This window comes from Scatophagus argus, chromosome 13, assembly GCF_020382885.2.
Source record: "Scatophagus argus isolate fScaArg1 chromosome 13, fScaArg1.pri, whole genome shotgun sequence".
Classification (NCBI taxonomy): Eukaryota; Metazoa; Chordata; class Actinopteri; family Scatophagidae; genus Scatophagus; species Scatophagus argus.
Genome location: NC_058505.1, coordinates 23,181,714 through 23,242,188, shown reverse-complemented (window position 1 = coordinate 23,242,188; position 60,475 = coordinate 23,181,714). Strand labels below are relative to the sequence as shown.

Genomic DNA, 60,475 nt, shown 5'->3' with positions numbered 1-60,475 from the left:
CCCTTTTCTGTCAGAACATCTGGACAAGTTTCCCGTCAGCTTAGCACATTCTATTGGTGAATCAGTGTAGTTAAGCCTTCGAAAGCAATATAACATATGGATATGTGAACATAGTGGTAAAATGTTGAAATATTCTGATGAAAACAGGCTTCATGATGCAGACTGTGTGAGTCACTGTTATTGCCAAAAACATTTTAGAGAAGCACAAAAAAAACCTTCTGGCTTTTCTAAACTGGCTCTTTAAAAGAAGCATCTGTTTTCTAACTTATTGGTGATTTAAACATTTGGTTTGACAGAAATTAGTTTGAGTCTGCTAATTTTATGGTCCAACAATACATTTCTGAAGTGTTTTTCATTGAGAGTTCTCTTTTTCGTTAGCAACAGAGTTCCTTTATTTGAGCCCAGTCTCATTTCTCATCACTTGTCTTGTTGGTGGACAAAACATGTCACTTAAATCTAACGTTGGACACACATCTTGCCTATCTGCCAGTTCAGGAATTTGATTTCTTTAAAATCACGTGACTCTGCCCCTTTGATGGTTGTGTTAATTAGTTGTCTTTAATTTATTGAAATTAAAGTGTAGTATGCTGACACCAAGTGTTACTGGGTTTGACCCCTCTTAAGATTTTGCAAAGAGGATGAGAAGCCTCTTACTGTAGCATGCAACTTGGGGCAGTACTCAGCATTGGTAGAGTTAAACCTTTTGATGCTGCCCACACTGTGCTTACTTCTGGCTCACCTGAAGTTCACGTTGAATGTAATCAAATAATCGAATATCGACATGGACAAAAATAGGAAGTAGAAGTGAGACTTTCATTATGTCTAATTTAGCTACTTTGTTATATTCATGTTAACAATGTAGTTTTGTGTAAATCTAAATGTAAATGTAAATGATCGTAGCATTACATACAGCTTACATAATGCATACATAAGCAGTAATGACTAATGACAGTATGACAGTAATGACTGCATCATTCATTATTTCATTCATTCACAGAAGATCCCAAGGAACTTGGTGTGGGGCTCATGGATCTGTGACAGCCTCTTGAGCCATATGAGGAAACATGTCAGAGTTGTGCACTTACAGTCAATTCAATTCAATTCAATTCAATTCATCCATCCATCCATTTTCTATACCGCTTATCCGTCAGGGTCGCGGGGGAGCTGGAGCCTATCCCAGCTGACTACGGGCGAGAGGCAGGGTACACCCTGGACTGGTCGCCAGTCAATCGCAGGGCCAACACACAAAGACAGACAACCACACACTCTCACACTCACACCTAGGGACAATGTAGAGTAGCCAATTAACCTAATGTGCATGTTTTTGGTGTTGTGGGAGGAAGCCGGAGTACCCGGAGAAAACCCACGCAGGCACAGGGAGAACATGCAAACTCCACATAGAAGGGCCCAGACCGGGATTCGAACCTGGAACCCTCTTGCTATGAGGCGAAGGTGCTAACCACTGCACCACAAACTGTACACACTGTCTTCTGTTATTACTTTCATGAATGCTGTGGGTTATGTGAAGAAAATAAGCATACATGGTTTTGTAATCCACAAACAGTGAGTGTCTTTTTTATTAGCTTTGCAGTAATATTACCTCAAAGGCCTATGCATTTATGCATTCGCATAGCTGTTTTTAGTGTAGCATGTGGTTTTAGCCTTATGTGTTTACCTTCTTTATACGGTTTGTGTTTCTCTTTGTGAAATATGTCCCTCAGCTCACAGTAGACATGTTTGCCTTTCATCACAACCTGCAGATGTTGCCTCTTTCATGTGAACACGCTCATGGATACATTTAAGAATCCTAAATCCTCAATAAATGACCCAACCCTGATTGTCAGGGTTAGTAAAGCCAGATAACTAAAAGATATCCTTGGTATGTTTAACCCACTTTATAGTAAAGGCTTACATGTTTGACCTTTTTATTTTTGTTGTGGCTTCAATGTATGCCTTCTTTCTTGTGTTTGTACCAAAACCATAATCAGCTTTGACTCTGAATGTGTTTCATTGATGGCTGTCATGCCCTGGTGTTCTGCCTGTCGATTTTTTGTTCCATGTAGTAGCAGTTTCTCATATGGGCGAAGGGGGCGGCATGTGAGGACCTCCGCCCCGCCCACCAAAAAAAAAAAAAGGACCCCCCCCCCCCCCCCCCCGAGAGCACCGCTGCAGTTACTGCAACTCTGCAAGAAGGGGGTGGGTGTGGAGGTGGGGTCACTCACCGAGGTCAAACCACTGGAATAAGGAGGAGGGGGAACGAGGATCCTCTTAATTGTTCCACAGTTATGGAATCAAAAAGCACTCAAAGTAAATTTCATTCATAACACTAGATAGTTGCCTACTGTAGGCCCATTTCAAATTCCATACACTCTATAAACCCAATAATACAGCCTCTGTACACCACCAATGTGTGGGTTTATTCTTGACCCCTGCTGTCCGTCACGTCAGAGGCCATTGGCATCAGCGTAACCTGTTGATTCCCGAGGCGACTCAGATTCAGGTAATAAACATAATGGACAGAAAAAGGCCAAAGCTATCGGGTGCTTATTTCAGAGAGAAAATGAAAGAAGAAGAGGAGAAACGGTCCAAAAACAAAGGTATGTAGCTAATGTTCCCTCTGTAGCGTACGACTGTAATTACGTTATGAAAAGGGGCTAACGTTAATTGTTTAGCGGTCATTAGCTTGTTTGCTGTTTTGTGTGCTAGTTATAGTTAACCTGAACGTTATCTGAGTTAACATACATACAAACCAATAACTGTGTCTAAGCCATCAGCACCTTTGCTGTCATTGCTTTGTGACCATTTGACCGTCGGGATTTTCCGTGCAGTAAGCTAGCCTTAAAAAGACGGACGTTGCCCACATTTCGTCCATTATTTTCTGTCTCAGTATAACGTTAATAGAATTTGGGCAATGAAGCATTTCTCCCCGCTGGTTAATCTGTAGGTTAATAGCATGTAATAGTAAATGACATTAAGAGATAGCTAATGTATTTAAGTGTGCCTTTCATACATGTTTACAGTGATGCACTTTTCCAGCAACACTGCTAAAATATTTTGGAGCGCCTCCTGCCCAGGATGAGTCTCCAGCAACAGAGGCCTCATCTGGAGCAGAGGATCAGGAGATCCCATCCATGTCTAACGCTGCTATGGCTTCTATGGCATCTCCTGCCATGTCTCAGGAAGACCACGAGGAGTTTGCTGCTGCTTCTCCTCAGCAGTGTGTTTTATCTGTGAATTTTACCTGCCTGTACACATTTTTTCCTGTTAGTTGTGATTAATCCAGTTTTGCTATTTCTTAAAACCATGTTTTGTTCCACTGCTGTGTGCTTTGAATAATGTGCCAAATCCGCCGCCACAGAGACCAGCGTTCCTGTCCCGGCTCTGCGGGCCATACTGCCCACTGCCGCAGAGACCAGCACTCCAGTCCCGACTGCGAGGGTTTGGCCGTCTGGCGTCTCAGGTCTCCACTCCTCAGCGGACGGTCCGCCGCCCACTCTTCCAGGGCTGAGTCTGCCTGCTCTCAACGCATCAGCTGTTGGGCAGCAGCTTGCCATTCCAGGGCTGGGTCCGCCAGCATCCCATGCCACAGCATTCCCTTGCCATAGCAGACCTCCACAGCAGGATTTCAAGCCACAGCATGCCCTTGCCACAGCACACCAGGACACCATGCCTCGCCAGGACTTCATGCCACATCTCGCCAGGTCACCACGTCCTGCCAGCTTGCCACGTCAGTCTTCGATGTCACGTCTCGCCAGGTCATGACGTCAGTCCTCGATGCCACGTCTCACCAGGTCGCCACAGAGCCTGCAAGGGTCCCAGCGGCGGCTCAGGGATCATCATCCAGGCCCTGCATTCAGGTAGACCACCGGAAGCGTCATGTTGGGTCCAGGCCCAGCATTTGGGCAGACCGCTTGAGGCATCCTGCCCCACAAGGGTGTTGAACTGGGGCCGCCTGCCTGAGGTTTCAGGCCGGGCCCATGCCCTGCACCCCGGCCGATCCATTGACTTGTTCTTTTCTTGGTTTGTCCCCCCCCCCCTTGTCCCCCTCCACCTGTCCCAAGCTGGGTTTTCTTTTGGAACTGGTTTGGTTGATTCAGAAAACGGACATGTGGGATCTGTCCCTTGGGGGGGGGGGTCAGGACCTTCGCCTGCCTGCCCACCCATTTTTGACTTTACATCGGGGTTCAGTCCTCTGTGTCAGTGACGCTGCATCATTGTGACAATGCCTACAGCTGGCTATCACCTAATGTTAAACAAAAATAGAAGAGTGCGCATATAGCCTGCACATAGTTATACAGTTTTCAAATTCAATGCCGAGTTCTTATTTATTTATAATCTAATTATTCTAATTGTCTACAAACATTGTTATGTCACTTTCATCATATAGGGCATCCTTTGGTCAGGTCGAGGAAGTACTTTTTCAGATATTTCTGCCAGTCATGAGGTTCCCCATCAATAACGATGGGTACTAGAGTGGAAGGATTAAGAGTGGTGCATCGTTCAACAGTTAGATGAGGTCCTAGACATGAAGACGACATGATGACTGTGCTCCTTGTGCCAGATTAAAAGCAGAGAGACCTTGATCAATATGACTGAGTGAATTCTGAAATGACGAAAATCTAAGGGTTAAATGATGAGTATTTATAAACCAGAAGATGTACAGGTCATTTAGATTTCTTTATCTTTTTTCTTCATTATTATTATATATCTTGATTTTCTATTCTTTATGTGTTTTATCTTTTTATCTTTTTTTTTATAGGTTAGAATGCTTCTTGTATTTTACTAGTTCTTTTCCTAAGTACAAACAGGAGGGAAATGTTGATGAAAATCAGTTACACAGTGTGAAAAGCACATCATGATTAAACAATGTAACCTTCTACTTTATTTATAGGCAGAGGCTACCAGCAGCCTTTGGGTAATGACGCTGAGCAGCTCAGATTTTCTTCTATAAAAACTCAGGCATTGAGCCTGGATTTCAGACAACTCTGTACAGCTGTGCTGACTTGTTACCTTGCTGCAAGAAGTAAACCTGCCTTGATATAACTCTAGTGACATTTTTTGAGAAATTCCCATGACATTCAGTACCAAAACTATAAGCTTTAGTAACAGATATGACAGAACGGCGGAAACTCCCCAGAGGAAACAGAATGAACCTTTAGCTGCTTCTCTCCAGTTTCACTGTTTAAACATGGACTGCATGTGCAACCTTTTAGATGTGAACAAGAACACAGAACATTAATTGATATTAGATCCTGACTGATCCTGTCGAAGTGGAGGATAAAAATATAATTGATGTTTTAAATAATAACTGATGTTAGAGCACAGAGCTCTAACAGGGGAGACATATTCTCTGCTGGAGGGGGCTTGCTGAAGGTAATGTAATTAATATTATTGTCCCACCTGGCCAAGCGTCACTAGTGTAAATCTGTTCGTACTACACTGTAAAAAAGGATTTAAGCAGGTTGCATTTACAACCCATGCAAATCTTTTAAATGTTACCTCAGTATATTATGCACCAAGCGAAATATATAATAATGGGTTAAATTCTACCAACAATACCTGTTTGTTTGCAGTTACAAGTACAACACAAAAAATCTGATATTAGCTCATCAGCTTCCTGGTATCAAGATGAAGAGGTGGTCGGTTTCATTTGCGGGAAGAGTAAGCTACTGGTATGATTTGTGCATAATATGTGGTTGTGTTTCATAAAATTAATCCTACAGTTTTTGTAATGGCAAAATCTATCACAAGATTTGTTGTTGTGTTTATGTGCTAGAACAGGTATTAAAGTTTATAGCACAGGTCGGCAATGACCGAACCCCCGGCCATTTCTAGCTCGTGAACGATTTTCATTGGCCAGCCAGATGATTCCAATCACATGTTTGTTTGTTTTGGTTTTTTTCCGAGCACGTTTTTTTTATTACGCTTCCTGCGATTCCTGTCGAGCCTACCAGGCACTTGATGTTAAGCAAAAGGAAGAGAATACCAGAGGCAGGATTTGCATTTTTAATTAATGCTTGTCAGGTTCGGCCTCAGGCAGGACTCAAGACACAGAGCAGGTGTTTATTTCTGCTGACTTTATTCAAAAAAAGTCAGGAAGAAAATTCCTCTTAACAGAGTGACAAAACTATGAAAGCTATGAAATTACCTGAGGTGCATCTCCTCAATCCGAAGACGCATGGCTATGAAATTTAGCAATCTCCGAAGAGAAGAAATCAAATGGCAAAGAAAATTACAAAAGAAATAAATCTAACTAACTAAGGACCACTCCAAAATAGGCAAAAAACTAAAGACAGGGATAATCTAAAAGAAACAAAAAAATCACACTGAACACAGAGGATAAACTATCGGCTATAATAAATCTATGACGTAACAAAAAATCACTCAAGAGAAATTCTAAGCACTAAACTATGGCTAAATCCTGAACTAAGAAAGTTAAAAACGAAAAATCACTCTGATACAGAGGTAAAAACAGGGAGGGAAAACGAGGCGAAAGACAAGGCTGTGGCTGAGGACAAGGCGAGGTTAGGGTCAACACACATGGATGAAACACACCGGCACAAGACAAGGGGAACGCAGACTATATGAACACATGGAGGTGATGGGGAGCAGGTGAACACAATCGGGTAATAAGGGAGACAATCAGACTGAAGACATGAGGAAGGGCAAGTGACCTGAAACGAGAGGAGAGTTACTTATCAAAATCAAACAGGAAATGTCAAGACATAAACCCCAAACAAGACAATACCTCACCGCGGTGTGACAGTGCTGACTTTATTTCACTCAAACTAAGAAGGTAAAGTTGCGTGGCATGGGTGTAACGTAGTTGAATAAGACCAGGTTAAATCCTGATAAATGGGACAACCACGCCACCTGCTGTTGCAAAACTATGCCTGCAAGGAATATGGGTAATCCTCCACGCATGACAATCCTTCCTCATTGTCCCTTGTTGATGCAGAATAAACCTGCTGTTACCACCACCTGGCCAGCTCCAAGAGACTCATTCAATTGTCCATAAGACACATCACACAGGTCACATGGGCACTCTGTGGCTTTAACTTTAACTTGCTGTGGCAGAGGTGTTGGTCACGGATACTCCTGAAACGAAATGTACAAAAAAGAAATATTTTGGACTATTTTTAATTCAATTTTTAATTCTCCCTTGCTCGGCCAGGGCATGTCGTTATAGAGCAGAAGGTCATTGTGGGTGGCCTCTTCTGAATCAGCCACAAGCAGACAGAAAAGCCGGCGCTGGGCGCTTGATGTTCCTCTCATGAAATTGATAATTCGCATCACTTTATCCATGATTTCCTTGAACTCACCACCCAGCCTGGCACAGAGAACACTTTGTTGGATGAGGTAGTGTAGTCCTTGCATTTTGGGAGTGATCTCCTTCAACCTGCTCACCAGACCTCTGTGCTTTCCCCCCATGGCAGGGGCTCTGTCTGTACATGTTTTACAGAGGTAATGAACGCATCCATAGAGCTGCCATCAGCTTGCTCCTTTAACACAGCAATCATGACCTCTTTGAAAAGCTCTGCATTGGTGAAAGGCCTGTTGCATTAGGATCCTGACCGTGCTTCAATTTTATTTCAAGTTTTCGTGCCTCAGACCACAGTGGATAAGCAACATTGAAGAAGCCATGCTTCGTTTCGTGGTGTCGCCTGACATTATACTCTTTGCAAACCGCAATAACTTCCTTGTATATGTGATCAGATCGTAAAAGGATAGGACCGGACACAAAGAAATATATGTTTGTGGTTCTTTAAGTCAGTCAAATAAAGAAATCAAAAAAATAGAACACGCTTCTCACTTTAACTGACATTTTGTGAGGTTTATTAGGGCTGAGCTTGGTAAATAAATTCAGTCCTCAAACACCATCTCTGCGCCTGAGTCCTGCGTGAGCCCGAACCTGACAAGTCCATCCTTAAAAATTAGCAGGCTACGGTTCAATGCTAACATGTTCAGGCCAAAGATCTCTTGTGAACCAGTTCTTTGTAAATTTTTGGATTTCTGTGATTACTGACTTTTTGCCTCTCTGTCCAGGTCCACTTTTACCTCCTTCACTTGTTCACTGCACCTAGCTCCACCCTGCAATCTGCAACTTGGATTTTCTTGGCTTTTGTCTCCTTTTGTTCTTCTTTTTTTACTGCTTTTTGACCACTCCAGTTTCACCCATTGCTTATACACCAGGATATTTTTGGTTATTGTTAGACTTCTACCTTTGTGGTATATAACAGAGTGTAGTGCTTTTATGTCTGCACTACTGTCAGGTTCCAAAGTTAAGCTAGCTAGTTAGCTAGCCAGCTATGTAGCTGGTGTGGTTATTCCCAGCTAAAGTTACTCAGTATCGAACTTTGAGAAGCAGTGTGGCATTTGTATTGTGTATGCCATGCGTGCCAGTACTATTAGCACCATTTAACAAATGCAGGTAACAATTCATGTTAGCAAATGTTTGAATTTCAATAACATCAATAACAATGAAGTTAAAGCAAAATGCAAATCAGGCGTGATACCTCAACAAACCCCTGCTTGTACAAGGGAATTGTACTCGAACAGTAAAAGTCTATTGTGGGAGAGGGCAACTATATTGCCACAGGTGTATAAAATCAAGCACCTAGCCATGCAGTCTGCGTTTAAAAACATTTGCAATAAGTCAGTTGGTGAAATTTCATTATGGCTAGATATTCCACAATCAACTTTAAGTGGTATTGTTGGAAAGTGGAAGCGTTTAGGAGCAGCATCAACTCAGCCACGAAGTGGAAGACCACGTAAAGTCACAGAGCAGGGTCACTGAATGCTGAGCAACATGGTGCATGAGTGTTGTCAACACCCTGCCGATTCCAGGCATCAATATCAGTGCAAAAACTGTCAGGAGCTGCATGGGGTGGGTTTGCAAGGCAGAGCAGCTGCGTGCAAGCTTCACATCACCAAGTACAATCTCAGCCCTGACCTCAACCCCATCAAACACTTTTGGGATGAACTTGAGCAGAGATTGTGAGCCAGGCTTTTTGTATCCAACATCAGTATCTGGCCTTACAAGTACACTAGTGTTGAATGGGCAAAAATTATGGAAACACTCCAAAATATTGTGGAAGCCTTCCCAGGAGAGTGGAAGCTATTACAACTTCGAAGAGGGGACCATGTCCACATTAATGTCTATGTATTTAGAATGCAATGTCATTATTTCATACTATTTATAATGAGTAGATTTTTCACATTGAGAATATTTCACAGGGCTGCAAACTTTCACTCATTCCCTGTAATTTTTATGTTCTTATGTCACATGTTCATTTTCTAACGGCGAAAAACTCATTTATAACTTGTAATGGTATGAAAAGAGGACATTGTAGTAACATCTTCCCCCTCTCAGCACCACAGCACAGACAGGCAGGAGTCCCAGTGAGTTACTGGGCTTACAGGGATGGAGACACTCATTTCGCTTTCTCATGATTCCCAGTAGGTTCCAAGAAGTTATTGAGTGTTATATTATCAGTATGCCATGCAAAATCTTGATTTGATTTACGTACTGTTTGGATGGTAGTTTGTAACTTTCCAGGAATTAAGCAATACGGGCAAATGAATACAAGTAGTTGTGTGTTTTAAATTCTTTCATTTATCTTCTACTGAGCAAACAAAACCACATTGTGCTGTGCAGGCAGAGGTCCTCTAATGGCCTCAGCTATACGCTGCAGATATTATGCAGCACAAACTAGCCAGGTTTAACAGGTCGCTTGTAATATTTCTTTGCAAATGCCAAAGATACAAAGAATCTTTTAAAGGAATGACTGATGAAAGGTTGTTTTGCTGGCTTTTCATCTTTGCTAGTTAACATTAGCTTGTAGACTGGAGGAAAACAAATAGTAATCACTGTGCTTCTCAGTGGTTACTAGCTACCTTAAGCTGCTCAGTTCAAAATATGGCAGCTATGTCCCAGTGGAAGGTTGCATTGCTGAATCTTTCAGTGAATGTGATGTGCCTCCTTGGGCAGGCAGTGTAGGTGCCCGGAAGTGCCATGAACCTGTCTTTGTGGGTGCTCATGCTCCCCTCTGCCCCCTCCTCATTTTAAGGAGCCCTGTGTTGTGCGGATCGTACCAAATGCAGCATGGGGTGGGGGTGTTTTGATTCGTCAGGCAGTTAAGAGGATGGACAGTTCCTGTCTGTCTGTCTGTCCGACCATGCACCTGGAGCCTCGGGCCTGGCAAGCAGCGTTCTGTTCAAAGGCTAGTCCCGGAGGTTTTTTGTCAAGCCCCGCTGTAGTGCTGCTGGGCTCGTAAGAGGAAAGAGCAGAGAGAGCGCGGTGCGAACAGGGCGCAGCGGACGGACAGCCTGCATTTTGCTTTGCTTGAAGAAAGCGTCGTCTCGGCTGCGTATTACGGGAACAACAGCCAGCCCGCTTTATTGTGTCTTTGGTCACTTTGACTGTGTGGATTTTCTGCGAAGATGTGCCATGTTACCGCGCTGTTGTTAGTGCCAGTGCTGTGTAGCATCATCAGCACCACCAGTACCGCATCCTCAGTATCACGTAAGTGGGCTAATACACACACACACACACACAGAGCGACCATGGCTACTTTGATGGTTAGCTCATGCAGGGTCTGCTCCAGCTTTTTGTGCTATTAGGGATGAGGAAGGTAGGTAGGAATTTGCATGAGGCCAGACCACCAGCATAGTGATCAGGACTGGGGATCATACAGTGTTATAATGACGACACACACATTAGCTCCTTGCGTCAAATGAAGCCATCTTCACCAATTGTATGTTGCTGAAAAGGAAAACATAAACCGTGAAAAAGAGCAAGAACCAGGAATGGAGTCAGCGATGTACTTACTGTATATTTCGCCTGATATATTTGTCTTAAATGCAGTCTTGCAATTGCCAAATTAGAAAGCTCAGTAGTCCAGACTTCAGACTTCAGGGATGCCGATAACGTATCAATTTCAGTTGCACACAATTAAAAAAAAAGAAAGAAAGAAAGTAAGAAATCCATACACACCTTGTACGTAAAATTGCACTCGTAGATGCTGTAGGAATGTAGCCAGGCCAAAAACACAAAGTGCCTTCCACACATTTTGAGTGTATTTTGCATTAGTTTTATTTTGATTTCTTTTTTCAGTTTAACTGATTTGTTTCCAATTCAGCTTAGTTTCTCTTTCAAAGTGGCTTTGCTCATTTCCGTTTGTTTTTAGTAATTTTTTGATTATGGTTATTTTTACTTAACATGTGCGGTATATGTTAAGATTAGGAAAGCAAAAAGTTGTTTTATTAAGCACTAAATCAGCTAAAAATCAAGATTTAGGGTGAACAGCTCACATTTTTGTAGGTGGCAGCGGGTAAATCACATTGCATTGACAGACAGTTTGTGCAGTTTGCATGAACACAATAGTACGCCATGGTGTCAAATAACGGTATGTAATATTAAACTACCAAAAACACCAAAACACTGCGCTGAACAGTCACTTAGACTCACTGCTACCTACTGCCACACATTGACCTGAGGCACAGTAACAGCTGTGAAAACGTGTTTCCAGGAGTGTTGCTTAAAACAGCAATTTTCTCCTTCCCCTTCCACTTTATGTCCTGTTATAAACATATAGCCCGACATTAACTTTTCAAAGTGCCACTTTCAATCAAGGTATAACGTAAAGTACAAATTCTTTAAAAAAAAACCCAAAAAACAAACCCTGCTGTGCAGAACTTTTGTCTTCCCCTTCTGGCAGTGAGATTGCAGTAACTGTATATACATGTATGTACAATCACTGTTTGATAATGATAATGATGATAATGATAGTTTGATAGTGCCCTTTGCCTTCTTTTGCTCTGGAAAACCAATCTTTAATTAAACACACACAACTGGTGTACCAGCATGGTAAATTCATGACAGACAACAGATTTAAAACTCTGGTATACTGCAAACTGCAGAAAGATTTATCTGGCAGTGAGGAGCTTAATCAACATTGTGTGAAATAAAAAACACATGATTTGACTTTTGTTTTCAATTCTCCTCAAATCTCATTGGGCATATTCACAGATCAGGTGTTCTGTCCTTTAGGTGCTGAACAGCCATTAAAATGAGAAAGAAAGTACAGTCTGACTTGTCATTAATGTGTCTAGTTAGCAAACAAGCATTTTTTATTATTTACAATCTTTAGAAATCAGAAATCAGAAAAGACTTTATTGCCATTGTAAGTGAAGAGGTTTCACATTACTAGGAATTTGTCTTGGTGATTGGTGCATACATAGAACGTAACAAGTAACATATAACAGAAGAATAAAATAAAATAAAATAAGGTAACACAATAAGGTAGTATGTAAAGCTTAAAGTATTTTTTAGCTGCAGAGAGTGGCAGAGTGATTAGAAAAGAACAGACAGAAACATTAGGATAAGCATTGAAATGAAGACTTCGACCCTGACTTGGTTGTAGATCCTCACACAGGATCAAGATGACACATCCTTATTACTGAAATGTAACGTCAGAACGCTGAGTAGTGCCAAAACAGATGGTCTGGCATAAAACATGAGTTAGAAGCTAGATTGAAGTGCTGTTACTTTCTTTATACGTTCCAACCCATGCTGCCTTTTTCTTTATTTTTCATGTTGAAGTTTGTGAGTTCATTTGAATGTCACTGTGGTATGGTTACTGGTGGAGAACAAATCCAGTACTTTAGCGCATAACTATTTTAGCATTAAACAATATTATAGTAAAGTTGTTAGTTAAAATTATTGCCATAGAGAACATAGCAACACAGTAGAATCTGTATGTTCATCAGTGAAGTGCTGATTTTAAAAGTTAGAAAATGTAGAAATATTGGGAAGAGGTACAGTGGCCATCCACCAATTGGAATGTTGGTGGACCAATTTCTGTCCCCTGCAGTATACCTGTCCGTGGGCTTGCACCTTTGTTGGTGAGACCATTTTGACCATTTGAAACATTTTCAGCGGCTCAAACCTGAAAGGCAGTTGTTAAGTATGAGTTTATCAAAGTACAGTAATGAAACACGGTTTTAATAATAATTAAAATCTGACGTGGAGATACTAATCATTGGGATTGTTAGGGTAGTATACTAAAACAAGTAAATGTTTCATCCCTACCTGATAATCACGGTAAATTGGCATATTGTTTACTTTATTCAACCAGTTTGGCACAGTGTACGTGTTAACTGATTTTGCGTGGGGATGTTTGTTTTGTTTTGCGTTAGTCATCTTGTCTTTGTTATTTTCACTCGTACGTTTGGTAGTGGTTGCTACTGTAGGAAAATGTCCCACATACAGTGCACATGATGCATGCTGGTTTGATTTTTGTATGATTGATCCCATCTTGCTCTGATGTCATGAAAACATAAACAGTGATAAACTTACACGATTAAGGCAGCTGCACTTTTGGAAGGCCGGCACTGCAGTAGGTGTCTAACTGTCCTCGGAACTCAGAGCTAAGTGGTTTAGATGTTCTGTCAATAACACTTTGTTACATAGTTCTTTTTTATTATTTAATTGTAAAGATTTAGATTTTATTAGTCTGATATTGTACTTTGAAGTTTTATTTTGTAACAGAATAAATGTTGCATGGTTCATGGCAATCTTTATCGAAGAGTCTGATATACAACAAACATTGCTTATTTTAATGTGGAATCTTGACAATTGTGCGAGAATCAGCTTCCAAGGTGCCCCAAATTCTAAGTAATAGTAATAATAGTAATAGTAATAATAATCTAAGTAAAGTAATAACTTGAAAATAACATCTAGAAACAATGCTCTTGATATGATTTGGATACAAAAAGAATAAATCATGAAAAACACTGGCGCTGGATGTAAAAATAAAATAAAATGTTGTGATTGTAATCTGCGATCACAAGAGGGACAGTATTGTTAAAATTTTCAACAAAGAAAGAACAAGTATGTTCCACACGAAGATGAGCTATCAGTATTGAGCTTATTTTTCAGGTTATCCATTGAGCCAGTAAGCTCTTTCTTGTTCTCTTAAACTACTTAATACATGCTTGGATTATTTTTTTGTAATGCATATGAGGAATCTCATTACCATACCCTGCACCTGTCACACACATACACATGCACAGAGCTGTGACCCCTCCCCCACCTAAAACTCCTTCCCGTAGCAGTTCTGAATGAATATATCGAGAACAAAGAACAGTCCTTGCAGTCTCTCTCTCTGTGTGTGTGTGTGTGTGTATGTGTGTGTGTAGCTCTGTCAGAGGGCAGAGCGAGGGAAGCTTCTCCACTAGTTAATTGATCATAAGATAAAATAACAAAAATAATAAAAACAAATACATAATAATAAATCAATATAAGTCATCTTTAGGGCAAGGCCACCTTGGCCTAAAAATAAAATTGTTGGGGCATCACTGTACAAATAGATGGATTGTATAATAAATAATGGACAGAGACACCATTGGTGTGTGGACTAGGATTTTGAAAGCTTCAGTTTGAAATTATCGCTGTCAACATCTTGGTTTTTAGAGAATCATATTTGGACAAGGAGGAGGAGGAGGAGGAGGATACCCATTGCTATTCCTGACTTAAAAACGGAGGACATGCTGTGGTTGCAAATAGTCAATCAGTGATAATTACACTGAATGAAAATTAATCTGTGTAACACTGCAAACACACAGCAGCAGACAGAAAGGGGAGGTCATATTATAGAGAGAAGTATTAGCTATGTCAGGGTGAGAAAAATGTTAAAGTTATGAAAGGGAAGCTAAAATAACAATAATAAGAATGTTTAGCTTTCACATTTCATCAGGAGTCATTAAAAACAAACATCAAGCTCATCATGGTTAGGAAAGTAGTCTAAAAAACATGCAGACAAAGGGCAACCATTTACTGCGTACTGTCATTCGAAACAGGTACAACGGGCAGATAATTAGCCTGATCAGCCACTATCAGTACTTAAAGTCCATGTAAAGCAAGTAATGCCAGTAATGACAAAAATAACAAGAAAATATCATGTTCCAATTTTACATTTATCTAACTTTGTTTTGCTGGTCTGTCTGATAACTGCTGTTAAATCTGATACTGTAGAGCTGTTTTTCAGCAAAAAGAGCCTTAACAAAAGGAATAATTTTTCTCTGGTTATTTCTTACAAAATGGGACTTTTTGTTGGCAGCCATCTTTGACAGCAGAAGCCATATTGGCTATGATTCCATTTATAAAGTAATAAGAGGGGGAAACATCCAAGGGGGTGAATACTTACTACTGATATTTACTCCCCATTTTGCCTTGTTCCCTTTTCCATTTCACACTTTCTGTGCTTCTTTCTTGGCACTGTGCTGGAAAAGTAGGAACAGCAACTGAGATGTCAGTCGCAACCAGTAAGGAGTCGGCAATAACAAGTAAGAAGTCAGTCTCAGCAAGTTATATACTCTGTGAACATTATATTTAGTTCAAGGTGCTATAGAAAAAGAAATCACATAGTGGGTATAAAATAAAAATAAATAAATAAATAAAAGCAAAATACACACTTAAAAATGAGGCAGTGCAATTACAAAGTACACCAGTACAGTAATATTATAGAAAATACGACAATACAATACAGTATGGACAATCACAGTGCAGAGTGAACTGTATGACATTAAAGTGATGGTATGGATAAAAAAGTGACAGTATGGATATTAAAATGACAGTATGTGTTTTAAAATGAATGCAGTGGTGTGTTTTTTTGTGTGTATGTGTTGTGTGCAAGTTCGTATGTGTGTATGTGTATGTTTGTGTCAGTTCAGTCCCTGAGAATTGAGGAGTCTGATGACTTGGGGAAAAAAACTATTCAAGTGTGGTTGTGAAGGTCTGAATGCTCTGCTAGTTAGCATGACGCAGCAATATTCTGGTAAACTTTAAAACACAGTTGTGTACTACTTAGATTTTACAGTGTTTAGCTGTTTTTGCTTATAATGTCAATTGTTGGGCGGCACGGTTGTGCAGTGGTCAGCACTGTCGCCTCATAGCAAGAGGGTTCCAGGTTCGAATCCCGGTCTGGGCCCTTCTATGTGGAGTTTGCATGTTCTCCCTGTGCCTGCGTGGGTTTTCTCCGGGTACTCCGACTTCCTCCCACAATACCAAAAACATGCACATTAGGTTAATTGGCTACTCTAAATTGCCCCTAGGTGTGAGTGTGAGAGTGTGTGGTTGTCTGTCTTTGTGTGGCCCTGCCATTGACTGGCGACCAGTCCAGGGTGAACCCCGCCTGAATAGTACAACTGCCCGTTGAGAACAGGACATGGATTACAGCCACACACCGTTGATGTTTCTGGCTGTTTGGCCGTGATTTAATTCCTGCTACGTGCCTAATTTGTTACCTTTTTGAAATATGTCGAATTGTAGTAATAAAGAAAAAAAAGGAATAAAGATGATCTGTACTACCAGTCAAAAGTTTCAGCACAGCTTCTCCTTCATTGTCAACATTGTACATTAATACTGAAGACATCCAAACTATGAAAGAATGCTTATGGAATTATGTAGTTAACAAAAAAGTGTTAAGAATATGTTTTATATTTTAGATCAAGAACTTTGAATGTATGCCCAAGTGCAGTCACCAAAACCATCAAATGGTATCATGAAACTAGCTCTCATGAGGTCGGTCCCAGGAAAGGAAGACCAAGCGCTACCTCTGCTGCAGAGGACAAGTTTATTAAAATTACCAGCCTCAGAAACCGCCAATTTACACCTCTGGGAACTCCTTCAAGATGGTTGGAAAACCATTCCAGGTGACTGCCTCATGAGGCTGATTGAGAGAATGCAAGAGTGTGCAAAGCTGTCATCAAAACAAAAGTTTTACTACTACTTTGAAGAATCAAATTAATATCAGATGTTGAAAACAATAAAAATAAAGAAAAACTTGAATAAGAAGATGTGCTCAAACTGGTAGTGTATATGACAAGCCTGGTAGTGTATATGACAGCAGAGTTACTATGAAAATGACTGATGAAAAATTAATTCACCTGTATGAATAGCTCAAAATGATATACTGATTTTCAGAGGGTGCCATTATGTTTGCTATAGCTCTTTTACTGGTGAACTATGATGCTAATGTTTTCTAATTAGCACTTCATTAACTTTTGCTGGTATTTGTTTATAATTTGTTAAACTGGTTATTATTATATTATTAAGCTACTAATGCGAAAGGAAAAGTCAAGGGATCACCAGATTGCTTCTGCAGACTTACTCATTGATTTCCATTTTAACAGCAATGCATGCAGATGTAGTGGTCGGTAACTTCCTCTAACTTGCTGCATTTTTCTTTTTTGGCTTTATTGCTGAAACATATGAAAGATATTCATAGACATTGCAGGAGGAAGCGCAGATTTGGATTAATTACTGCACCTTTTGACCATTTTTCCAGACCAACTGCACCACTTGAGAAAAGGAAAAAGATCCAAGATGAGGGCCTTGCTAGCCCAGCCCAGGCTTCTTCTGGCTAATATCTGGTTGCAGGGAAATGAAATTGACTCTCATCTGTTTCATCTGTCTGACTGCAGCACAACATCCCTGATGAAAAAAAGATTCACAGAATTATTTTCTGGGTGTATATGTATAAAAATAGCTATATCACTCTATTTTATTTATTATTATTATTATTTTTTATTGTATTTCAAGTTTAAATGTCTCTGAATGTGTTCTTTGTGTGTAGGGAGCTGCAAGTTGTCCTTTTCTTGTTGTACAACATCAGGTTAAATTTCTTTGACCCTTGAACCTTGACAAGGAGCTGAGTTGAGTATCTGCTTTTTGACTCTCTTATCCAGGGAAATGTGAGGACACCTTGGCCAGTCCTCTCCCATACAGCTCCTTTACCAGTTCATCAGTATATGCTCGAGGATATGGAGCTGGTTATGCGAAACTCAATCGGAAGCAAGGTATGCCTTTGTATTTGCAGTTATTGTATATTTCCTGCTATTGTCTATGTACACGTGATCATATTGTAAATCTTGTTAGTTTGTATTTTCATTTATCACTGCTTACTAGTTGCTGTGTAGAATATGATATTGGAAAATCATATTTCTTCCACTATGAAATGTAAATGCTTAAATTCTTGGCATGATTCCATGTTTACTTGCATTTATACCCTCATAATTCCACTGATGTGAGGGCCCTACCGTGAAATTCACCCTGACGGGGACCATAAGGGTCAACTTTATTTTGAGAGGAAATTGTAAGGTTTATTATGGAAGTAAAACTTTGCATTTTCTATATGCTGTCAGTTTTATTTCTTAGACAGAAAATCGGCAAAATCGTTATGGGCAGGTCACACTTAGAAAAAAACTGGAAATTGGAATCAGCCAAGAAAACTGCAGTCAGTGCACCTCCACAAAGGATATGCAAAGGATGTTTTCTGTGTATAAGACATTGTATATTTAGTTTTTGGATCTTGTTAGTCAGGGGGAAGTCTGCTGAAACCTCTGATTCATGGAATGAAATGGGCCCTTTAACACTTTCCTGTTTTGGGGTGGTCAGTGCTCAATGGAAGGGTGAAATTTTGGTTATTGTACATCTTAACATACTAGCTGATTAGGTTTACAAGGACAAATAGTAAAAGAAAGGAGACCCTGTGTGTGTGCATATAGTCCATTGTTATCTGTTATCTGGCAGCTTTTGCATGAGGCCAGTTGTACCTCGAGCAATGTCTGGGTAGGTAAGCCCAGGAAGGACTCTGTGGCTGTAGCCCCTTTTACACAGCATGTTCAACATGGTACTGCTGCACCTCTGTCCACCTTGCTGTTGTATATTAAAGGTACGAAGATGTAATTGGGGGTCATTTTTGTTCCACCTCTGAGCCAGCATTACCCACTGCAGCCAATTGTGCACCGAAAAGTGTTTTCTTTGCATGTAGGTGTGCTCTTTCTCCTTTTCAGCATGCTTTGGCTCTAGCTCCTTTAGCGATGGTCAGAACCACTAGTGCTGGCAGAACAGTGTGGTCTGTGAAAGATATGATCTATGTAGATGATGTCACTGTCTCTGCACTCACATAAGACAATGGCACTAGTTAAGAGTGGAACGTTTATTTTCATTATTGATTAATCTGCCAGTATTTTATTGATTGATTGATTAATCATTTAGTCTATGAAATCTCAACAAAAAGGAATAGTCATCACAATTTCCCAGAACCCAAATGACAAATTGCATCATCAAAGGCAGCATGTCCTTTAGCCCTTCTGGCACTCTATGCTCTGATGATGACTATCAGTATAGTTGGTTAAATCACTTTTCAGCCAGTTGTTGATACAACCTCCTCTACTGCTGTCCACTGAAATTGCCTCAACTGACAGTGCTGTCAGAAACCTGGGAGAAAGACGCTCCAGGGTAACTAAACTATGACAAGAACACAGAACTTGAATTTTTCTGTCTGTCTGTTTGTCTATAAAGACATCTGTTCACACACATATGAAAAAAGAAAGGCATTAAAACAGGTCAAAACATGAAACTCATGTTGAATCATATAGGAATTTTGGTGTGCTTTTTTTCATTTAACATGTTTTTAATGTTTGAAATAGGGCTGTCAAGTGGTTAAAAAAATCCAATTAATTATGTACTCTGTGACTAATTAATCCAAATTAATCGTATACATCAAGTATTCATTATATGTCATGAAGACTTAGTCTTAATGTTCATTTTCTCTTCTGTTTTCAAATCAGACATTTATACTGTGTATGCTGTTTCTCCAATATGTAAGCGCCAGATAAACTCAGGCAACAAAGACTGACAGTTTGACATACACTGCAGTTTCTGTCTGTAAAACCTGCTAACCTCCTGTCCTCTACCATCGAAACGCTTCTGCAGTCCATTGCAGTCCATTTTACAAGGCAGTTACTTAGCTGATCACACGCAGACTTGCTCAGTTTGCATCTGAACAACTGGTCTAATGTGGCTCGATGAGGCTGGCTGCTATCACTAACATCAGGAACTAGGGCCTCTGGGTTTGCACCAAAATGCTATGCATCAAGGTGACATTTCAGGCCTGATGTACTCCAAGCTATGTTTGACTGTCTCTGAATGTGTTCTTTGGACATAAATTGCTAATTGTAGAAATTTCAGAGAACAGTGCTCTTGTCAACACTTCTGTCTGTGTTTTATATGTTTCATTCATGGGAACAAACAGCATGTTCTTGTCAGCCTTCATCATGTCACAAAGCCATTGCAGCCAGAATGGGTCAAAAGGCACCGAAATGTGATTAATCAGCATTAATTTTTAAATTAAAATGTTATTTTGACAGCCCTAGACTAAAAACACATTAAAACAGCCACTAAGACCTTTTTACACTGAAGTAAATGGTAGCCTGACATTAATATTTTGACAGTTCAGACAAGCAGCTGCTGTAAATGCTCAAAAATATGTTGCCTTGACCGAAACTCATGCCAATGATTTTCTCACTGCCTAATAGTCTGAAATAAAGGACAAAACCACAAACAAGATCATTCAGTGATTGAGTAGCCACGAACATACATGATATTACACATTATACACATATTACATTTACGACCCTTTCCGAAGTAGCAGTTTTTGGCCTGTGTCTGCTTGATATTACATGGTTCTTTTTGATTTGTCACGTAATCATGGACTAATGGTACTGAGTAGACTCCCTGTGATGATATCATTCATGCAGCTGAAGTCTCTTAAAGTCTGTGTAAAGCAATTTTAAGTGTGTGAGTTTTTCACACCATAGGAAAATATATTATTAACCACTCCACCAAATCTGAATGATTACAAATATCGCAAAGTACATAAAATAAGGTTTCAAAACTGTGGAAAAAAGAGCCCTCTGCTGTAGAAATGTAGCAATTGGTGCTACATGAACATCCATCCATCCATTTTCTATACCGCTTATCCGTCAGGGTCGCGGGGGGGCTGGAGCCTATCCCAGCTGACTACAGGCGAGAGGCGGGGTGCACCCTGGACTGGTCGCCAGTCAATGGCAGGGCCAACACACAAAGACAAACAACCACACACTCTCATACTCACACCTAGGGGCAATTTAGAGTAGCCAATTAACCTAATGTGCATGTTTTTGGTATTGTGGGAGGAAGCCGGAGTACCCGGAGAAAACCCACGCAGGCACAGGGAGAACATGCAAACTCCACATAGAAGGGCCCAGACCGGGATTCGAACCTGGAACCTTCTTGTTATGAGGCAACAGTGCTAACCACTGCACCACCGTGCCGCCTGCTACATGAACATTGCTATACAATACCCTTTTCCTCAAAATCACAACACCCAGAATGCACAGCGCTGCACTGGACCAATAAATGCTCTGCCTGGCAGGTGACATATTGCGAGTTGGGCAGTGCTTGGTTTTGACTTTCCATTTTAAGAAAGGAAACAGTATGCTGGCCAGCAGAGCTAAAAATTAAAATATGGTACAGAAGACTCGATGCTGGAGAGGCAGGTGGAGTCCTCAGGATCTGCATCTTTGTAACTGATTTCAAATTCCTGAAAAGAGGGAAGGTCCAAGAGAGGATGCTTTGTCAGTGGGCTCTCTGGTGGTTCTGCCTTCCTCTTAAGTGGAGTAGAAGAACAGAGTGTAAGAAGCTTGGATGTGGAGTTGACCACGGCAACATTTCTAGTGGCTACCATAGCTCGAGAACCTGGAAATTCAGATAATGACTTCTATGAGGTTTTTTTTATGCATAGCGTTTATATGTTTGAGACTGGTGGAGCTTTGAAAATAGAACACACTTGTGAATATTTTTTTGTTGTACACCAAATACTTAAGGTTTTCAGACTTCGTGCACCTGGCGTGATAATCTCTCCCGCTGTCAAAATCTTAGTGTACTTGAAGTCTACAACCTGTGTAACTTCATATCAGTGTTCAGTGGCTGATGAATAATTTCTGTGTAGTCACCACAGCAATAACATCAAGTGAGCTGAATTTCAAATGTGACAGGCAGGCTCTGAAATTAACCACGTTTCTACCGGCTACAGTGTGTTTGCTCTTAAAGAGTTGATAGTGCCCTATTTTCCCACCAGAGCTTTATGTTCCCAAGATGCAGGGCTACTTGTGGTTCCTTGAGTCTTCAGAAGTAGATCAGGAACCAGAGCCTTTAGTTATCAAACTCCTCTACTGTGGAACCATTTTCCGGTTTCATTCCAGGAGGCACCCTCTCTATGTTTTAGAGTAGACTAAAAACTTTCCTGTTTGATAAAGCTTATAGTTATGGCTGGCTTAGGCCTGGTTATGCTGCTGTAGTTTTAGACTGTCGTGCGATCTCCCACGACGCACTGAGCTCTCTCTTCCTCTCGCTCTCCTTCTGCACACATTTATGTCACATTAATGCATGTTACCAACCGTTACTACTGTTACTGTTACTTCTTCCTTGGAGTCCCTGTGTTTTCTCATCTCACAGGTTCCCACAAATCATGGTAGGATCTTCTGCTGCGGTCCTTCTTGAAACCTAACGCAATTACTACTGTTTAGTCATGATTTATTTTAATTCTATTACTACTATGACTGCAGCTACTGTGATGCCACTGATAACAGTAGTAATAATAACAATAACTACTATTGTTATCATAATACTTCATCATTATCTGTCGTTCCAGTACTTCTGGTATTATTGCTGTTGCTGCTCATCTCTGTTGATACATTCTCAACATACCTGTATTTTTTCGTTTGGACAACCATGTGATCACAGTCTTTTTCCCCAAAGCGGTTTGTCTGACTGCCAACATCTCTGCTGACTTTCTGCATAATATCACACTGACTCTCTTGTATTTGGAAGGGACTGCTTTGTGAAAATGAAAAAACAGTTGAGATTAATTGTCTGATGACTCAAACATACACAAAGTACAGACTATGAGCTTCCCAATTACTCCTAACCAGCCTCCCACTGTGGAGGATAACAACATATAACACTCAGGTACAAGACAGGACAGTACTGCTCATTTTTGGCAGATTTGGCTGCATGGTTAGTAGCATTTTCCTGTGTTGTGGAAAACTCAGAACACATACTTAAAATTGCTTATCACGGACTTTAATGCATGTCGCAATGTCCAATTGTGTGGCTGTTGTTTTGGTTCGTTCATTTACTTAACACTATTAAATATTAGCTGTCAGTGTAGCTGGAAAGTTGATTATATGCTGAAGCAAAGAAGGACCCGCATGTGGTGCGTGGTTCATTGTGGTTCATTTTACAGCTGAAGATGAGGCATCCTTCAGTCCATGTTTGGCATAACCCACAAACACAAAATACCGACCTATATACGTATAATTTCTTGTCAAAGCTAGAATTGATGGACAGAAAACATTAGGTTACCTAAAGTTTAGCAGTGTGTTTTCAATCAAATTCACCTCAGGCAATGTTACCAGTTTAAAATGATACGTATTGACATGAGGTAACGTATTGAAAACATCCTCAGCTACACAATCAAAATCAATCACGTTATGCCGTTACACATGATGACAGTTGCAGCATAAGCATACAATACAACTTCACTGGTGGGCCGATGCTGGTACCAGATTTTGCCTGGACAGGAGGATGGAGGCCGCTTATGGAGGTAGTTGGTTCGGTCCCATCCACCAGTATCAGCAGATTATCTGTGAATCCCAGCTGTCTCCATCGTGATAATGTAATAATGATCACTGAAGAGACGGGTGTTTGTAGTTATCTTCAGGTCTCCATCAGCGTGGCTCTTGATAAAATCAATCCACCTCATCTTCATCTCATCATCCTTTGGAAATTTAAATAAGGTGATCTAGCTGTTCTGGCATCCAGGGATGGTGCATTTGCAGGATGAAAGCAGAGCTAGTTAGCAAAAATGCGGACTGTAAAACTCTCCATCAGGTGGGAGAAGCACTGATGCCAATGAGCGCTACTTGGTAGAGGGTTGTGGGTGGAGTTACCTGAGTATGGGTCCGGTGTGTAATCGAGCCACCATTTAGACCCGCCCAGAAAATCCTGAATCTAAAATTGTGAAAAGCTGTTGAAACAGAGTAATTTCATGACTCATTTATGACAGAGTTCATGTTCTTTTCAAGTTTTCCAACTATTTTCTGACATGTTTAATGTGTTTTGAAAAAAATCTTGGAATTTTCTTTACACGGTCTTTAAGGAAGCATTGTATACACGCTCAGCTGAAGAGATGTTCTGCCCTTACGCCTTTTCTTTTCATCTCATCTCTCACCCTGTCCACTCTTACAACACTCCCATAACTAGGAGCTGGAGGTTGGTCACCTTTGGATACAGATCGCTACCCGTGGTTACAGGTGGACCTGGGTTCTAGGAAGCAGGTAGTTGCCATAGTGACACAGGGTCGCTACAGTAGCTATGATTGGACCAGCAAGTATCGATTGCTTTACAGTGACACACAGAAAAACTGGAGACCTTATCTACAAGATGGAAACATCTGGGTAAGTGTATGGCATGTATCCTATGTAATCTGATCTCATCTAAACATTCCTTTTAACTCTTTAAAACCATTTAATGCATTTGCATCAGCAATTGCATGTTTACGTTAATCAATTGGTGTTCGATGTTGATGGACAACGTTTGCAGTGAAGATACTGATCATATTGTCATCACCATCTTGTTGCTGCTGTTTACATTTACCCAGATGCAGTAAAAATGAATTATTTCCTGTGTATGCGTGTATAGAATTTACAACACCAGTTTCCTCAAACCTGGTTTACAATCTGCATTGATCTCACCTGTATGCATTAATCTCAGCCTAAAAATAATATATATGTATATATATATATATATATATATATGTGTGTATATATATATATGCATATATAAACCTTCCATACAAAGTAGTACTAATAAGGACATGTTAACAGTTGGAACACAACAAAAGGAACAGAAAAATAAAATAAATAGAGTAAAATAAAATGAAAAGGATCAGATTAATAATATGTATTTGATTCAAAATGTATGTATGGGTTCTTCATGGTAATAGTATACTTATGGCGTACGATACGGCATGGCATACGTTATTTGTTCCATCTGACATATGTCCTTTATTTTCTCGGTCCACGTATTGTATGTTGGAGGGTCGGCTTTAACCACTAACTGTGATGCATTTAATTGCTGTGTCTAGTAGTATTTATATATTTCTTGCCTTTTTCTTCGATGTCTTTTGGTAACAGACCCAGTAAAGCCAGTGCTGGGCCTGCTGTAATGTTTCTCCCAAATACATCTTTTAGTGTTTTAAACACATCCTTCCAGAATGTTTTCAATTTTGGGCATAACCAAAATATATGGACCTTGTTGCCAATCTGTGGTCCACAATTTCTCCAGCATTTATTTCAATTCAATTCAGTTCAATTCAATTTTATATAGTGCCTTTTACAATCAAAATTGGGTGTGTTGTGGCAAATTTAGTCAGAATTTCAGGTTTAAGAACCCCATGATAATCATGATCATTTGAATTCCCTCCACACATTCGAATTAGTTACCAAATGTGCTTCAGTGCACATTTCTTCCCATATATCCGGTGATGTGTTTGAGTTAATTTCAGTTTCCCATCTCTCTTTTATTTGTATTGTATTATTCAAATTCATGCCCAGAAATATTTGGTAATAGCAACTTATTAATTTCTTATCCAAATTCTTGTTGCACTTTAATCAAGAATTCTTCAATTGGCGTGGGCATAACAACTTTGGACCATTCGTTATGTTTTAATTAGAAATCTCTTAACTCCAAGTACCTGAAGAAATCTGTGTTTGGTAACTTAAAGTTGATGCAAGTGGTGAGTCTGTACTTTGACCATTTTCTGAAGGCTGTATCTATTTTAGAGGGCACAAGATCACTTATTAATCCAGTATTTGTGAATGCTGAAATTGGGCCAAATGTTAATTTTATTGTCTTCCATATTTTTATGTGACTTTGGTCCATACACCCATATTTATTTCACATGGGTGGACTTCTATGAATGGCAAGGTCTGTGGAAGTCTTTAACATAAACTCTTTTCAATATTGAGTCAGTGTGTATGTGGCAGATCCTGAATCTATATTGTTAACGGTTTTAATTGCGCAGCCCAAAAATAATATCTCAAATTTGGAAAGTTGAGCCCACCTTTTGCCTTAGGTATTTGTACATTTTAATCTAAATCTTGGTCACTTTCTTTGCCAGAGGAATGTTGAGATTGGTTTGTCTAATTTGTCAGGTGTGATTTTGGGGATGTCAGTACGTAACATTTGAAACAAATACAGTTTATTTAGTACAGTACAGTACAATACAGTAATTTAGTCAGCACATTCACAGTGACCACATTGAACGCGACCCAGAAACGACAGGGAAAGTATTGATCATTGGTCAATCAGTCCTTGCTGATGTTTTGGATTAGGCTAGCATGTTTTTTTTCTGTGTCTTTCAGACATTTGACGGGAACGTGAACAATGAGGGTGCGATTCGTCATGAGTTTCAGCATGCCATTCTGACTCGCTACATCCGCTTCATCCCTTTGGACTGGAACAGGGAGGGGCGCATTGGAGTACGTCTTGAGCTCTATGGGTGCTCATATTGTGAGTACAAGTAGGCAAGAGAGGGTTACCTGATTCACCTAACCTTTTCTATTTTAGACTGGGCATCTGTCACGGTATATTTGTTTCAGTGATACTGGGGGCTGAGAATCACTATCCATTCTTGAATCCCCTTTCATTCTCTTGTGGCAAAAGCATGTGAACACCCCAGTTTTCGTGGACAGTGGTTTCCGGAAACTTTCTGTGAGCTCACTTGTTTCAGATAATACTACCACTTGCCTTTTTGAAGTGTTGTCAAGTTTTTATTCAAATCATTTATTTTTCTTTAATAGTATGTGATCCACAGTGAATTTTTTTTAAGTCAGTCAGTCAAGTGGGGGTGTGAGATTAAAAACTGCGTGAGCAGAGGCAAACAGCAACAGTAAACGGCTAGTAAACAGTTAACAAAGCACCTGGCTGGAAAGACTGGCCATCTGAGTGTCATAGAGCCACCTATTTATGCACTGATGAGAACAGTTACCAGTCATCAACAGTTTGTGTCATCACCAAAGATACATACGGTCAGCATGATGAATATGGTCAGAATTGCTGAGTAAAATCAGCAGTAACCAAAATTCAATGACAGTGACAAGCAACATGATTTGCCAAGTGGTCAGCAATGGCCAAAATAAGTTAGGCTATATGGCCAGCAGTGACCTGAATGCATGTGACATGGTTTCCAGCAATTTAAATGAATTCAGTATGCTGAAAGGTCTTTATGTGAAAAGACTAAAATCAAACATTTGTAAGCAGGCAAGATGCAAACCCAAACAATACCACCATTTACATGCATAACCTATTTAGAACTTAAAATTCAAGGCTTAAAGGTCTTGATTTGGACAGTGTCTATATTAAGGCTAAGAGGAGGAGGCACAGGATGACCATTACATTAAATTATGAAATGTTCCTTGTGAAATGGGAGTATCCTAAAGGAATGTCAAGTCAAGTCAAGTCAAGTCAACTTTATTTGTATAGCCCATTTTTACAAGCAGTTTGACCTGAGTAATGAGGAGATAGATTACTGTTAATGGGAACTTGTGGCTTGTGGCTTGTGGTGCTCAGAGCACCAGAAATACATTTGGAAAAACTCAGCAGCAGTGTTTCTTTCCAGATAATCCACAGACCTTGTTGTGAGCAGTTTCATGCATTTTCTTTCTTTATCGCTGTGCAGAAGGAAGCATGCATCTAATCATGGCTTAGAGACTAGCAAACTAAGCAAACTGAGCTAGTTAACATTACAGCTCAACCAAAGAGGAAGCCATTAGTGTCCACAAGTGGATTCACGTTTCTTTCCACATGGTGTAGTTCGGTAGAAAAAAAAAAACTTGAAATTCCAATGCTAATCTGCTCTCAAAGTCTATAGGGGAAGTGTCATAGGAGTGTGCAAAAAAAAAAAAGTAAAACAATCCAACTAGATATTCAAACTGACTGAGAATACAATTAATCTGCCATCCACAGAGACATCAACCACTACCGCTACCACAAGCAGAAGACCAACTATAAAAGCTGCCAGAGCGACTCAGTTTGCTCTTCCAAGTCTACCATGTATCAGGATCCTCACAGTTGTACAGGTGTTGCTAGCCGAGCTGCTAGCATAGCAATGCAGCACTTCAGCTCCCTGATGTGGGAAAGCATGAGCAGTACATCTTAAAAAAACACAAATGTGATGAGAACTACTATGGAATTCACTTGTATTGGTACTCATGCATTTAGTCAGCTGTAGAGTGTTACATGTACAAAAGTACCATCTCACCGCTTAGTGAAAACTGACAATATGATAAAGAAGCAGAAGCTCTGGTTACAGCATGAGCAACAACAAAAGAAAAGTCTTCCTTTCATTACATGATTTTTGTGTGCAATTCAGTGACACAGGCAGTTTCAAAGGTGACATAACGATGCACTCAGTGGAAATTGTAAGTACATAGGAGGCTTCCAACTTAGTAGAAATAGAAGTATCATCTGAGATTTCATAACATAAATTACCAAGTCACCATATAAAAGTAAATGTTAGGCAAACAAGGACAGTATAGATGTGTTAACTGTTAATGTGTTAATTTTCTTTTTTTAATAAATATTTCTTTTTTTTTTTCCCAGGGGCAGATGTGATCAGTTTTGATGGCCATGGTGTCATCTCCTACCGCTTAAGAAGTAAGAAGATGAAGATTGTGAAGGATGTCATCTCTTTAAAGTTTAGAACCACAGCTGGAGATGGGGTCCTGCTACATGGAGAAGGACAACAGGGAGACTACATTTCCCTAGAACTCCACAGGGCAAGGCTACAGCTCAGCATCAACTTAGGTAACCTTCCAGAAAGTCTGTGTGGTTTCAAAGACAGCCAACGCACTGTAAAAGTATTCTCCAACCTGTTACTTCCTGTGTTTTTCTCCAGGTAGTAACCAGTATGGTTCAATTCAGGGTCACACCTCTGTGACCAGTGGGAGCTTGCTGGATGATGACCACTGGCACTCAGTTGTCATAGAACGTTACCGTAGGAATGTCAACTTCACTCTGGACCACCACACTCAGCAGTTCAGGACCAATGGAGAGTTTGACCACCTGGACTTGGACTATGAGGTAAGGTCTCTCTGTGGGTCATGCTGTCAGGAACTTTTGGCATCTTAGTCTTACGACTCAGTGCTAGTGTGAGTGTGTACTATATTGGTTTATGTTTTAAACAGTGATAAAACTCTTTAAGAATCTGGGTCATACAATAAACATAACAGTAGGATCAATGTCATTCAATCCACGCTGTTCGCTCTACTGTGTGCCCTACAGATCAGTTTCGGAGGACTGCCTCTGTCAGTGAAGCCGAGTTCAGGAGGCAGAGAGAACTTTGTGGGCTGCATGGAGGGAATCACCTACAATGGAGACAACATCACTAACCTGGTCCGCAGGAAGAAGGTGGACACCTCCAGCTTTGTAAGACAACTCTCTCTGGCTTTGTGTTTGTGTGTGTGTGTGTGTGTGTGTTAGTGATTCAGAATGTTGCAATAAAAAGTGAACAAAAATCAAAGAGCATGAAAGCTCAATTTACATTTTGGAAACAGTGACAGAGCCAGTGACAGTTTACTTTAATCATGCATGGCAAGTTGATGTTTTGTTAGTACAAAATTAGCATCGCTATCCCTAACCCTATCATTAACTTACTTAATTAACTAACAGGTTTTTAATATATTTAAGGATTCAAACAGCTTTATTGTCATTTCACACATGTTAAAAACATGGGGAGGAAAGAAATGACCAGTTTCCCTGGTCCTGGCATAAGCCCAATAACCTACGAAAATACGTAAAATAACTATAAATATAAAAACAGCACTGTAAATATAAAAAGAGCCAGAATAAAACATATAAACAATGAACAGAGACAACAGTATGTACAGCGGTAGTGAGCAAATGAACAGAGTAGTGAGCAAATGAAGGAGTAGTATGCAAAACATTGTGTAAGGGGTCAGTGGGGTCCTTCACGATACAGGAGGCCCTTTTCTTGCATCTGGAGGTGTAAATGTCCGTGGTGGTGGACTGTGGATCCCACAGTCTTCTGTGCAGCTTTCACCACCCTCTGCAGAGCCTTCTTCTCTGCTGCAGAGCAGCTGCCGTGCCACACAGTGATGCAGGAGCACAGGACGCTCTCCACCACACATCTGTAGAAGGATGTGAGGACCGAACTCCCCAGTCCGGCACGCCTCAGCCTCCTGAGGAAGTAGAGGCGCTGGTGTGCCTTCCTGATGAGGCAGGAAGTGTTGTTGCTCCAGGTGAGGTCGTCCGTTATGTGGACGCCCAGGTACCTGAAACTGGAGACCACTTCCACCGCTGTCCCTCCGATGTACAGGGGAGGAAGGGGGAGGTGTCTGCCCCTTCTGAAGTCCACGATCATCTCCTTGGTCTTCTTCACGTTGATGCAGAGGTTGTTTTCTCTGCACCAACCCTCCAGGCGTTCCACCTCCTGCCTGTAGGACTCGTCATCGTTGGTGATGCGTCCGAGAACAGCTGTATCATCCGCAAACTTCACGATCAGGCAGCTCGGATGTTGCGCTGAGCAGTCGTGTGTTGGCAGGGTGAACAGAAGGGGGCTCAGCACACAGCCCTGAGTGCTGAGTGTGATGGGGGAGGAGGAGATGTTGTGGATCCTTACAGACTTATATTGGTCCTCTGCCTCTCTCTTTATATGGGTATTTGCCTTTCATGAGTACTTCATACAGTTGAATGAGCAGTGACAGTGACAGAAAGCTAGTATGCTATCCTTCAAAAATGGCATTGCTGAGACAGAATGTGCCATGATTCCCATTCCCATTATTTGAATTAATAACAATTAACATCGTTGTTGCATTATAGAAGGTGTATGATTAAGGGTCTTTGGGGGCATTAATGTTATGTAGTACTGCCAAATTAATTAATTGGGACATTTAGAAAATTATGGACTGAGGGCTGTCACTGAACTTATTTCATCACATGCTGCCTTTTAAATTAAGTGAATGTCTTGAATGTCTGTGCATTTGGGACAATTTGGAAAATCTCCTGATTTATACTTACTATAAATATATGGAAGGGCAGCATGGTAGTGCAGTGGTTAGCACTGTCGCCTCATAGCAAGAGGGTTTCAGGTTCGAATCCCAGTCTGGGCCCTTCTGAGCCCTTCTATGTTGTGTTTGCATGTTCTCCCTGTGCCTGCTGTTGTGCCTGCGTGGGTTTTCTCCGGATACTCCGGCTTCCTCCCACAATACCAAAAACATACACATTAGGTTAATTGGCTACTCTACATTGCCCCTAGGTGAGAGTGTGAGAGTGTGTGGTTGTCTGTGTGTGTTGGCCCTGCGATTGACTGGTGCCCAGTCTGGGGTTACCCCACCTTTCGCCCGTAGTCGGCTGGGATAGACTCCAGCCCCCCGTGCCTGACAGATAAGCGGTATAGAAAATGGATGGATGTATAAATATATGGACATATGTAAAGATTATCTAAAATATTATATTGCATAGGTCGAGCCATTCATGTTAGTGATTGTCATATTGAGGATAGAGGAGAAGTTAGAGGTTAAGACAGTAAGTTAGAGAAGTTAGAGAAGTTAGAGGTTAAGACAGATTAAGACAGTAAAAGAGGGCTTTTGCTTAAGTCAAGTCTAACTGACACCACTGCATAGTCATCTGCTTAGTCAAATAACATTTTGTTGCAAGACTGCTCAGGCTCACTGCTCATAATTAGACAGTTATAAAACAATACCTCTGAAGAAGTACTGTTGTACCAAGAACGGGTCATGTGCATCTACTGACCCTGAGCATGGTTTGTTACATTTCATTATTTTTAATTGGTGAACATAAAAATGAGATTTCATGCTAAAAATTAAAACTGACTGAGCAGCAGGTTTAAGTTGGTTTAAATTGTTCCCAACAGTCCATGGCTGAAATCTCTCACTCTCTCTCTCTCTCTCTCTCTCTCTGTCTCTACCTCTCTCTCCCACTGTAGCGTAACCTGACATTCTCGTGTGCCGAGTCCAACTCATTCTCCGTCTTTTTCAATGCCACATCCTTCGTGCAGCTGCCAGGTCAGAGTGACAGTGACACTCTGTCGGTCAGTCTGTCTTTCAGGACGTGGAACCCCAATGGGCTACTGGTGTTCACAGAGCTGGCAGACGGCTGGGTGGAGGTGGGACTGACAGAGGGCAAGGTCACTGTCTACATGAATGTGACACAGAAGAAGAACACACGTATTGACATCTCATCAGGTGAGCTCAGCTCAGTGGTCCTCAAAAGGGAGGTTCGGTTACTTAATTTAGTTGTTACTTTTCATCTTGCTGCTTTCATCAGTTGATGTTCTTATTATTGCTAATTTTATCCTGTTTAAAGTCTATAATTTCTTAACCCTTGCAGGTTCGGGTTTGAACGATGGCCAGTGGCACAGTGTCCATCTTAATGTTTTGGAGAACTATGCTATGCTGACTGTGGATGGAGATGAGGCCTCCACAGTTAGAACAGCCATTCCCATCCAGATCCAGACTGGTGGATCCTACTACTTTGGAGGTGATTAAACAAAAAGATTGTGTGTTTTTGATCAAGTGGTGGCAGTGCAGGATATTTCTGATTTCAGGTAACAAATCATGCACAACACCGAGACACTGTATGATGAAGCAGAATTACTAGGAGTGTAAAAATGTAAAAATAAAAGTAAGAACAAGAAGAATGTGGCGTTAAAATGAGACCTGCGGTTGACTGTTGAGAAGATATATGTAAGTTCTTTCTATTTGCAGTCTAAGATGCTGAAGAAGATATTAAACAGCAATACATATATCTGTGAGTGATATGGATTAACAATGGACATTGCTGCAGGTTATAGAGGCATATGTAATTTCAGAACTTGGTCCCTATTTTTTATTATGACTTGAGTTGAACCTGGAGCCTGTTGTGTAGGAGAGCAGAGGTTTTCAGCTTATTCTGCTCTGCCGTTGACAACATTGTTGGGAACCTGCCAGGGGGCATGGTTGGTCTGGGAGTATCACCACTGAAATAAAGTTTAGATCTATAGAAGTAGGCAAAACTCAGAGCCTGACCTGAGTATGCAATATTAGAGCCTTTTATCTCTCTTCGTCCCTTCACTGATATTTATGTAATGATTATTCATTGAAGTTGAGTTTAATGTTATTGGCACAACTGACTAGAGAAGACAGGCTTAATTTGAGAGACATGGAAGGAGTGGATGACCTCTTGTATCAGCAGGAAGTTGTTGTTTGACAACAGAGGGGTTAATGGTTTCAACAATTTGGAAGGATCCAAGAAAACAGGAAGAGAGCTTTCTGGAGTCTGTTTTCAATCGTGGGCGTATTCCACCCATGCCAGATGGGAGGTCCAGGAAGCAAGATTCGTGGAGGCCAATTAGCGATCTGGTTGGTTCTCTCTGTCTGGTCATTGGTCTGTATGTGAGATCCTGATGAGAGACTGACAACAGCTCATGATTACCCACGTCATAGTTCTTTTCTGCAGGGGTTAACTTATATGAGTAAAAGGCACAAGGATACAGTTTCTGATCGTAGTTGGAGTACTGGGAAAGGATTGCTCTGAACCCAGTGTCCAAGGCATCCACCTCCACAATAAAATGAGGGATTGGGCTGAATAAGATCCGGTGCAGTGGTGAAGAGTGTTGTGAGTTTTTGGAAGGAGGCCTCAGTCTTGGGTCCAGGAAAACAATGTAGCAGGAGACGTCAGCTTAGTCAGAGGGGCGGCTACTTGCCTATAACCTTTAAGAAACTGCTGGTAAAAATTAGCAACCGTTAAGAATCTCTGGAGCAGTTTTGAGTAGTTGGTTGTGCCCAGTCTGCAACCGTCTGAATTTTTTCATGATCAGAAAATATCACAATGATGTTGAGATAAACAAACACAGGCTGGTTCAAAAAATCCTGAAGAACATCTCGAAACCCGAACTTATCGGGGGGAGAGGGTATTACAGTATTACAGGGTATTACTCCTGCCCCAAACAGAGAGCAGGAATAGCAGATAGTGCCAGCGGCTAGTGATTCTTTAATATACTTCTGCATAGCTCATCTTTTGTCAAGGGATAGTTTGCACCAGCTGCTAATAGGGAGTGGGTGATCACTGACCGCTGTGGCCATGAGGTGAGTGGAGAGTTGTTTGAGGGAAAACTCTGCCTGGACAGCCCGCCCCTGATCTAAGAATCTTTCCTCAGCACTGGAATCCACTAAAGCTATTACGGGTGGTGAAAGTTTACCAGAAATCAGCGTCAACTGAATCTGGAAACGTGGTGAGGACAAAGAGGCATCAGCTCAGCTCACCAGCACCCTACTTTGGCCATTTAGGACAGTCAGCTAAATAATGTCCCTTTTGACCACAGCAGATGCACCACATGATGTTGCTCACTCTTCTTGGGAGAGAGGCTGGATCTGTTGAGTTGCATGGGTTCATGTTACATGTGATGGGGGAGGAAGGTTCTGGACAGCCGGTAACAGCCAGAGAGGTTGAAGGGAAGGTTGAGAAGGTGACATAGTGAGAGAGACAACCCTCTTCTCTCCATCTTCCCTCTCTCCTCTTTGTTGTCGGAGGTGGTAATCTAACCAAAAGGTCAAAGAAACAGGGGAGTTTAGACTTACATATTCGTCCCAAAAAACAAGTTCATCCTTTATTTGCTCATTCAAACTCTTTAAAAATACTCCTCTAAGAGTCTCGTCATTCCAGTGGATGTCAGCAGTGTTGGTCCAAAATTCATGATTTGCCATATGGTTGCCCTGTTTAAGACTCAACAATCTATTAGAGGCATAGGATGGGATTACCTCTGGTTCATTAGAAAAGACTGCTTCTGCCCAGTCCAAAGCTCTTCAGCAGGTGCTGTTCAAACACATTGTAGCAAAAAGCCTCAGCATGGATCCAACTCTCCAGCGATAGGCTGGGGATCAGCAGCATAAGACCCTTGTGACTCTGCCTGGGCTGAGACCTCCAGTGGTGACAAGGAAATGTTGACATAATCCAGTGCTTCTCAATTATTTTCTGTTGCGCCCCCCCCTAGCAAGAAGAAAACAATTCGCGCCCCCCCCCCCCCCACTCTCCGCCGCGACTATAAATAATAGTAATAATAATATGTAATAATATTTAATAACATGTAATAATATGATGCTAACAGTGCTCGCTGGTTTACTGAAGTAGCATTCACAAAACGGGATGATTGTTGGCAATATTCGGCACGTTTTCGCTGAAAAAACTCCAGCGGCTTATCAGCACGGTTGGGATGTAATGTCTTCAAGTGGCGCCTTAATTTATTTGGCTTCATGCTGTCCGCTGCCAGCATTTTTAGACACAGTAAACACACCGGTCTTTTGTCTCCCACTGTAGTCACAGTGAAGCCAAGCGCTACATATGCTTCGTCATATTTCCTCGTCTTAGCTTTCGGGTGAGTTACTTTTGTCTCATTATCTTCGTCTCTCTCCGCCTTTCTTTTCATCCCTGTTAAAAATTTCTTCATGTTGTCTCTTAAGGGTTCATTTCTGGACTTCATATCGCCTGTTCGGTGCAAAAAAAACGCTACACCATAGAGCTAATACTCCCTGCGCACACTCTGACAATGAGAGTGCCACTGCCAACTACTGTAGTGGATGTGCAATTACACTTTATTCTAGTACGGCAAAAAAAGCATGTTCCCCAGGGTCACACGCGCCCCCCCTGGCATCGCACCAGGGGACAGGCGAGAAGGAAAAGTAGGTACCCACGCCCATCTCCAGGCATACACAGAGCAGACAAAAGAGACTTAAAAGGCCAAATAAAACACTAGAAAAGGGAACAAGGGGGAGAACATAAGGAAATGGGGAAATACTGATGGACCCTGAAAGTTGCTGTTGGGGTGACGGGGACCATAGCTACCACTGTGGTCATTTCACCTGTATTTTGAGAATTGGCGTTATATAAATCTGATGGGATGTTGATTTTCATAACCAAAAAAGACACAGTATATTTACAGGTGATTAGGTCTGATTAGGCCATGAAAGTCACCATTTCTCCACTAAAATTTTACTCTTGGCAGTGTAAAAAAACCTTTGACACGCTTGGACCTTTTTATGTTGGAAAGTAAAATTAACAGAAAACATGGTCTGCTGGCTAAATGAACTTAATAAATTATCTGAAAACAATGGAATAATTTAAAATCTTTTTAGGAGTTTGTGTCTATTCTGAAACATTGGGCAGTGGGAGAGAGATCCAGCACAGACAAGTTGCTCATTGTCAAGAAGAGCAAAATTCTTAATTCTATCCATATTCTTCCATTGGTTGTAAATAATGAGATTTGACCTCCTTTCCTTGTCTCCAGGCTACTTCCTGCATACTAACACCTGGTCACATCAGCGCTCCTTCCAGGGCTGCATGCAGATGATCCACATAGATGACCATCTAGCTGACCTTGGGGCTGTGGAGCAGGGCCTCATTGGAACCTTTGAAAATGTCAGCCTGGATATGTGTGGCATTATAGACAGGTATACAACTAAGTCATAATTATAAACCTTAGATTGTCAAAAAAGTAAAGAAAGAACAACAAAGTAGGGTGGCTCCGTGGGTAGTTCTGGAGCCCCATAGCCACCCAGCCCCCACTGCTCCCCTCTGTGTCATTTCTGTGATCTTAGTTTTCTCCCACTTGAGTTTCCATCCGTTTGTGAATCCTGTCAGGTGTGTTCCTAACCATTGTGAACATGGTGGTCGCTGTTCTCAGACGTGGGATACATTCACCTGCAACTGTAGTGGCACTGGATACACTGGAGCTATCTGCCATACCTGTAAGTACATACTGTAATGTCTCTGCAGTAGTGTTCCATGGTGTTATAATGCTGATAGAGTTGATGTTAATGTTAGAGTCAGGTCAATTGGAGTTGAGAGTTAGACTGTTGTTTTTGACCCTGATTGTTGTATGGCGTGGTTATGGCTGACAGTAACCGAATTGTTCTTCAATAAATGAAGGTTTGCTGAACAATTCCTCATTGTTCTTTACACGCCGTCACAATACATATACCACATACACACACACACAATGCTTTGTGTCCGCTGAGCTGTGTATGTACTCTCTATTTAATCTGTAGCAGTGTATCAGCAGTCCTGTGAGGAGTATAAGCACCAGGGAAAGAGCTCAGGGAGCTACTGGATCGACCCAGACGGCAGTGGATCTATCTCCCCATTCAGAGTCAGCTGTGACATGACAGGTGAGATTTCACTGCAAGAAGCCTGTAGGGTTACATGTGACTCTGAGAAAGACAGAAAAAAAAATATTTTACACTGAATAGCTTTTGTCAATCCTCACTTTAATTTTTTGTATCTATTTCATCATCATCAGCTACTATTAACATTAACCTTTTGTAGCTCCACCAAATGTCTACCCATGTGTGTTTGAAAATAAGTTAACAACATAATAGTATTTGTGAAAGTTACAGTATTATAGAAACGTGCATGTGTTACATATCTGCTTGTGCAAGAGGAAAAATGTGTTATAGATAGGTAGATATTGATGATATGTTTTCTGGTCTTATAGAGGAAAAAGTTTGGACCACACTGAAGAACAACCTGTCTCCTCAAACATCAGTCACTGGTGCAGAGCAGGAAGGGAAGGCAATGCTGCAGATCAATTACAATGTGACTGATGAACAGGTATACAGTTACCACTCGCTTACTTTGACCTAGTGCACCTGCTTCATTATTTGCTTTGTTGTGGTTAGAGTGGGTAACTTAAGGGCTCACATTGGTTTTTTGTGCATTTTATTGGTACTAATAGGTACAGCCGGAAGTTGTGTAAACTGAAGAAAAAAGAAAGTCCTAAACATAAACCCACGTTTTGCAACCAACCAGTTCCTGCCTCTCAGTGACACATCTGCTGATAAATAAGCTCTGATTATGGGCAGCTCTCATTTGAAAAACGTGAATTTAGCAACACCAGCTACCACACTTAAATGAATTCCAGGGGCCAAAGTGGGCATTTAAAACTGCTTAATAAGATTAAGTGTAAGTAGAGTAAGATTATATCACAGTAGCAACAGTGACACTCAACCAGGCCAGTCAGAGGTCACTAAATGTTGAGTTGTAAAGCACTTGTAAAGCCAATGTTGGAATCTGTAGTTTTCTCTGGGCTGCTGCCAGATCTGACCAGTGAGGACATGTCAACAATCAGCTGTTGACTATGACAAAGGTGAGAAGAAGAAGAAGACAAGTTTTACATCAAAACATAATTAAAATTTAGCACACCAATACTGTCATAGATTAAAAAAGGGAGCATTAAATGTGGACTTTTAAACTTTAGATGTTTGTCATCCAAATCTGTATTAGTAAACAATTTAACATCAGATTATGTTACTAAATAAATGTTTTTTTCTCCTCCATGAACCGCCACCTTATTGTGGTGGAGGGGTTTGAGTGCCCTAGTGATCAAAGTGTCAAAGTCAAAGTGAAAAATACAACCAAATGAAAGAAAATTACTGAATTAGATAGAACGACACATAGTGATACAGTGTCAGCAGGTATCAGGTAACTTAACTGAACAATATGTTGTTTAGAACAAGCTTATTTCTTAAAGGTGAATCACAAAGACGGTTTCAGAGTTTTACAATATGAAATCAAACAGCTTATGCAAAACAAAGAAAATGCTCCAATTATCCAGTCTCATCTTGATAACATCTCTGAGTTGTCTGATGGTGCAAGTCAGCTCCATGAATCTGTGGTTCATTTGCTTCCTGAAGAAGAACAAGAAAAGCAAAATATTTGGTTCTCTAGTGTACAAGAACATTGTGTTGGATTCATCAAAGATATAAAGGAATGGCTCTCTGATGTAGGACAAATTAATCAGGGTACAGTCCAGTCCAGCACAGATCCAACTTGTGTGAAATCACTTTGCATTCAAAACAATGAGAACAGGTCTTGTGTCTTTAAGCATTCTGAAAATAGTTGTGGAAGTATGAATGATGTTAAGCCTAGTCACAGTGTGTCTAATATTTCAAGTAAAACATCAAGGGGAAGGAGCCAAGCAGGCAGCGGATCTGTTGTTTCATCCACCTCGTCAGCGCATATTAAAGCTGAAGCTGACATGGCTGCACTCATGGCTCGCCAAAGGCTGTTAAAAGATAAACATGCTTTGGAGGAGCAGGAGCAGATACTACGTAAAAGGAAAGAACAGCTCGATTTGGAGATGGAAATAACTGCTACAGTCGCAAAAGTAAATGTTTTGAGGACCTCTGAAGGTTCTCAAATATCTTGTGCTGCACTTGGTAAATCAGATGGAATGAATGCGTATTTGGAGGCAGAGAGAGGCACAGTTATTAAATGCTGATTCTGAAACGTGTGTGCCTGTAGCAGTTAATCGGCCATCTCAGTCATCTGTAGATGGCCAACTACATTCACACTTATTGGGTGTAAGGCCTAAGACAAGAGCTATGGAGCTATAGCCTCAAATTAAATTGAAAGTTGCATCTTCACTGGAAACTGTTCATCCTGTACCAGTAATGCAACTGATCATCAGCATTTGATATCAGTCATGGAAAAACAAAATGAAATTATATCCTTGCTGGTAGAGCATCAGGAGTTACTTTTTCTGCCAAGGCGAGATATTGAGATCTTTGATGGTGACCCCATGAAATATCAAACCTTCATGAGGAATTTTGAGCATAAAGATCATTTGTATTTTCTTGAGCAGTATACAAGAGGACAGCCCAGGGAGCTAGTCAGAAATTACCTGTACATGCCTCACGATAGTGGCTATTCCAAGGCCAAATCGCTGCTAAAGGATCACTTTGGCAATCCTGTTAAGATCACTTCTGCCTTCATGGAGAAAGTTTTGACATGGCCAGTCATAAAATCTGAGAATGTAAAAATGTGAAAAAAAAAGCAGCAAGTAGCTTCTTATTGCAAGGATGCTGCAATGCACTGGGTGACGTTGAATACACTAGTGAATTGGATACCTGCTAACATGCAAATGGCAATTAGAAAACTGCCATATAAACTCAGGGATAAATGGAGGGACATTGCTTGTGATTTACAGGAGAAGTTTCATAATTGAGCTGCTTTTAATGACATTGTTTTATAGAAAGGCAAGTAAAAATCGCAAGTGACCCATTGTTTGAAGATCTACAAGATTCAACTAGAAGGGAAGCAGAGACAGCAAGTGGAAGTGCTTTAATCTCTGCACAAACTTGCGCAAACCAGTGGTCTTACTGGGGCCGGCGAGCGTGATTGTACTGGGGGCAACAGACAAAAACTGACTTCCCTGAATGTGCACATGATGAACAGCCAGGGAGGATCATTTCATGGAGCTGGTAGGCCTGTCAGCTACACTGGTTGATAGTCATTACAGCATTGGCTTGCCTTTGAGACAAAGTGATGCAAAAATGCCCGACAATTAAAGGGTAGCAGAGCAGCGTGCTTTGAGTCTCAAAAGAAGGTTTAAAAGGGACAGTATAGTTCATGCGGATTACACCGGCTTTATGAATGATATCATTTCCAAGGGCTACGCTGAAAGGATTCCATCTGATGAGCTGGATCGCTGCGATGGTCGGGTGTGGTATATACCACACCATGGGATGTACCATCCACAGAAGAAGAATATTTGAGTCGTTTTTGACTGCACTGCCACATTCCAAGGAACATCTCTGAATGCACACCTTCTGCAGTGCCCAGATCAAACCAGCTTGTTGGTTGGAGTCATAGCTAGGTTCCAAAAGGAACCTGTTGTGCTTATGACAGATATTGTTGTTCCATCAGGCCAGAGTACCAAGCCAGGATGTTGACATGTTGAGGTTCCTTTGGTGGCCCAATAGAAATCACACCCAAGACTCAGCATCGGTTCAGTACCAAGGCTATCAACATTGTCTTGCATAACTTCTATGTGGATGACTGCCTGGTGTCTGTTGGTTCTGAGGAGAAGGCAGTTTTGCTTTATCATGAACTTCGTGCTTTGTGTGCTAATGGGGGCTTTCAGCTCACCAAATGTTTCAGCAACAGATGCACTGCGCTTGCTACCATACCACAATAGGAACGATCCAAAGAGGTTAAAGATATTGACTTGGACAATGACATTTTGAGTCACACCTCAGAACTCGTGGCTCACTGGAAGAGTTGTGTAGACAGTCCCTGATAAAGAAGGATTTGTACGGCAGATTCGTATCAAGACAAGGACCAGCTACCTGGATAGACCTGTGACTAAAATGTGCCTTCTCCAGGAAGTGGAGGAGCCATGAAGATCTGTGTTGAACTCTTGACCTTTGTTGCAGATGTGGACATTTGATGGTGACATGGACAGTATTGCAAGTGAACAGTCATGGACTAAATCTTGAATAATTGATTATGTAATGAAATAGAAAATTTTGGGTCGTAAGTATGAGCTATTTGAATGAAATTTGAATGTTGCTACTTTGGAAATGTTGCAATTATGTCTCCTATATTTTTGTTTGTGTAATTGTGTAATAATTAGGGGCTGGACTGTGGAAGCCAAACTCAACCTTTTCTGTGGTTCTGTATGGCTTGTGCGGTGGTTTAATTTCTTTGGTCGTTGGATGAGGGGCTGTCACTGTGGGAGTGTCTACCGTGGTTTCGTATGATTGCACTTACCTGGGCGTGGGCACTGGCATTTTGTATTCTGAGGTGGGGTGAGCGTGGGAAGAGAATTTTTTGTTGATCGCACGCACTCTTAATTGCTTGATCACTCGACCGCACTGCATCGCATGGCACCTTGTTTCATTAAGTTATATTCATTTATTTATTATGATTTAGATTACATTCACAGTATTTTTCTTTATATAGTCATACCGGAAGAAGCAGTCTTGTAAAACTTTGTGGTGAAAATAAATGTAAAGAAAGCATCTACTTAGTTGTACTGTGAACGTCACCAGCTTTCTCTCTCGTTCAGCCTATTGCTTTTAAGTTATGCTAGTCAGCCGCAATAATGGCCTTCAAAATTATAGGTCAGTAACAAGGGCAGATAAGTTGTATGCATGAAGAACTCTCAAGAAATAAAGGAAGCAGAATTGTTAATGACCTGTCTCATCCACTGTACAATGAATTTGAACTTTTACCTACAGGGAAATGTTATAGACTCAGAAACATTTAAAAAAAAAACCTTTTGCCCTGAGTGTTAGTGGGATGATAGATTGATAGATGATAGGTTAATTTTTGAACACTTACACACACACACACACACACACACACACACACACACACATATATATATATATATAGCCCAGTTGTTGCTATGCATGTCTGTGCCCTGCTGCCCAAACTGCCCAACGTTTATTTTGTTCTGATTACAATACACTGCTTTAATGCTAGTGCATCTAAAAATTCATTAATAATATGTAATACATACATAGAACTATATATACATAGTGTGTTGTAATGAAGTCAAAATAATTGCCACTAAAAATATTAATTTAAAAGGAAGCGTTTACTGTATGTAACAAAAAAAAAAAAGATACACAAAAAGAAGTTGTCTTTCTGTTTTCCTCCTTGTGTCCAGGTGTTGTCAGTCACCAGCAGTGCAGAATATTGTGAACAGTATGTGGCATATGCCTGCCGAATGTCTCGTCTTCTCAACGCTCCAGGTAAAGTGTCCTTCAAAGCAATCATCAGCAGAGATGCCTCCGCTTTGCATGGAATATAAATACTTTAATAAAGTACCTAACTTATGTACTTTATGTATGTAAATTAGCTATTAAATGGATTCTTTTAGGGTTTCGCCTTGTTGTCCACCATTAGATTTGGTCGACCGTAAGCTTCTAGTGTGGGGTAGTGTTGCAATGATCAGGTTTACTCTAAGATGAAAGATTAAAGTTTGAAGATGTCAGCACATATAATTATTTTAAAATCCGTACATTTAACACCAGATGATATACAAGATAGAATGCACAAGATTTTCAGTTCAACCTGATTATTTGTCCTGTTGTTACCAAGTACATAAGAACATTTCAAACCCTCATATGGTTTTGATGTGACTTGCAGTCTCACTTCAGCATTAATGTAGCTGAAGTGAACTTAAACTGACCTGATGCTGTTGGTTTTACTCTCAGATGGCTTCCCGTTTACCTGGTGGGTAGGAAGAGCCAATGAGAAGCATTCTTACTGGGGGGGCTCAGGACCAGGTGTACAGAAGTGTGCCTGTGGTATCGAACACAACTGTACTGACCCCAAACACTACTGCAACTGTGACGCTGACCTACGGACCTGGTGAGTGGACCACTGCTTAGCAGCTTAGCTGGGCAGTGTCTTGTTAGATGGGTAGAAGGTTACAGGGTTTATGGATTTACGCTGAGCGATAGTCCTTATCTTCACAAAAAACATATCTGTATATCTATATTGATATAGATATAGATATATAGATATATATTATTTGCGGGCCTTTACATTTAACAGTGTCACATTTTGCAACACTTGTTCCTTTGACTATACAAACTAGATAGATAGATACTTTGTTGATCCCGAGGAAAATTCAACGATTCAACCAACTATTCAACTATTTGCAACATGCAAAAAAATGTATGTTTGTATACAGTATGTCTCTGTTTTCTCATTTTTGTTGGGAATTTAACATAAGACTTAGTCTGAGAAGTAAATGTAGTTTACGGAAAGAAAAATAATGGTTCAGCATATCAAATGTCCAGGTTAAGTCCCCACAATACCTGTATCAAATGAGTATTTAAGTTGTTCTGCATATGAAAAAGCAATCTCTACCTCTACCATCTGCAGAACATTAGATGGGAGGCCAGCTATAATACGTGCCAGACAATATTCTGTTCTAGATTTACTTGTTAACAATAGATAGATAGATAGATAGATACTTTATTCATCCCCAAGGGAAATTCACAAATTCCAGCAGTATCCACAGACTTAAGATAAAACGGCATGTGATAAATACTAATAAAAGCAAGGTAAACAAAGATTAAAAAGTGAAAAGTCTGGTACAAAGCAAAATGTATAATAATTCAAAGCGCATGGTGAACAGTGTGTTGCATAGATTCCAGTTCAAGACAGTGAGGAATATTAATGTTAGCATCTGTCCGTCCGTCTGTCCGTCACCCCCGAGTGGAGTTAAAGAGCCGCATGACGTGAGGGAGAACGATCTTTTCAGTCTGTCGGTGGAGCAGGACAGTGACAGCAGCCTGTCGCTGAAGCTGCTCCTCTGCCTGGAGATGATGTTGTGCTGTGGATGCAGTAGATTGTCCAAGATTTACTGGAGCTTGCTCAGCGCCTGTTGCTCTGCCACAGATATCAGGCTGTCCAGCTCTGTGCCCACAGCAGAGCCTGCCTTCCTCACCAGTTTGTCCAGATGTGAGGCATCCCTCTTTTGATACTGCCTGCCCAGCACACCACTGTATAGAGGAGGGCGCTTGCAGCAGTTTTGTGCAGATGTTGAAGGATGCCAGCCTTCTGAAGAAGTACATTCGGCTCTGTCCTCTCCTGCGCAGGGCATCAGTGTTGACAGTCCAGTCCAATTTATCATCTAGCTGCAATCCCAGGTATTTGTAAGTCTGTACAATCCCCACACAGTCTCCATGATGGTCACAGGATCTGAGTGAGGTCTTGGCCTTCTGAAGTCCACCACCATCTCCCTGGTTTTGGTGGTATGGTGCAGGTGGTTGGAGTCGCACCATGCGACAAAGTCCTGTATCCGTTTCCTGTACTCCTCCTCCTATCCACTCCAGCCCGCAACAGCAGTGTCATCTGCAAACGTTTCGCATGTGGCAGCTCTCTGTTGTAGTGGAAGTCTGATGCGTACAGGGTGAATAGGACTGGAGAGCACGGTCCCCTACAGCGCTCCCATGCTGCTGTCCGCAGTGTCAGACCTGCAGTCCCCCAGTTGTACGTATGGAGGTCTACCGTCAGGTAGTCCGTAATCCATGCCACCAGGTGTGAGCCTACTCCCATCTGTGTCAGTTTATCTCTGAGGAGCAGAGACTGGACAATGTTGAAGGCACTGAAGAATTCCAAAAATGTAATCCTCACACCACCGCTGCCCCTGTCCAAGTGAGAAGGGAATCGGTATAGCATATAGACAATGGCATCTTCCACTCCCACCTTCTCCTGGTATGCAAACTGCATAGGGCTGAGGGCGTGGCGGACCTGTGGCCAACAGCAGCCCCTCCATGACCTTCATCACGTGTAATGTCAGGACGACCGGTCTGAAGTCATTCAGCTCTTCAGGTTGTGGTCTCTTCAGGACTGGGATGATGCAGGATGTTTTCCACACAGGGACCCTCCCCTGTTCCAGACTCAGCTTGAAGATGCACTGTAGAGGCTCTCCCAGCCCCATCGCACAGACCTTCAGCAGTGATGGGAGTACTCCATATGGACCCACTGCCTTGCTCGAATGAAGACTCCTCAGCTCTTTGCACACCTGGGCTGCTGTGATCTTGGGTGGGAGGGGGTATTAACCTCTGCTGGTGTCGAGTGGGAGAGCAGGGATACGAGTGAGTATGAGTTGGGTTGATCAAACCTGTTATAGAAGTTGTTTAGCTGGTTCATTCTCCCCACATCTCTGGTGGTGGCACCCTGCTTGGAGCTGCAGCTGGTAATGATCTTCATCCCGTCCCACATCTCCTTCATGCTGTTGTTCTGCCTTTGCTCCAACTTCCTCTTGTACTGCTCCTTCGCCTCACTGAGCTGGACTCAGAGTTCCCTCTGCATGTGCTTAAGCTCCTGCTGACCACCGTCTTTAAAGGCCCTATTCTTCTGGTTCAGGAGGCCCTTGATGTCATTCGTGATCCAGGGCTTGTTGTTAGCGTACATTTCTTACCAAAACAATGATGTCCATACAGAAGTTAATATAGTCAGTAGTGCAGTTAACAACCTCCTTGATGTTCCCACAGTGTGACCCCTGCAGTACATATCAGTCTGTAGTTCCAAAGAAATGTCTCAGAGCCTGCTCTGTCTCAGGAGACCACTTCCTGAATGAGCCTCCTCACTCTTGGTTTGTAGTGAGGCTGAAGGAGAATAAGGTTGTGGTCTGCTTTCCCTAGTGCAGGCAGGGGGGTGGCGCTGCATGCGTCCTTTACGTTTGCATACAGTAGGTCAATAGTTCTATTTCCCCTGGTGTTACAGTCCACATACGGGGAGAAAGCAGGTTGTATTTTGTCCAGAGTCACATGATTAAAGTCCCCAGGGATTAACACAATCACCAGGTAATGTGTTTCTAAGGGGCAGCCGTGGCCTAGAGGTTGAAGAAGCGGCTTGTGATTGGAGGGTCGCCGGTTCAATTCCATCACCAGACTGGCAGGAAAAATTTGGGTGTGGTGGAGTGATTAATAAGAAAAAAATGTCCCCCCTGGCTGACGTGCCCTTGAGCAAGGCACGTAACCCCACTTAACCCTGTGTGTGTTCACTGCATGTAATTTGCTGGGTGTTGCATATGTGTTCAACTAAGGATGGGTTAAATCAGTGCTTCTCAATTATTTTCTGTTGCGCCCCCCCCCCCAGCAAGTAGAAAACAATTCGCGCCCCCCCCCCCCCCCCCCCCCGCCCCCGCCGCGACTATAAATAATAGTAATAATAATATGTAATAATATTTAATAATATGTAATAATATGATGCTAACAGTGCTCGCTGGTTTACTGAAGTAGCATTCACAAAGCGGGATGATTGTTGGCAATATTCGGCACGTTTTGGCTGAAAAAACTCCAGCGGCTTATCAGCATGATTGGGATGTAATGTCTTCAAGTGGCGCCTTAATTTATTTGGCTTCATGCTGTCCGCTGCCAACATTTTTAGACAGTAAACACACCGGTCTTTCCTCGTCTCCCACTGTAGTCACAGTGAAGCCAAGCGCTACATATGCTTCGTCATATTTCCTCGTCTTAGCTTTCGGGTGAGTTACTTTTGTCTCATTATCTTCGTCTCTCTCCGCCTTTCTTTTCATCCCTGTTAAAAATTTCTTCATGTTGTCTCTTAAGGGTTCGTTTACTGCACTTCATCTCGCCTGCTCGGTGCAAAAAAGCCGCTACACCATAGAGCTAATACTCCCTGCGCACACTCTGACAATGAGAGCGCCACTGCCAACTACTGTAGTGGATGTGCAATTACACTTTATTCTGGTACGGCAAAAAAAGCATGTTCCCCAGGGTCACACGCGGGGGGGCGCGCCCCACTATTTGAGAAGCACTGGGTTAAATGCAGAGGAAAAAATGAGCATATGTAAAAATATAGCATATACTGCCAATAAAATGGATTCTTCTTCTTCTTCTGATGCACAGCTTAGCGATGCAGTAGACTATTTTTACAGATTACAGATAGTCGGTAAAGTCATAACAGACTCAGCTGTAAAAATAATTTTATTTATTTACACTCAGATGTCAGTCCAATAGTCTAAGATTGCTTCAAACATTGTCCTGACTTGATTGACAGGTCTGTGTGTGTGTGTGTGTGTGTGTGTGTGTGTGTGTGTATATGTGCGCGTGTTCGTGCATGCATGTGTGCAGGAGGGAGGATGCAGGCCTGCTGGTGTATAAAGACCATTTGCCAGTCAGTCAGGTTGTGGTTGGTGATACAAGCAGAGCTGGATCTGAGGCCAAACTGACAATAGGGCCACTGAAATGCCATGGGGATCGTGAGTGTCTCCTTCTTTCTCACACACACATGCACATACTCAACACACAAACACACATTAATCTTTTCCCATTGATATTTTTATCCTCAGAGAAGCATTAGTATTTTATCCATGTCTTCCTGTCTTCTGAAGGGAACTACTGGAATGCAGCATCCTTCAGCAGCCCTGCCTCATACCTCCACTTCTCTTTTTTCAGAGGAGAAAAAAGCACTGACATCTCCTTTTACTTTAAGACTTCCTCCACACATGGAGTACTTCTAGAGAACCTAGGAGCCACCAACTTCCTTCACATTGAACTCAGAGGTGTGGTAGATGTTAAATGTGAGAATTGATCATTGTTTTTTGAGCTATGATGTCTTTATGAAAAATTTAAACCCAATAGATAATAGATAGATAATAATGACCATAATGAATTATGATGTGTTGTCTTCAGCGTTTGTGACAGTGTCTTTTTTATACTACAACTAGGTGCCATTTGAAATGTCTAAAAGAAACACCTAACAGGCTTTAGTATCAGGTGTACATTTATGAAAGCTGTTCTAATAAGTTTAACAAATCCAGGCAGACAGAAACATATTTTACCTAACCAGGCTAGGAGGCTGAACTGTATTGACAAAGAAATTTAATCAGACTAGTTCACTCAGAATGAGGTTGTATTGGGCCTGGTTATTGAAACGATTAACGGTTACTAAGGAAAGGAGAGGTGTAAGTCAGTGGAAGAAATGTATTTTTTTTGTTTGGCAGGCACTAATTCCCTGAAAATTTTTTATTTTAAGATACTTGCAATTTGGCTTGCCTTGGATTCTCAAGCAGAAGTTTCTTAAAGAGGTTTTAGTTGCAGTAATTCCAAAAAATAGGAAATCATAGATGGATCTTGTCTTTAGTAAAAATCATCCTGAAGTCTTAAAGTGACACTAATGTTTGATTTTCATCCTGGTGCTCCCAGGAGGCTCGGTGGTCGTTTTCTCTTTTAATGTGGGTACTGAGCGGGTGGAGCTCAGTGTCCGCTCGTCTGTGCCTCTAAATGATGACCAATGGCATCGTGTGGAGGCTGAGAAGAACATCAAAGAGGCAGTGCTGCAGCTTAATGGGCAGTACAGGGAGGTCAGATCCACCCCCCCACAGGGACACACAAAGCTGGAGTTCTACACTGAGCTTTATGTTGGTAAGACACAAATGCACACTTATGCATGATGTCTTCTCCGCAAGTATCACATGTGACATGTCATACATCACGCAAATCATCCTGGGGCGGCGGGGGGAACAAATCACATATAAAAACATAGATGGGTTACCGGATCATTTCCACCATATTGGAAAGGCCAAGTGTGGCATGTGGACAAATTGAAGTAAACAGGAGAGTTGCAGGTTTTCTGGATAAAAGGCATTATATTGATTTCATGTAAAGTAAAATCTATGTAAAGTACATAAAAAAAATGTTGACTCTGGTTGCTTTGAATCTTGAATGGTGTAGTCACCAAGTGAAGAGGAGATGAGAGAGAAGTGGGTTACGACGTTAAGCTTGCATGAATCGAAGTACTTTGTTGATGGTAAATAATTTAGTGTCTTAAGGAACTTATGATTGAACTTATTTTTCTGGGACTTGTGAAGATTTCCTTATACAAGAATACATAATGTTTAATATAAATATTATTTTATGTACTTGAAATGAGCAGTTTAATGGAATGGAATGTAGTAGTACAACAATATACAAATACAGCACTTTAGCATAGTGTGTGTGTGTATATATTTTATACTCAAACTCAGCGTCATTCTTCTCAACTTCTCAAACAACTTTACAAACAGCATCCAGCAATTGCTGCATAATTATGCTTTCAAGTTTTAGTAAAATTACTAGTACTAAATTATTGTATGTTTGGAGTAGAAAAAAATAGTAACAACTTCCCCTTCTGTAGACCTGCATGATGATATAATTCACACAATTGGCCAGTGACAGCTAGCATGAATGAAACACCTGAAGTCTTTGGTGCTTTGAACTGTTGTTGTACTCCATGTTTTATTTGCCAGGTGCTTCAAGTGGTCAGAGAGGCTTCCTGGGTTGCATGCGGGCTTTGAAGATAAATGGTATGAACTTTGACCTGGAGGAGAAAGCGAAGGTGACTCCAGCGGTGAATCCAGGCTGCCAGGGCCACTGTAGCAGCTACAGGATGCACTGCAGGAATGGAGGGAAGTGTGTGGAGAAGTACAATGGATACTCCTGTGACTGCTCCCTCACTGCATACGATGGACCCTTCTGCACAGATGGTAATTGGTGACTCTCTATCATCCAAAGGTGTGCCTGTCTCTGTATGTCAACCCTGTGACTGTCCTGTACCCTCCATCAGCCATCCATACTTAGATTAGATTCAGCATCAAGGAGTCATGAACACTTTAATGGTGTGTTATTTACACTTACTTCTTCTGCTGCTGTCCCTGCATGTGCGTGTGTTAGATGTAGGTGGCTACTTTGAGACGGGAACCGTGGTGCGCTATGACTTCCCACAGGAGGTGGGAACTTCTGCACTGGGGGCGGTGAATAGCCTATCAGGTTTTGGTGTTCCTAGTGAAGCCAACCTGACTCAAGAGGAGCTGGTGTTCAGCTTCAGCACCTCCGTTGCTCCTAGCATTCTGGTCTACATCAGCTCCAGGACTGAGGACTACCTGGCTGTGGTGCTCAGGCACAACGGTGGGCCTGTCATCTTTCTAGCTGACCATTTTTGTAAATTTATATTAAAAACAATATGTTTTTTAAATAATTATTACTATATGACCCTATGTTAAAGTCTCTATACATATGTCCAGGCTCTCTGCAGATCCGCTACAGTCTTGGTGGGATAACGGAACCATACACCATAGATTTAGACCAACGTAACATGGCCAACGGACAGCCGCACTCTGTCAACATAACTAGGAACTTAAGGGAGATTCGATTACAGGTTAGTGTTTCTTGCCACTACAGTAATACCTGACAATGTTGTGCAAAATACTGAATGCTGCTAATAAGTGAAAAAAGGATTTTGGTTTACATTAATGTATTTTTTGAAATAGACTTACTTGCTCTTTTCCCTCAGGGATAAATAAAGGAATTCTGATTCTGATTTATTCATGTCTTTGACTCAGTTACAGATCTGCAACAGGACAAAAAGAGCCTAAGCAGGGAGGGACAGTTTGGCTCACATTAGGGTCCAAAATATAGTAATCAACCATAAGTTACTCTTTAGGTGTTGTGGGATGATTCTTATCTCAGATTTGAAATGAACGAAATAAGCATATTTCCCAAAATGTTTTCCCAAATTATTTCTTGATGATTACATTTTGCAGACTAATTACTCTTAAATTCTGTGTTTGGTCATCATTTTCAGGATATACGAAGAAGGCATGCGTAAAATGGGAGCTCAGTTTTCATTGAGACTACTTTTTTTTTTTTTTTACTGAATACTGATGTGTATGTTCTCTCATTTGTCCTGATGAATATGGATAATGATTCTGTAAAGATGCATTGTTTTTACGTTGTTATAATCTTTGCATGCAGTGAGCAGCACAAACTAGTCTTTTCACTTGCTGTTGGAGTGGAGGCGAAACCAGAGACGGTGATCTCAAAAGCTGGTAACAGCTGGTAAACAGCAGATTAACAGTTTTTTTTTATTCTCCAGCTGGACCACTACCCAGTGTCCACATACACCCTACCTGACGCTTCTGACACAGAGTTCAACTTGGTCAAAAGTATCTTTCTCGGAAAGGTCTTTGGTAAGTGTTTAGATGAGGATGGTGTGTGTGTGTGTGTCCTCCATAGACAGTGTTTATTTCTCTACATGATGGAAGTTGATGTTCAGTGATTTTAAGGGCACATTATTCAGTATTATGTGTCCAGACAGTAGATGTGATTTTTCTCCTCCTGTTCATTAATTGTTACTGTGCCAGTTATCCACTGATTTTCAGAGCTGGAAATCCAGTGGTGAACATGTTATTTGCTCACTTGTCTTGTATATTTCAGAACATCTGTAATTTGGCAAGAAGTAAAACGGCCATCCAGAATATAACATTTACTTACTTCCTCTGGAAAATTAATACTGCTCAGCTGGATCTTTATTTTATTGTCATACAGGATTTTAGAATGGCTGCAAGATGAAGACAACATCAAAATAATCGGAGGGATTGAATTCCAACTGAACAAAACGAGAGACAATTAGACAAACTAAACAGACAGTAGAGAACAGACAGGAGATGAAGGGCCTGCAACTAGAGACATTAAAGGTACATGGTCAGTGTCTTAAAGGGGAATTCTGGTGTTTTTAGACCAGGGCCCTATATTTACAAATTCTGGTGTGTAAATGATTCATACTTATAAAACCTTTGGAATTCGTTCAGTAGCTCACTTCAGCTGGCAGCCAAAATACAGGTGCGCCATCTCTTATTCCTTTAAAAGCCAGACATGCCTGTACCTGGTGCATTGCTATTGCGCTCATCTTCACTGAGGGACAGGTATGTGGTCCTTGGCTGTCTCCAAATCCTCTATTCCATCAGCAACTCCATTAGACTACATGTGAGCAAATACAGTGCATCCGGAAGGTATTCACACGGCTTGGCTTTATACACATTTTTTTATGTTACCGCCTCATTCCAAAATTGATTAAATTAATTTTTCCCTCAAAATTCTACACAAAATACCTCATAATGACAAAGTGAAGCAAATTTGCTTGAATTTATTGCAAATTATTTAAAATGAAAAACAAAAAATGTAATGTACATAAGTACTCACACCCTTTGCCATGACACAAAATTGAGCTTAGGTGCATCTTGTTTCCATTCATCATCCTTCAGAGGTTTCTACAACTTGAGTTGACTCCACTGGTCCACCGGTAAATTCAGTTGATTGGGCATGATTTGGAAAGGCACACACCGGTCTGTAAGCCCCCACACAGTTGACAGTGCATGTCAGAGCACAAACCAAGCCATGAAGTCAAAGGAATTGTCTGTAGACCTCCGAGACAGGATTGTGTCGAGGCACAGATCTGGGGAAGGGCACAGAAAGATTTCTGCTGCATTAAAGGTCCCAAAGAGCTCAGTGGCCTCCATAATTTGTAAGTGGAAGAAGTTTGGAACTACCAGGGCTCTTCCTAGAGCTGGCCGCCCAACTAAACTGAGTGATCGGGGTAGAAGGGCTTTTGTTAGGGAGGTGACCAAGAACCCAGTGGTCACTCTGACAGAGCTCCAGCGTTGATCTGTGGAGAGGGGAGAACCTTCAAGAAGGACAACCATTTCTGCAGCACTCCACCAATCAGGCCTGTATGGTAGAGTGGTCAGATGGAAGCCACTGCTCAATAAAATGCATATGAAAGCCTGCCTGGAGTTTGTCAAAAGGCACCTGAATGACTCTCAGACCACGAGAAACAAAATTCTCTGGTCTGAAAGCAACAAAGATTGAACTCTTTGGTATGAATGACAAGCGTCATGTCTGGTGGAAACCAGATGCTGCTCATCACCTGGCCAATACCATTCCTACTGTGAAGCATGGTGGTGGTAGCCTCATGCTGTGGGGATGTTTCGCAGCAGCAGGAACTGGGAAACTAGTAAGGGTCAAGGGAAAGATGACGACTTCAGACTGGGGTGAAGGTTAACTTCCAACAGGACAACAACCTTAGGGTTGTTGTCCTGTTGGCATACAGCCAGCATCACAAAGGAGTGGCTTCATGGACAACTCTGTGAATGTCCTCGAGTGGCCCAGCCAGAGCCCAGACTTGAATCCTACTGAGCATCTCTGGAGAGATTTGAAAATGGCTATGCTTGTTTCACTTTGTCATTATGTGGTATTTTGTGTAGAATTTTAAGGGACAAAATGAATTTAATCCGTTTTGGAATGAGACTGTAACATAACAAAATGTGCAAAAAGCAACGCAGTGTGAATACTTTACAGATGTACTGTACATTCCTATTTAACTGAGGAGCAGAGTGTGTCCTCTTGTATGCAATTCTGATTCTACTGGACAGTTTTCTCTGTCTTGTCAGGTTTGTAGCTACTTATATAACTAATTATAAACTTTTCTGCTTAACTGTCCCATGATATTTGCTGCAGTGACATAACTGTGCATGGAAATATTTAAAATCACAGCCTCTATCATATGGAAAGGTTGTGCTGCACGACATACTCTGTACAGACAAAAGTATTCAGACACACCTCTTTATGGGGCTGTTTTTCAGGGGTTGGGCGAGACTCCTTACTTCCAGTGAAGGGAAATTTTAATCCTTCAGCTTACCAAGACATTTTGGATAGAGATGCACTGATCAACCGCTACCAGAATCAGCTGGTTTTCAGAATGTTTGCCCGTTCTGGAGACCGACCAGTGAGTCTCCCGTATCTCCAATTCCAAGCAGATCCGTTTTCCACACCCATCACGTGTCATATAGCGCAACCAATAATTTCACTGCCACACGCTAACATGTCTTTAGTGTGGAAGTTCTTCACCGTGAGTGAAGAAGACGCAAAGCTCGCAATTCGTAATACATGCATGGCCAGAGTAAACTGTGATGGGCTACCACGAAAATATTCAGAAAAAACCTAATCAGACATTTTAAACACCATCACGCAGCTGAACATGTCTATTGAAGAGGCTAACAAATGAAAAGCAGCTAAAGCTAGCCAGAGCTCGGCACCAGACACAAGCCAGCATCTGTTGCACCTGCTTTTGTTTGGTAAAGTAAAATTCTCAGTTAATTGTTATTTATAGCTCTTTCCATTTGCAGAGCACTTTATTTTGAGAGGAAATTGTAAGGTTTAATAATTTCTTTTATTATGAAAGTAAAATTAAGGAAAGGGTGATTTTTGTTCTTATATGCTGTCAATTATAGGTCTTAGAAAGAAAATTGGAATACGCAAAACATGGTACGGGCAGGTCACACTTGAAAAAAAAAATTGGAAATCGGAGTCAGCCAAGAAAGAAAATTGCTACTGATGCGCTGATTTTGAACAATGCTATGCTTCTAACTTTGTGGCAACAGTTGGGGGAATTCCACTTTCTATTCCGGCATGACGTGACATGATATGTCATGATATGTAGGTTGGATGGGTTTGGTGTGGAAGAACTTGACTTGCCCTCACAGAGCCCTGACCTCAACCCCATCCAACATCTTTGGGATGAACTGGAATGGAGATTGCAAGTTAGGCCTTTTCATCCAACATCAATGCCTTACTTTTGTCTGTATAGTGTAGTTTAAAAGGCAGTATTGCCTACATGGGGAGGTAGAGGTGGAGTAAAATGTCCATGCTGGTGTGGGTTTCTGAAAATCATTAATCAGAGTTGATCACGTTGTGTGTAAAGAGCAGAGTGTACTTGCATAGTGTGTGCATCATCTGAATAATGTGCCCTTAAATAGAAGGGAAAATTACTTTGCCAAACTTTTGGTTGATCATTAGTGCAGTTGCTTTTTGCTGCTTTGAGATAGCAGTGTGCCAGCAATGGGCCTGATCACAACTGATTTTACAAACACGCCCACGGGTGCACAGATGAGCAGGAGTAAACAACATGGACAGTGGGCGTGAAGAAAACATGTGCATCGGTTTATAGCAGTGACACAGACCTCCAAGTCATCTAGTAATTCATGGCACCTTGTCTGGCATTATCCCTTAATTATTAACTCTGCTCCCTTCATCACTTGTGTTATGTTACAATATGTGTTATATGTGTATATATGTTTCTTTCTTATAGAAACGGGACAGATTGACCCCATCCTAATTGAGCGCTACAATACACCGGGCTTTGTGGGGTGTCTTTCAAGAGTTCAGTTTAACAGCGTGGCGCCCTTAAAAGCTGCACTGCGTTCGGGCCTTGCAGCTCCCGTCAGCACCCATGGGATTCTGGTACCATCCAACTGTGGAGCCTCACCCCTTACCATCTCCCCAATGACCGCGGCTAGTGACCTCTGGCACCTAGAGGCTGGTAGAGACACAGACCGATAATACAGTTCAAAGGAACATTGCAGTATGCCAGATTCAAATTCCAACTTATGCAGAAATTCATATACTGAATGTTTCCTTTCTCCACAGGTGGAGCTGTTTTCCCCTTCGGTGAGGACAAGGTCAGTGATGGAGGAGTGGATCGCAACTCTGCCATAATTGGAGGTAAATCTCATTTAAAGTTCAACTACCAAATGTTAGAGCTGCAGGTGGAAGTGATCCTTAACACTACTGAAGCCTATAAAGACAAGACAGCCCAAACATAACCATCAACATAGACAGACTTTTTGATCTTCACAGTCAGAACGGAGCACACAAGCTAATGTCTGTATATTAGCTTCATGCTGCGGCCAGTATTTGTTTCCTTACTCCTGTTGGAGGTTCAGGTCTACTGCATGTCAGATTTTGTCTGATTGGGCCTGTTTAAGATGGAGTAAATAAGTTTGGACTCATTAGGACCTCTTCTTTTGCTCCGCACTACACTCTGCAATCAATCTTTCATTGAGCTGCTGATAAAGCATTATCATTTGCAATGGAGAAAAAAATAATAATATGTTTGGCTCTCATTCTGAAAATGGAAGGGGCATTCGGCTGATTTGACACATGAAATCAGCTTACTAATCGTGAGGAGCACCGTTGAGCTTGTGAAAAAGTTGTATAAAAGTTGTAAAGTCTTTTATGCGTCTGAAAGACGTTTATCATCCCTTATGATATCATAGTGACATCATCAGTGTTATTGCAGCTTGATTTGGAAAACTAAAGATGCGAGGAGGACCTAGCAAAATTATATGAGACGCTCAAGATGTGAACGAAGTGAAGACTTTCAGCTTTAATTCAAGGGGTTTGACAAGTGTGGCATTAACCATTACGAAATTACTGCCAATTTTATATTCTGTGACGTAACAATTGATGAAAACGTGGTTCGTGCCAGACAGAAATAAATGCCTTCTTTTTTTTACACATCTTACACATTTTACAGCATAGAAGATTAGCGAGGTAAGTCCATTGCAGCTGTGTCCGTGTTTCCTTCTCTCTGCTCTTACTCTGAACTTTGTGCTCTGCGGCTGTGACCTGAACATGAACTGAGGCTCCTGCTTTTGTGTGTGTGCATTTAAGTAGCCTGCATCTGCACTGGTGACCTGCTCTCTTCTTTTTGACAATTTTTGAATCATTGCAATGAAAAGCAAAAAAAAGTGCTTTGATGTGTCTTTATAACACTCTGCCTTCAAGGCAGAAATATGTGTTTGGTCTCATCGTAAGGCTCTGTTTCTGCTCTTTCATCTGATATGCGTGCCTTATCTGTGCAGTCGCGGGTTCATGAATTCAAACAGGAGTAATGGGTGTGCAGATGAACGCAGAGCTGTATGCAGCCTGTAACTATGATGAAAGTTGAGGTAAATTCTTTTTCTCTCTCTCTCTCAAGCACTTGAACACACACACAAGTGCTGGGTATTGTTCGAAAGCTCAAGTTGCTGCTGTTGCATCATGTACATCTATCCATCCAGTCTGATAAGCTGGAAGACTGTCTCCATTTCCAAGGGACTGAATAAGATGCAGACATTAGGTTGTTTGATTATTTAATTGTATTCCACTTCCTGTTACGGATATGAGATGTAGTTGAAAGCTCCAAAACTGTAGTAATTGTACTTTAAAATCTGTTATGTTGTGCATAGTGTTTTCAAGGTCTAGAATGTTTTGTCAACCATATGGGGATATTTTTTAAAGTGTTCTTTATCACACACTGGCAGGAATATACAGTATTTCCTTTCCGTGTGGGTTTCCTTCCCTTCTCCATACTTTTCTCTTCCCGTCGTTCTGGTACAAGTTAATCTTGGTTTCATCAGTCCAAAGAATCTTATTCCCTAACTGGACAGGCTTTTCTCTGGCAAAGTGTAACCTGGCCTTTCGGCTGTTGAGCATTACCAGTGGTCTGTACCTTGTTGTGTTTACATTCATGAAGCCATCTCTTGACTGTAGACTTTGACAATGACACACCTACCTCCTCATGAGTGTTTTTGACTTGGCTAGACGTTGTGAAAGGGTTTTCCTTCACCAGTGACAGAATTTTGCAGTCATTCACCTCCACATTGTTGTCTTTCATGGTCTTCCAGGTCTTTTGGTGTGGTTGAGCTTGCCAGTCAGTTCCTTCTTTTTAAGAATGTTCCAAACTGTTATTTTGTTTTTTTTTCTTTATCTGCTTGATTTGTCATGGACTAATGAGGGAACAGGCCATACCTGGCCATGAAACTGGTTGTCAGTCATTTGTTCCATAAATCTGGGTGGGTGTATAAAAATGACTGGAATTCTTAAATGGTTGATGCCACACTTTTGTCAAACCCTTTGAACTGAAGCTGAAAGTCTTCATTTCACTCACATTTTGAGTGTTTCATTTCAAATTCAGTGTGCTGATGTACAAAGGCCAAATGCCAAATCGACTTTTACCACTCTTAGATTGTTCTTTGTCTTGTGAGTGCAACTTAAAGAACATCAGACATAGGCCTGTCGCGATAAACAATAAATCAATCGCATGATAAATTAACATGAGCTCAATAATTTCCATTTGTATGTTTGTTTGTTTTCCTCGTGTGTCTCTCTCTACCAAAGAGACTGGATGACAAAAGACTTCACTCCGGTGCATCGGTCTCGACTGACCCCTCGTGTTGCCTTAGCATAGTGAGGAGAACTCTCGTGTCAGTTACGTGCCACATGGTCTCGTACCACAGACTGTAGCATGAGAGCCTCGTGAGGAGCTAGCAAGCCAGAGAAAACGCTAGTTTAGATTTGGAAAAAAACAGAGATGGAATTGGTTTCAAAGCTGAACGCGACAGCTGCAGTGTGGGAGCACTTTAGATTCAAATCGAATGACCGTGGTGAACCACTTAACCTGTGTGAGCCGCTATGTCGCATTTGTTGTAAAACAGTAGCAACTAAACGCGGCAATACAACAAACATGCATCTGCACCTAAAATACAATCATCTGCCGCAGTTTTCACAGCTGGGACAAAAACAACAACAGATGGACCGTCTCCGTCTTCCCGACAGTCTGAAATCACTGGAGCGTTGAATCGAAAACAAAATACAGACAGGGCAGTGCAACATGGTGCGCACTCACAGACAGTGTAGTTCGTCTAATCGCTAAAGAGATGCTGCCCTGCATCATCGAAAAGCCGGCATTTCGAAAAATGCTGTAAACATTTGACAGCCAGTACGAGCTGCCTGGGAGAACATGCGTGTCACAAATGGCAATATTATTGCTTATCGCGATAACTTCTGTGAATATTTATCGTCCAGCAAAATTTGTTTTCGTGACAGGCCTAATCAGACATCGCATTTCAGCTTTCCAGGCTGTTGTTTTAAATGAAGTGCTCATTTGTTTTGTTTTCAGGCATCATCTCCATGGTGATCTTCACTGTCCTCTGTATCATGGTGTTTGCGATCCGCCATATGTTCCGTCATAAAGGCTCCTACCACACCAATGAGGCCAAAGGAGCGGAGTCAGCAGACTGTGCTGATGCAGCAATCATTGTAAATGACCCAGCCTTTACCGAAACTATTGATGAGAGCAAGAAGGAGTGGTTCATCTGAGCCTCTCCCAACAATATGGACACATGACGTTAGGATGTATGTAGTTTTCTAAGCTTTGGGAGTAGTAGTGAGGTCACCCGTGGATCCTCAAGGATGTAGTAAGTTGTTTATTCAAAACTTTATGGACAATGGACACCATGGCATTACAGCATGGGCAAGTACAGGGCACAATGCTGTCTGACAGAGCCTGTGTGGAGTTGTGAAGCAAGTTTATTTTAGCTTTATTTGCAATGGACAGTTTAACAGAATGACAGACTTAAATGATGTGGGATTGTGCCATGACATTACAGGCCTTGTATGAGTTACCGTGCTCATTAGGTTTTATTTTGGTATTTATTTATTATTATTATCATTATCGTTATTTTAATTTAATTTCAATTAAACATATGTAATTTATTTATTCATATTTAAGTTGTCTATTTTTTAATTAAAGTTTGAAATTCATTTTCATTCTTGTATTTTTATATACTGTTATCTTTATGCCTTTGTGCTGTGTGTTGGTATTTCAGAAAAATTATGGCATTAATGGTAATGGTCATTAATGATAATCTGTTACATTTCTCATTAATAACTTTTTTTGTATTTAATCTCATGTTTTGCCTTATTTTACATTTATTTAAGTAAAGTTTTATTTCAGCCTTAAGATTGAAAATGTGTGTGTGTATGTCTGTGTGTATTGCAGCCATGACTGTATCCGTATCATTTGGACTCAGAACCTCTGGAAAAGGAAATGTCACACTTGTATTTATTATTGCATCTGTCTCTAAATCACTTTTGAGTATTGATTGTTAAAACTTTAAATGATAACAACTTTTATTCTGTTTACTGTTTTTGCTGCCAAATGAGTTCAAGGTTGAGGGAATAAATTAAGCCTAGCTTAACACACAGATTGGAAGCAGGGGGAAAATGCTGGTGTAGCTCCATGAACCAATGCACCTTCCAACAACTCCAAAGTGGTTTACTTTTTACATTAATCGCACTTACAATCATTATGTCTACTGTTTCAAACACAGATAGTAGTTGCAGGAAGCAGGCCGGTAATCAGTCAGGGCCATTGCTGTCAGTTTTGTGATGAATTCAAAACCAATGACAAAGATGTGCAGAGTGCAAGTTACAGGAAGTCTGAATGGGCTTGACATAACAAGGAAAAAAAGCATGGTTGTCCTGTTGTTTTCAGAGAAAGTCAACTGAAATGTACCCATACATCAACTATACATCCACAAGACCTGAACAAGCCTGACAACAGAATAAACAACCATGGTTGGAAGGTGAATTTGTTTAAGGCTAGCAGTATCTCTCTGCATGAAGTCTTTGTACTATGTTGTACTTAACATGTTCTGGACCTCTGTCTAACTCTGCACCAGACAGCAAGTAATATTCCTCTATTAGGAAGTACAATTTCCCCAGCTTCCCCACCATCCAATCTTTTCTTGTTTCC

General features: G+C 41.2%; 1 protein-coding gene across 1 annotated transcript; it reads left to right on the top strand.

The window, feature by feature from the left end:
• The first annotated feature begins 10,137 nt into the window (after window positions 1-10,137).
• cntnap2b (contactin associated protein 2b) lies at window positions 10,138-59,677 on the top strand. The gene is made up of 25 exons (XM_046408924.1): window positions 10,138-10,525; window positions 17,752-17,862; window positions 24,155-24,348; window positions 26,317-26,464; window positions 28,556-28,759; window positions 28,851-29,035; window positions 29,237-29,380; window positions 31,920-32,178; window positions 32,324-32,473; window positions 36,255-36,417; window positions 36,608-36,714; window positions 37,015-37,134; window positions 37,461-37,576; window positions 42,423-42,507; window positions 42,973-43,129; window positions 47,374-47,501; window positions 47,634-47,804; window positions 48,448-48,666; window positions 49,530-49,766; window positions 49,954-50,187; window positions 50,304-50,437; window positions 51,155-51,248; window positions 55,205-55,435; window positions 55,543-55,617; window positions 58,838-59,677. Exons 1-25 carry the CDS (start codon window positions 10,444-10,446, stop codon window positions 59,035-59,037), a joined length of 3,948 nt encoding a protein of 1,315 aa, XP_046264880.1. The 5' UTR covers window positions 10,138-10,443; the 3' UTR covers window positions 59,038-59,677.
• The last annotated feature ends 798 nt before the right edge of the window (window positions 59,678-60,475 follow it).

What these genes read in the sequence shown, in the direction of transcription:
- cntnap2b (XM_046408924.1), top strand. Translation starts at nt 10,444, where the DNA reads ATGTGCCATGTTACCGCGCTGTTGTTAGTGCCAGTGCTGTGTAGCATC. An exon ending in TACCGCATCCTCAGTATCAC is followed by an intron (nt 10,526 to 17,751) that starts GTAAGTGGGCTA and finishes TCTCTTATCCAG; the next exon opens with GGAAATGTGAGGACACCTTG. An exon ending in CTACACTGAGCTTTATGTTG is followed by an intron (nt 48,667 to 49,529) that starts GTAAGACACAAA and finishes TTTATTTGCCAG; the next exon opens with GTGCTTCAAGTGGTCAGAGA.